Raw genomic sequence first — 72,089 nt, forward strand, 5'->3', positions numbered from 1 at the left:
TCGGATGCCTAGTTACATCTCTCGAACTCGGACTCAACTCAACGAGTTCGGACATTTGCATCCATAAGTGAACTCGGACTCAACTCAACGAGTTCAGATGCTCAACCATCCTAGTGACATGTCACTTGTATCCTAATCTATTCCTAAGGTTCAAACGGGTTTTTTTTCCTCGATCTCACATATGCCGTCTTCCATGGAATATCGAAACCGATACTTCGGTGATAGTTCATACTCATCAAGTAATTCACATAATTACATATTATTCAACAATAACAACAAAGCATAATATTTCATGATAATAATCAGCATCATATCATACAAACATTAAATTGCTTAAAATGACAATTATGTTACTACATTTACACATGAACTTACCTCGTATGCGAAAATGGCTACTTTTACCATTTCGTCCACAACTTGGTATTTTCCCCATTTTAGTTCGAATTTTAGTTTTCCTTGCTCTATCATATAAAATATAGTCTAATCAGGACTCACATTATTCAAATTGACCCAAAATCATATTTTGGCAAAATTATAGTTTTGCCCCTAAACTTTTGCATATTTACACTTTTGCCCCAAAGCTCGTAAATTAAACTTCAGCCTATTTTCTTATGTTTTATGACATGCTGATCATTTTTCCCTTCTATGGCAACATCAAATTCTCACTCTAACATGTACTTATGACTATTAGGTATTTTTACCGATTAAGCCCTTTTGCTAGTTTTCACTTAAAACCGAGTAGCACAAGTTGTCTAACATAATTTAAAACCTCATATTCTATCATAAAACACCAAAATACACAAATTTCACCTATGGGTATTTTTCCAAATATAAACCCTAGGTTAAATTATTGCTAGCATAAGCTTAATTGAGCTACCGGGACTCCAAAAACGTAAAAATCATTAAAAACGAGGCTAGAACGGACTTAAAATCGAGCTTGGAAGCTTGAAAAACCCTATCCATGGTTTATCCTTGCTATATTCGGCCATGGGGTTGAAGATAAGCAAAATTGGCTTTTAATTTTGTATTTTAATTCATTTTGCCCCTAAATGACCAAAATGCCCTTACTACTAAACTTTCCAAAAATTCCATCCATGTCCAATTTTTGTCCATAGACTTAGAAATTGGTAAAATTGCTATTTAAGACCTCCTAATTAATATTGCAAAACAATTTCATACTAGAAACTTCTAGAATACAAGTTTTACAAATTATTCGATTTAGTCCCAAATTTCAATTTAATCACTTTATGCATAAAATTTCTTCACGAAATTTTCACACAATCATGCAATCATATCATAGACCTTAAAATAATCATAAAATAATTATTTCTATCTCGAATTTTGTGGTCACGAAACCACTATTCTGACTAGGCCCAAAATCAAGATATTACAACTCTCCCCCCCTTCAAGGATTTTCGTCCCCGAAAATCTTACCAGAAAAGTGGTCATCACTTTTAATCTCATATTCGGTGCCGAAGAACTTGCACTTAGACTGTACCTCCAATACATCTCTTCAATTTCTCATATGATCTAAAAGCTTACAGTCTCAACTCTCAACTGTTCTTAAACTTTCAACCCTTCTCGGTTCCCATGATATCATGACATAAAACCGGATCTCAACTTGATTTAATGGAGACCGAATTCCAAGAAATCCAACAATCAAAGAGACACGAAATTCCATGAATCGATGAGTAGGAATTCATTCAATCTGATATGATTTATAGATCTCGCCAACCATTTAATAATAGGATACATCACATTTTCCTCTTTCCGCCATAGAAATGATTCGATATGGCCTCAAGAATAATCCTTCTCATTTCCATCCCAATATCAACACCGACAAGGATAATTTTGATAGATCCCAATGCTCGGCTTTAACCCTTTAACAACTCCGATTTTATGTAACATCGGATGCTCTAAACTATCACATTACCTCACCGTCTTGAAACACATCACAATTCATACAACAAGACATTCTTGAAAGTCGAAGTCTTTACTCAATGTAGACTAGTCTAGTTCGGACACTTGATTACCAATATTCTCATCTATCCGAACTCACAAGATGTAATAAATTTTTCAGCTTTCACAAGGCGAAAACCTTATCATTCAGTAGTGACTTTAACTAATATCAAACTCTTTCTAATAAATATACATTTCTCGTTCGGACTATTTACTCTTTTATTCGTACAAAATGAAATTCTATTATCAGACTTGGGAAAAATAATCCTGAAATAATTGTCACATGAAATCTTTCAAATAGATAATTCACCATACCAACTGAAACTCGCGCTTTTATCACTTATGCCTTTACTGATGTCAAATCCTTACACGGAAATTAGAAAAAAAAACCCCAATACTAAAATCACCACATTACCAAGATCAAATTAGAAGTATAGTCATATTTGACATGATTATCACGAGCTGAAGAACGCACTTCGAACACGAGTCATAATTGACAAATTATGGAACAAAGATAACAAGGAAACCGAATAAGGAAATCCAAGATAGAGAAATCCAGAATAAAGAAATCTAGAATAAAGAAACCCAAGATACGATACTATGCCGGAGAATCGAAAACCAAACGCATAGAGAAAATACAGAATACCCCGATAATTCTTCAAAGAAAGAAAGTCCAGAAGAAAACATCATTTAATCCCACTGAAATCAAATATAGGAAGATCAATATATCTTCCCATACATATATATCAGATGAAGCATCAAGTAGAAGAAACAGAATCATAATATCATATGTATTCTCTCATCAATTCTTATCAGACGAAATGAAATAGAATACCCGATGAAATAGAGCAATATAAATTATAAACCAGTCAGACTACCAATGCTTTCATCCAACACCGAAATTAGAAGACATTCCCATATAACAAGAATTTCTTCAGAAGATCAATAGCCATAGAAATATTTTTGAGAACGGGTAAACACATAGAACATCTCAAAAGAGACTGCTAAATCTGTCCAGTCATAACTGTCACACTCAGATAGTTCACATTTCAATTATCATTTCCCCAACTAGTTTTGCCGTCACAAATTTCATATTAAACCATTCACTAAAGAAGGCCAATTTTGAATAAATTTCGATTTACACTTTTCTCAACCTTGCACCTGAGTAATTCGGTTTACCAAGGAGAATTCCTTTTCTAGCTGGGACAGTGCATAATTCCAATAATCTTTACATCAATCCGATACTTTACTGGCTCTGACTTTACTTATCAGCTCATTTTCAATCTCTAATCATACTTATAATTATTCTATCACTGTACTCTTTGGGTTCTCAACCGGAAACTTATTCAATACAAATCTCATGAAATTCCATTATAAGTACCACTTGATGAGGGGAGGGTTGTAGGACCTCGACTCGACTTTCTTATACATACACATATGACACAACTTCCATCATCATAGTAACATCATCAAAATCATGTCATTCATTCATGTTGGCTTACACCAATTTTCCTATTGTCCCATTTAGACAATATTCTTATGCATACATTCTATGTTTTCTAGATAGCTTTACTTATCCATTCATTTAATTAATTTAATTCATGCTCATGACATCATATAAGGCCAAACAAACATAGATATTTGCATCATAATCACAACTTTCATTTCGTGCATCATCGTGTACATATCATTACAATCATATAATTCAGTCCAACAATTTAGCATAGATAAGTTCATTTCATTATAATCCTTTATCTCATAAAAATTATATATCATTAACATTCATCAACATTCGACGTCCAAATCAAGACAAGGACATTTTCATTCGTATCATAATATTATGATCTTTATTCATACCACTACTACTTTCTATTTATTCCGTTCATCTAATCAAGTAAGCCACATACACTACATCATATGAGCATTAAGCAAATATGAATATTTATCACATATGTATCATAAACCTTTATTCATACTTTTCTAAACCGAGACTTATCATAATCATAATTTTACTCAAATACCTTCACATAACATTAAACATGGTCGGTGCAGCTCGGTTGGAGAGTACCCTGTCTAAATAAGACGGTACTGTACTCATACGCGTCGGAAGACATCACACTATCACAGATCAGTGGCATGTATAGCTAAACTTTTACAGATGCTCGGTTAGTCCGAGAACCGACTAAACCTACTCTGATACCACTAAATGTAACACCCCGTACCCGAGATTATCGCCGGAGTCGAACACGAGGTGTTAACAGACTTAATTCATTACTTAAACAGCTCAAACAATTTATTTTTAAAATTTTCAGTCAAATTAACAATCTGCATCACAGTCGCTTAAAAATTCATATCTCGAGTCACGAAACTCGAAATCCAATTCCATAAATTTACCCTAAAACTAGACTCATATATCTATTTACTAATTGTTTCCTAGAATTTTTTGTCGGGCAAATTAGTACAGTTTATTAGTTAAAATCGCCCCTGTTTCAGGGTTTAACTACTCTGACCTCTGTGTATTACGAATCAGATATCTCCCTGTACAAAGCTTCAATGACTATAACGTTTGTCTCTAATAAAACTAGACTCAATAAGGAATCTGTACATATAAAGAATGACTTCTAATTATCTTTGTAAAATTTATGGTGAATTTCAAAAGTCAAAACAGGGGATCCAGAAATCGCTCTGGCTCTGTTTCACAAAAATTTAAACATCTCATAAAATATAGCTCAAATACCTGTTTCACTTCTTTCATATGAAAATAGACTCATCAAGATTCGATTCCATACCTTATTCATTATTTAATTCTATTTCTACTATTTTTAGTGATTTTTCAAATTCACGTCACTACTGCTGTCTGAATCTATTTTATGGTAAATTTTACCTATTTCATGGTTTCCATGGATTAGCTAGCAATTTGACATACATAACACCAAATATGATCATGATTAGCCATTCCAATGGCTAATCATTACCAAGCATTTCCATACCACTCAATAACCATATCATAAGACCATATATACAAAATGATTATAATGCTATACATGCCATACTCAAAATATACAAGCCATTATGCCAAGATGGTATACGGATAGTGTGAGTGAGCCTCCGACCGTTCCCGATTTTCGAGCTGGCTTGTCAAAACTACAAGGAATGAAAAGGAGGGAGTAAGCATAAATGCTTAATAAGTTCACATGCAAATAGCAAGTAACATAACCATATAAGCAAACATAAAACATCATTTGCATAATCATCACCAAGACATTCATATCACATTTTCATTTATCATCTTACCATATTGTTGTTATATCGAGTTTTCAACCCGAGGGTTAAGTACATACCTGTTCAAAGTACCCATTTTACAACACTGACCAATACGTCCCTTTCATCTTGAGTATTCCTCCATTTCAGTAGAACTTTACCCGTTGAACACATCGAAATATAATTCGGATACATAGAAAGTTTGCACATAAATGCCACATATGTAGCCAAGCTACCATGTAACCCGCCCATAAGTGAACTCGGACTCAACTCAACGAGCTCGGGCGTTCGCATCCATAAGTGAACTCGGACTCAACTCAACGAGCTCGGATGCCTAGTTACATCTCTCGAACTCGGACTCAACTCAACGAGTTCAGACATTTGCATCCATAAGTGAACTCGGACTCAACTCAACGAGTTCGGATGCTCAACCATCCTAGTGACATGTCACTTGTATCCTAATCTATTCCTAAGGTTCAAATGGGCTTTTTTTTTCCTCGATCTCACATATGCCGTCTTCCATGGAATATCGGAACCGATACTTCGGTGATAGTTCATACTCATCAAGTAATTCACATAATTACATATTATTCAACAATAACCACAAAGCATAATATTTCATGATAATAATCAGCATCATATCATACAAACAACATTAAATTGCTTAAAATGACAATTATGTTACTACATTTACACATGAACTTACCTCGTATGCGAAAATGGCTACTTTTACCATTTCGTCCACAACTTGGTATTTTCCCCATTTTTGTCCAAATTACAGTTTTCCTTGCTCTATCATATAAAATATAGTCTAATTAGGACTCACATTATTCAAATTGACCCAAAATCATATTTTGGCAAAATTATAGTTTGCCCCTAAACTTTTGCATATTTACACTTTTGCCCCAAAGCTCGTAAATTAAACTTCAGCCTATTTTCTTATGTTTTATGACATGCTGATCATTTTTCCCTTCTATGGAAACATCAAATTCTCACTCTAACATGTATTTATGACTATTAGGTATTTTTACCGATTAAGCCCTTTTGCTCGTTTTCACTTAAAACCGAGTAGCACAAGTTGTCTAACATAATTTAAAACCTCATATTCTATCATAAAACACCAAAATACACAAATTTCACCTATGGGTATTTTTCCAAATATAAACCCTAGGTTAAATTATTGCTAGCATAAGCTTAATCGAGCTACCGGGACTCAAAAAACGTAAAAATCATTAAAAACGAGGCTAGAACGGACTTACAATCGAGCTTGGAAGCTTGAAAAACCCTAGCCATGGTTTATCCTTTCTATATTCGGCCATGGGGTTGAAGATGAGCAAAATTGGCTTTTAATTTTGTATTTTAATTCATTTTGCCCCTAAATGACCAAAATGCCCTTACTACTAAACTTTCCAAAAATTCCATCCATGTCCAATTTTGTCCATAGACTTAGAAATTGGTAAAATTGCTATTTAAGACCTCCTAATTAATATTGCAAAACAATTTCATACTAGAAACTTCTAGAATACAAGTTTTGCAAATTATTCGATTTAGTCCCTAATTTCAATTTAAGCACTTTATGCATAAAATTTCTTCACGAAATTTTCACACAATCATGCAATCATATCATAGACCTTAAAATAATCATAAAATAATTATTTCTATCTCAGATTTTGTGGTCACGAAACCACTATTCTGACTAGGCCCAAAATCAAGATATTACAACTCTCCCCCCCTTCAGGGATTTTCGTCCCCGAAAATCTTACCAGAAAAGTGGTCATCACTTTTAATCTCATATTCGGTGTCGAAGAACTTGCACTTAGACTGTACCTCCAATACATCTCTTCAATTTCTCATATGATCTAAAAGCTTACAGTCTCAACTCTCAACTGTTCTTAAACTTTCAACCCTTCTCAGTTTCCCATGATATCATGACATAAAACCCGGATCTCAACTTGATTTAATAGAGACCAGAATTCCAAGAAATCCAACAATCAAAGAGACTTGAAATTCCATGAATCTAATGAGTAGGAATTCATTAAATACAGATATGATTTATAGATCTCGCCAAACATTTAATAATAGGATACATCACATTTTCCTCTTTCCGCCATAGAAATGATTCTGATATGGCCTCAAGAATAATCCTTCTCATTTCCATCCCAATATCAACACTAACAAGGATAATTTTCATAAATCCCAATGCTCGGCTTTAACCCTTTAACAACTCCGATTTTATGTAACATCAGATGCTCTAAACTATCACATTACCTCACTGTCTTGAAACACATCACAATTCATACAACATTCACATTTGTGAAAGTCGAAGTCTTTACTCAATGTAGACTAGTCTAGTTCAGACACTTCGGTTACCAATATTCTCATCTATCCGAACTCTGTCAGCATGTAATAAATTTTTCAGCTTTCACAAGACGAAAACCTTATCATTCGTAGTGACTTTAACTAATATCAAACTCTTTAAATATACATTTCTCGTTCAGACTATTTACTCTTTTATTCGTACAAAATGAAATTCTATTATCAGACTTGGGAAAAATAATCCTGAAATAATTGTCACATGAAATCTTTCAAATAGATAATTCACCATACCAACTGAAACTCGCGCTTTTATCACTTATGCCTTTATTGATGTCAAATCTTTACACGGAAATTAGAAAAAAAACCCCAATACTAAAATCACCACATTACCAAGATCAAATTAGAAGTATAGTCATATTTGACATGATTATCACGAGCTGAAGAACGCACTTCGAACACGAGTCATAATTGACAAATTATGGAACAAAGATAACAAGGAAACCGAATAAGGAAATCCAAGATAGAGAAATCCAGAATAAAGAAACCCAAGATACGATACTATGCCGGAGAATAGAAAACCAAACTCATAGAGAAAATACAGAATACCCCGATAATTCTTCAAAGAAAGAAAGTCCAGAAGAAAACATCATTTAATCCCACTGAAATCAAATATAGGAAGATCAATATATCTTCCCATACATATATATCAGATGAAGCATCAAGTAGAAGAAACAGAATCATAATATCATATGTATTCTCTCATCAATTCTTATCAGACGAAATGAAATAGAATACCCGATGAAATAGAGCAATATAAATTATAAGCCAATCGGACTACCAATGCTTTCATCCAACACCGAATTAGAAGACATTCCCATATAACAAGAATTTCTTGAAGATCAATAGCCATAGAAATATTTTTGAGAACGGGTAAACACATAGAACATCTCAAAAGAGATCGCTAAATCATCCGATCATAATCACACACTCGGATAGTTCACATTTCAATTATCATTTCCCCAACTAGTTTTGCCGTCACAAATTTCATATTAAACCATTCACTAAAGAAGGCCAATTCTGAATAAATTTTGATTTACACTTTTCTCAACCTTGCACCTGAGTAATTCGGTTTACCAAGGAGAATTCCTTTTCTAGCTGGGACAGTGCATAATTCCAATAATCTTTACGTCAATCCTATACTTTACTGGCTCTGACTTTACTTATCAGCTCATTTTCAATCTCTAATCATACTTATAATTATTCTATCACTGTACTCTTTGGGTTCTCAACCGGAAACTTATTCAATACAAATCTCATGAAATTCCATTATAAGTACCACTTGATGAGGGGAGGGTTGTAGGACCTCTGACTCGACTTTCTTATACATACACATATGACACAACTTCCATCATCATAGTAACATCATCCAAATCATGTCATTCATTCATGTTGGCTTACACCAATTTTCCTATTGTCCCATTTAGACAATATTCTTATGCATACATTCTATGTTTTCTAGATAGCTTTACTTATCCATTCATTTAATTAATTTAATTCATGCTCATGACATCATATAAGGCCAAACAAACATAGATATTTGCATCACAATCACAACTTTCATTTTGTGCATCATCGTGTACATATCATTACAATCATATAATTCAGTCCAACAATTTAGCATAGATAAGTTCATTTCATTATAATCCGTTATCTCATAAAAATTATATATCATTAACATTCATCAACATTCGACGTCCAAATCAAGACAAGGACATTTTCATTCGTATCATAATATTATGATCTTTATTCATACCTCTACTACTTTCTATTTTTTCCGTTCATCTTATCGAGTAAGCCACATACACTACATCATATGAGCATTAAGCAAATATGAATATTTATCACATATGTATCATAAACCTTTATTCATACTTTTCTAAACCGAGACTTATCATAATCATAATTTTACTCAAATACCTTCACATAACATTAAACATGGTCGGCAGCTCGGTTGGAGAGTACCACTGTCTAAATAAGACGATGATCTGTACTCATCTGGCGTCGGAAGACATCACACTATCACGATCGATGGCATGTATAGCTAAACTTTTACAGATGCTCGGTTAGTCCGAGAACCGACTAAACCTGCTCTAATACCACTAAATGTAACGCCCCGTACCCGAGATCGTCGCCGGAGTCGAACACGATGTGTTAACAGACTTAATTCATTACTTAAACAAATTCAAACAATTTATTTTTAAAATTTTCAGTCAAATTAACAATCGCATCACGATCGCTTAAAATTCATATCTCGAGTCACGAAACTCGAAATCCAATTCCGTAAATTTTTCTTGAAACTAGACTCATATATCTATTTACTAATTGTTTCCTAGAATTTTTTTCGAGCAAATTAGTACAGTTTATTAGTTAAAGTCGCCCTATTTTAGGGTTCAACTACTCGACCTCTGTATTTACGAATCAGATATCTCCTGTCATGAGCTTCAATGACTATAACGTTTGTCTCTAATAAAACTAGACTCAATAAGGAATCTGTACATATAAAGAATGACTTCTAATTATCTTTGTAAAATTTATGGTGAATTTCAAAAGTCAAAACAGGGGATCCAGAAATCGCTCTCGCTCTGTTTCACAAAAATTTAAACATCTCATAAAATATAGCTCATATACCTGTTTCACTTCTTCCATATGAAAATAGACTCATCAAGATTCGATTCCATAACTTATTCATTATTTAATTCCATTTCTACTATTTTTAGTGATTTTTCAAATTCACGTCACTCTCTTTGTCTGAATCTATTTTATGGTAAATTTTACCTATTTCATGGTTTCCATGGATTAGCTAGCAATTTGACATACATAACACCAAATATGATCATGATTAGCCATTCCAATGGCTAATCATTACCAAGCATTTCCATACCACTCAATAACCATATCATAAGACCATATATACAAAATGATTATAATGCTATACATGCCATACTCAAAATATACAAGCCATTATGCCAAGATGGTATACGGATAGTGTGAGCGAGCCTCCGACCGTTCCCGATTTTCGAGCTGGCTTGTCAAAACTACAAGGAATGAAAAGGAGGGAGTAAGCATAAATGCTTAATAAGTTCACATGCAAATAGCAAGTAACATAACCATATAAGCAAACATACAACATCATTTGCATAATCATCACCAAGACATTCATATCACATTTTTATTTATCATCTTACCATATTGTTGTTATATCGAGTTTTCAACCCGAGGGTTAAGTACATACCTGTTCAAAGTACCCATTTCACAACACTTACCAATACGTCCCTTTCATCTTGAGTATTCCTCCATTTCAGTAGAACTTTACCCGTTGAACACATCGGAAAATAATTCGGATACATGGAAAGTTTGCACATAAATGCCACATATGTAGCCAAGCTACCATGTAACCCGCCCATAAGTGAACTCGGACTCAACTCAATGAGCTCGGGCGTTCGCATCCATAAGTGAACTCGGACTCAACTCAACGAGCTCGGATGCCTAGTTACATCTCTCGAACTCGGACTCAACTCAACGAGTTTGGACATTTGCATCCATAAGTGAACTCGGACTCAACTCAACGAGTTCGGATGCTCAACCATCCTAGTGACATGTCACTTGTATCCTAATCTATTCCTAAGGTTCAAACGGGCTTTTTTTTTTCCTCGATCTCACATATGCCGTCTTCCATGGAATATCGGAACCAATACTTTGGTGATAGTTCTTACTCATCAAGTAATTCACATAATTACATATTATTCAACAATAACCACAAAGCATAATATTTCATGATAATAATCAGCATCATATCATACAAACAACATTAAATTGCTTAAAATGACAATTATGTTACTACATTTACACATGAACTTACCTCGTATGCGAAAATGGCTACTTTTACCATTTCGTCCACAACTTGGTATTTTCCCCATTTTAGTCCAAATTTCAGTTTTCCTTGCTCTATCATATAAAATATAGTCTAATTAGGACTCACATTATTAAAATTGATCCAAAATCATATTTTGGCAAAATTACAGTTTTGCCCCTAAACTTTTGCATATTTACACTTTTGCCCCAAAGCTCGTAAATTAAACTTCAGCCTATTTTCTTATGTTTTATGACATGCTGATCATTTTTCCCTTCTATGGCAACATCAAATTCTCACTCTAACATGTACTTATGACTATTAGGTATTTTTACCGATTAAGCCCTTTTACTCGTTTTCACTTAAAACCGAGTAGCAAAAGTTGTCTAACATAATTTAAAACCTCATATTCTATCATAAAACACCAAAATACACAAATTTCACCTATGGGTATTTTTCCAAATATAAACCCTAGGTTAAATTATTGCTAGCATAAGCTTAATCGAGCTAGGGACTCCAAAAGCGTAAAATCATTAAAAAGCGAGGCTAGAACGGACTTACAATCGAGATTGGAAGCTTGAAAACCCTAGCCATGGTTTCTCCTTGCTATATTCGGCCATGGGGTTGAAGATGAGCAAAATTGGCTTTTAATTTTGTATTTTAATTCATTTTGCCCCTAAATGACCAAAATGCCCTTACTACTAAACTTTCCAAAAATTCCATCCATGTCCAATTTTTGTCCATAGACTTAGAAATTGGTAAAATTGCTATTTAAGACCTCCTAATTAATATTGCAAAACAATTTCATACTAGAAACTTCTAGAATACAAGTTTTGCAAATTATTCGATTTAGTCCCTAATTTCAATTTAAGCACTTTATGCATAAAATTTCTTCACGAAATTTTCACACAATCATGCAATCATATCATAGACCTTAAAATAATCATAAAATAATTATTTCTATCTCGGATTTTGTGGTCACGAAACCACTATTCCGACTAGGCCCAAAATCAAGATATTACATACTCTCTATTATTGATATTAATATAACTGCTTTAATTGATCTCGGTTCAACTCACTTCATATATTTGCATGAATATAATGTCTAGTAAAAATTTGCCTGTCGAGTCCACTGAATTCGTGGTTAAAGTATCAAACCCCCTAGGTCAGTATGTGTTGGTTGATAAAATTTGCAAGAACTGTCCGTTACTGATACGGGGTTACTGTTTTCCAGCTGATTTGATGTTACTACCATTTGATGAATTTGATGTGATTCTGGGTATGGATTGGTTAACCTAGCATGATGCCGTGGTAAATTGTAAACAAAAACATATTATGTTGAAATGCCAAAATGGTGAAATGCTTTGTATTGTAAAAAAAAGCATATTATAATAAAATGGAATCACCCATAAATTACAAAAATAATATTTGAATATAAGCTTTTAAAGTATTTAAAATAATAATTAAATATTTTTACTTAGGAAACCTTATTTGCATAAAACAAAAAAAAAACTAACTTTTAACAAATAATAATATATATAATGAAAAGATTCCCTTACATTGATATAAAACTAAAGTAATTATAGTGTTATACATCCTTACGTATCCCTCCCATATATATACACAAAGAAAATATTGATAGTTAAAAAGTACAAGTAGTTTTTAAATTTAAATTTGAATTTTAAGAAAACAAAATATAATATATATATATATATATATATATATATTCACTTTGTGTTTAGAGTACATAGTTTTTACACATACGTGGTAGAGTTTTTATTTTAAGATAATATTTTATATAACTATTTTGACTTTTACTTTTTTTCTTTTTTCAACTGAATTAATTTTAGTTAACTCAATTAAAATTATAGAAATGAATAATTTTATGATACTATAACTAATTTATATTTTTAGAATTAAAATATATTAGGTTGGATTTTAAAGTAGGCATATTTCCCAACATATAAGAAAATAATATTATTTTATGATTTATCACGCAACTAAAATAACATATATTCTTTTTTTTTTGGAAACTAAAAGTAACATATATTCTTTTTAAAGACAAAGGGCATATTTTTATTTTGGGTAGGACACAACGTTAAAGAGTGTATATTTTTCCTTTTGCTTTTTGGAATGATTCTATTGTTTGATAATTTATCTACTTGATTAATTAGCATGAAACTTTTTTTTTTAATATGGAAATGTTTATTGGGATTTAACTTAAGTTTTTATGCTTCATTTTGCTCAAAATTCTCATATATCATGTTAACTTATTATTAAACCATAATATGAATAAGGATGAATATGCTAGTTGTCAAGTACTACTAACTTCTATTTGGTATAATATACCACTCCTTACACTAACAACCAATAAAAGGGAAGTTTGGGACCAAACATAGGATCATAAGATAATCTCTCTCTCTCTCTCTCTCACGCACACACACACACTCACTCTCATCCTCTTCATTAAGTTGAGATAGTTTTACTCTCTCTATAGCCATGGACCCTTGGTTGACTTAAGCATCGAAGAGTGATTGGAGTATTAACTCCAATGCTTCTTAATTTATCCTTTAATCTTGTAGATCGAATAAAGCCCCTCGAAGCACCTCAATAGGCCTAATCCATGTCAACTAAAAAAATACTAGTATTTGATGTTGTCTATTGGAATTGAATAAAATTTCATGGCTCAATCTTCCCAACTAATCATGCTTCAATTTTTTCATAAAATTTTCAAGCTCTACTTCATCCATTAGAGATTTTATAAAGTTGCATTTTTGAGTTTTTTTTTTTTTTTTTTGTAACTTCTTCCATTTTGGGTTTCATAAAATTGTCATTTTGAGTTTCTTAGAGCCCTTTAATGTTGCTATTGGAATTGGGGCCTAAGTTTAGTATTTTCATTAAGTACACTTGTAATTTTTTGAATAGATTGGTTAATAAAGTTAATCATGAATTATATTAATACTTTGTATAATTGTCTTCATATAATTTTTGCATGCAAAGCAAAATAGAAGCAAATGCTGCTCATTGGTTGTCTGATGTTTAATTAATACTAAGTGGTATTACGTGGTCGGATCGTAATACAGAAAGACGACTTATATTAGTAGATGAACCTAAACATGTCTTTAGTCTAATCGAAAATGAGAAAATCAATTGAAAGACTAATATGTCGACTATTAAGTCTAATTTGGGAGATGCTTTGTCTTGGGCATCGGAGCGGATGACTCCCAAAAGATAGAGACATAGATGTGACTGACTGGACTAATAGTACATTAGACTAGACCCAAAAGGAATAGATCCTAAATTTGTTTATGGATTTATTCACTTGCGACGTTCATAGTGTGACATACCTAAATCCTAAGTGGATGACAGACTATGAATGCGTGACGCGTACACTTTGATGTAAGTAAAAGCCTAAGTTTGAATAGATAAGGAATTAAAATATCGTGTGTTAGGTATACGACTTTTATAGTATGTATCATCATTCACAATAGTGAAATTCATATCCCAAGACATGGGTAAATGATATCCTCTCATTGGAATTACATGGTTGATGAAAAGTAAACATGGCCACAAGTCATTTGTCTTTGTGATGGATGACTTGATTACTATTTGATAGTAATTGAGCTTTCATGAAGTAAAAATGTAATGGTTACCATGAGATAAAATAGGATCATATTGGGAGAACGGATATTATCTCAAAAAGATTAAGGATATTCCATGAGGGTAACACACTTATGACAAGTTCATTGGATGAGCATTGATCGAGTTGCTTTCATAATGCTATGTCATTGGGGAGAACTTAGTCACAATACTATAGTGGAATGACTTCATGATTAAATGAGTTTATAATTAATAGGCAAAAATCTGGAACTTAATTATACATCATTTGAGCCTCAATTACATATGTCCAATCAGTCCCTCTGTTAGTTTATTGAAACAAAAAAGGAATTGCATATTGAATCAAATGAACATAAATGAATGGAAATGGTGAAATAGAGAAATAGGAAATATTTGAAAATGATTATGGTTTTCTCCAAAATGAAAATGAAAATAGAGAAATGAAATAATTTGGAAATGAATGTGGTTTCCTCTAAAATGAAAATGAAAAATGACCTAAAAAAATGAAATTATGTTTTTCAAATTAAATGAAGTTCGAAAATAGAAATAAATCATTTGGTTATAATGAATCGTTGAATGCAAAAATATTAAATATATTTTCTCATAGATTCTTTTACGGTAAAGTCATCATAATTTTAGCGGAATTAGAATTGCGTTGATAAAATTATTTAATTGGAAATATAATGAAGTTTTTTGGGAAATAGAAAAACAAATATTGGGTTGGATCAATTTCTAAAATTACTGGGTTAAAAGTTTAAGAAGTACTTGTAATTGGAACCGATATAGAAGAGGCCCAAAAGCTCCTCATGTTATAAGGTGGGACGGCAAACCCTAGTGTCGCCCCTTACATCCTAGTTAAACTAGGATTTTGTTTTTCTAGTTGAAATAAACTTCTACAATTCAATAAGGGTTCTACCTTCTCTCCTTATAAATATATAGCACTGGTAGGGCTATTTACACAACACTTTAAGATATTATTACAATGCTGAAAAATAAAGAGAATTCAACTATTAAATATATTTTTTCGTAATAACAATTCTGTCGGTTTTTATTTGAGGAGAAAATTTTCATTTTCACACACACACAAAAAAAGAAAACTATTTTGAGTTTATGTGTTTGATTCAATTTATTCGGGCCCACACTTGAAGCAACTCTTGGTACGAGAATAACGGAGAAGATCGTTTGGTTGAAAGTCAAGAACAACAAGGATCTATCTATCTGAAAACACAAGTATGAATTCAGTATAAGGTTTATTGCTATAAATAACACAAACCGGGTCAATTTTCAAATTTTTAATTTTTCACTGTGCAAGAAAACCATTTTCGAATTTGATTTTTCCAAATAGTTGGAATATTTTATGGCCTAGGTAGAAATTTGGATAAGGTAATAATTTTGGCGAAGTTGTGTGTGTTCAATGTCAGACGTGTCAAGTTTTAGTGATTGATAAAGGGTATATCTAATGTATGTTGGTGAGGTATAAGGTCATGGACTATTGAAAACTGACAAAGCTTGGATGTACATACATATTGTAATGACCTGAAAGTTAGGGGTGTCAGAAACGGTGGTTTTGAAACCCCATTTTCGATGATCGAGTTCGTAATATTTACGAGGTTAGTATAAAGTCTAATTTAAAGTTTGGTCCAGTAATTTTGGTGAATTGATAGTTAATTTCGAAATAAGGACTAAATTGTAAAAGTCCACAATTATATATTTATAATTGGACAAAATGCTTAAGGACTTATACAGTAATTAAACCAATGCATAAAATGAAAAACAAACCATTTATGTTTCTAGTGCATGGTTTGGTTGTGGTTTAATTAAAATAATATTAAAATTTTAAATTATAATAGAATAATATGTATATTAGGTAAATAAAAGAAAGATGATATATTTTCATCTTTTTTTTCATCTCTTTCTTATCATAACCAAAACTTTGAAGACAAATTAATGGTTTAAAGTTTTTAAGTCTTTTTCTTGTAATATTTATATTTTTGAGGTCTAGGGAGCTTGATTTAGCTAGCGCATGTACCTATTTGTGAAACTCTTAAAGTTTTCAAAAGTTTCCATTGATGAAATCAGTATTAAATTGTTAAATTTTAAACTTAGAAATGAAAAAAAATGACTAGTTTGTAAAGTTTCATTGCTAGTTTTTGAACATAGGGACTAAAGTGCATAAATTTTGAAACTGAAGTAAAATTTCTATAATTATAGATAATAGAGGGTTATTGAAGGACAAAATTGAGATCAGTTTCAAAATCAAAGCTCAAATTTGAAAGATATTGCAATTTCGATTTTAGGGACTAAATTGAATAAAATGAAAAACTTCAAGAGGCATTCAAAAAATAAAATTTAACTACCATATGCTTATAATAGGATGATATAAGATGTTTAGAATTGATAAATTGAATCAAATAATTGTATAGATCGAGAATTGGACCAAATCGAAACTAATCGGGGAAAAAGACAAAATTATTGACTAGTCTTAAAGAATTGATCAGTTGTTGTTTTTCCAAGTAAGTTCATTGGATATGATTGAATTTAAATTGTTATATACTTGAATTATGAATTTGTGTATGATTAATAGTAATTTAAATTGTTTGCAATTTGGTGCAAAAGGTGAGATATGGACTAAATCATAAAGAAATGATAAACTGAATATGATGACTTGTAATTTGAGACATTTGATGAGTTAATAGTTGATTATTACTGATCAAATTATATTGGTGTGAATATGATCAATTATTGAGATAAAGGACTAAATTGAATAAGATTAAAAATAGGTGAGTATTTGGTCGAGTCGCGTAAAAAATTTTTGAGTTAGTCGAGTTGAAAAATCCTATTTTAGCAACCGAACTCAATTTGATTTTTTTTCGAATCGAATCGAATCAAATAGAATTAAGTAAAAAAAATTCGATTCAAATCGAGTCGAGTTAACGAATCCTATTATTTAAACTTAATGTTGCGTTCAAATGGATCGATTATCTAACTAGTAGACGAAGTACAAGATTATTTAATGACATGAACAATATAATGATTTTGCCTTTTAACTTAATAGGTAAACATTTATCAAAACGACGTAATTTTACCTTTTAACTTGATTATTTTGAATTTTAACCTTTTAAAAAGTAAACATTTATCAAAATGACATAGTTTTGTCTTTTCTTATTCGAATTTTTGGATAACTCGAATTGTGTAATTCATATTCGAGTTAAACCAAAAAACTTATTTTTTTATTCGAGTTGATCCAAATAACTTAATTAACTCAAATAATTCGAACTATTTAATTCAAATTTTGAATTTTTTATCGAGTTTTTTGAATCGAATAGGATTTTGCTCACCCCTAGATGAAAATACGAAATTGATTTTGAATTGGGTTGATTCATGCTCTCTCTCTCTATATATATATATATGATTTGATTGATGAAATAAAAATGGTGAAATGTGGAATTGGGTTAAACTCGGAATAGAGTAATTGTTACTCTATTAATTATTCGAATAGAGTCGGATATAATTGGCATGTCATAGGATAAATAGAGTACAAGTTACATTGACTATGTGTCGACGAGTGTTGGGCACAACTTTTACTTCGGAACCGGTGAGCCACTAAGTGTCAAACACATTAATGAGCGTTAGACACAAACTATTTACTTCAACATTGTCCAATGAGACACTGGGTCCCAAATTGTTGTGTTGGTTGGATCCATGTATCCGTTTGAGTTTGAGTTCGAGTCCGAGTCTGAGCCTGAGTCAGGTTAACAGGGATATAAAATGTAAATGGGATACGGATTGAATTGATAATGTGATTTGGTGATGCACATACATATTGAGATTTATGAATATCAACATCGTATGAAAGATCATGTAAACTTATTATATGAGCCCGAAGGGCCGATATGGAAATGTGACGAATTAATGATTTTGATTCGAAATTCAAATAATGAAAAAAGATAGTGAATGACATTATATTGAAATTGGATTTATTGTTGATAATAGATGGAAAATTATATGAAATTGATATTAAATTGAATAAACGTTGATTATAAGTGATTAGGAATGTCATAGCTTGAATTACTATACAAAGCGATATATGTTGATACTCACCTTATCGATATGTGGTTGTTATGTTTAGGCAAACTCATAAATCTAGTGACTTATCGAATTAAGTTGTAATTGAGGTAAGTTGTTGTTTAAATACCTGTGAACTTACTAAGTATTTGTAATGCTTACCTTGTTATTTTCCTTTCCTTGTAGATTGCCAACTTGCAGAACGTGTCGATCAGATTGCCTCAAAGCTCACACTATCCTGATATCGGTTCGATAGTCTTTTGATTGTTTAAAAGTTCAGTTATGTGGCATGTACATAGGTGTCTTGTAAATGTTGGTTTGGAACATATTATATGTGTGTGTGTGATTTGCATAATGATATTAGCTAGTTAAATTGGTATCTCTTGATATAAAAGGTTGATGTGTGTATTGATGATCATATGAGACATGTAGGTGGCTTTTGATATGATGTATGCTTGAAAAAATGGATAGAGTATCTTTTGGTATTGATACCTTTGGTTGAATCCTAGCTAATGTTTGATTTTGGGAAGGCTAATGTTTTTATTTATGTGTGTATATTTTGGTGATATGTTAAGCTATATGTATAACATTAGAAATGGTATAGTTGAGTATGAATTGACAATGTTAAAATGATGATATTGAAAGTTAAGCTATATGTTTGAATTAATTGTGATTCAATAGGTTGAATTGATATATTTTGGTGTCAAATTGAGATATAATAGATGAGGTTGATTTCAATAAACTAAATTGATATGTTTTGAAGTTCAATTTATGATATCTTGAATTGGTTGAATGGTAATGATATGGTAAGATGTTGGTGTGTGTTTTGGCATATTTTGTGAAGGTTCTAAGTATGCCAAAAGGCACAATTTGAGTCAATTGTGATTTAAGCATGATAAGGGACCAAAATGGGAGATTTTTTTTTTTAATATTTGGCACTATGGTATTGATACCCTAGTATAGGTATCGGTACCTTGCATTTTCCAAATCGTTTTTTAACAAACAGATTGTCAAAATGGTATTGATACCTGCTAAAGTATCGATACTCTATTCATGGTACCGATACTTTACAAAGGTACCGGTACTCTAAGCATTTGTTGGTTTTACAAAAAGAAACATAACTGCAAATTAGTATCAATACTAAAATTAGTATCAATACTTTATAGAAGAAGTATTGGTACCATATTATAGGTATCGATACCAATGATACATGAATGATTTTTCTTACATTGAAATTAAAAAGATATATCCGTACTTTTTCAGAAATATCAATACCTAATCTAAAATTTTGAAAACTTTGCAATTTGGTCCTTTTTCATGCTAGGGTCTACAAAAGAGCTTTTGTAAGCTCAATTAAGCTCGGCTTTACTTGTTTGTGATAATGTGAATGTGTTTATGACATGGTTGAATGTTTGATTGATTTATTTACAATGTATTTGACGGTAGTTGCTTCGACAACGAATGTGACATCTTATTACTTAGACCTGACAATCGGGTCAAGTAAGGGAGTGTTACCTATATTATTGAAGATTTTTCGTGAATGATTATATATGCACATGGTGAAGTATGAAAAATATCCAATTTGGTAAAATGAATTTTGGTAAGGTTGTGAATTTTGGAGAAGGAACCAATATTGGAAAAGGTGAGAAATATTAATGAAGATCATAAATTTTGAAGAGATTTGCTTATAGTGTTAGTGGTTATAGAATATATGCACACAAATACATGGTTTGTAAGGCTAGGAAAGGTTATGTACTATGCATATTGCGTGTCAATTTTTAGTGACTGCAAATGGTATGCTCACATTTTAATATTTGGCTAAAAATGCCACAAGATTAATTGATACATTGCCGTGTTTGCTTTTAAAATTCATCAAGTTCAGGTGTTTTGTTTTCACATGTAAAAAAAATCGTATTATTGCATATAAAATTTACCAACACTTATTTTAAATCTTGTAGGAATAAAAGCTCATACCTTGTTAATGAATATCATTTAACCTTTCCAAACACACCTTGATAAAAATATAAATATACGTTATATTATAAAATTATCGACATTTTCAATAAACTTAATAAATATAAATGTCATACAACATACCTCCTTAGGCTAAATATTGCATGAATATGTCTTGCCAAAATAATAATGCCTCACCAAGTTTCAATGCTTAGTTGGCACAAATCTTGCCAAAGAAGTATAAGTTCCCACCTTGAACGGTATATATTTTCTTATGTTGATATATGTTTTGCCAAAGTTACTAACGCCTTTTGGATATGAATATTTACTTTATTTTTGCCTTCAAGGCGAATTTTACTCTGCCTTCAAGGCGAGCATGATTCAAATATTTACTTTAATTTTGCCTTCAAAGTGAGTCTCATTCTATCTTCAAGGCGTGTGTGATACTTACTTTAGCTTTGCCTTTAAAGCAAACATGATATGTTTTGTCTTCAAGTCAAACTTGATTTATCAAAAGCTTTGCCTTCAAGGCAAACTTCGCTATACTTAACCATGATGGCACACTTGAACTTCTTGTATATTTAACATCTACACTTCATTCAAAAGACTTTGCTTCCAAGAGCCCTTAAGGCTTATTGTGCACTAAATATGGTATAGCTTTCCAGGCATACCTCGCCTTCTTGGCCACTTAAACTTTCACAAATGAAGCCTTTTTAAGTGCATTTAATTTTTTGGAAAAAAATTAGAAACCTCATGCGCGTTTATACTTTATTTTTATAATTTTGTGCATTCATACTTTAATCATTACATTTCGCTTTTAATGTCCCATACAACTAATTATTTTACAAATTTATATATTTTCATCACAGTTACATAATTTTATAGCCGCCCTATATTATTTATAGGATACCATTACTTGAGTCTTACCAAGTACCCCTTTTTATACACTCTCAAAGACATGAAAAAGAGGCTCTCTCCTTCTATCTCTCTCTCAATGAAGCTCCATGAGAGCTCCTCATAACCCCTCATCCTTCAACACTTCCGCTTGCAATTCTTGATTCACAAAGTGAATAGCCACCAACCTCACCAAAATTTTGTATCAACAAAATTATTGTTGACTTTATTTTAGTAGAAGTTTTTTTTTTGTGCCTGGATATTTATTTTAGAAAGCAATAAACTTTTTCTTTTTTTTTTAAGATTTAGTTTAAAAAAAACTTGTGAAGGTTTCAAAGATATTATATAAAATAAAGTTATAAACCCCGTTACAACAATATTTTTTTTTAAAAGTTATTTTTAAAATTTTAATTAAGTCAGTGCTAAATAATTCATAAACGAATTCAATTAAAATTTATATAAATAAATATTTTACATGTCAAACAAAAGAAAAATAAAAATAAAATATTTAAGTATGACATAACCAATATTTTTTTAAAGAACGTTACAAATACAATTATAAAGCACAAATAACCAATAACTATAATTAAAAGCATGTATTACGAATCATAATTGAATTTATAATTTAAATATATCCAAATATATATTACAATAAATCTAGATGTAATCTACACATAATTTAAAATTTATTCACAAAGAAATTTTTGCATAACAATAATTTTTTATTAAAGAAGGAAGCAAAGGGTCATTATATAATAGTAGACTTTATCATAGGTCGGATTCGGACCACGTCAATGCAAAGTTTTAAGTCCGTTTTGTAGGTTCAAGTTTGGCTCAATCTGAAAAATGGGTATAAAATTTTACTCAAGTCTAACTCAAATAAAAATGTTAAACTATATTTTGGTTTCACTCGTATTAAATTTTTCCATATTAAAATAAATTTAAAAAATATAATTCATCAAATACACTAAAAATATATTTTCCAACAAATTGAAAATACATTAAACAAAGTTACTTAAATAACATTAACATAGTTGCAAAATAGCAAGCAAATGCTTCTAAAATAGTAGTAAAATTAATAAACAAACAAGATTTATACAATATCCAAATAATAACAATAAAATAGTAACAATATAATAGCAAATAACATCAAAATAACAATAAATAGCAGTAGGAGAAAAATTAGGCAAATTTGGAGTGGGCATTAATTTTTGCCCAAACTCATTTTCGGGCTTATATTTTTGTTCAAATCCTCTCACTTTTCGAGCTGGCCTTCGGTCTTGTGTGGATAACCCGACCCATGATCAGGTCTACATAATAGTGGTTAGATAATCATTTTCTCAAAAAAAAAGGGAGGGAGGAATCTACTTATATCAATGTAAAACTGAAGTCATTTTACATCCTTCCATAACTCCTTTATAAAATTAATATTTTAACAATCCAAACGTTATATTTCATGCTTCATTTTAGGTAGATCATGCATGTCAAATTTAGTATAAATAAAATTTTTAATTATTCATTTTACATAAAAAAACTTACTACCGTTAAATATATATTAATATAAATGATATTTTGTATCAATTCAAAATTTTACATGTATGACAAATATAAATATCTTGACAAATCCAATGATTAGATTATTAAAACATTAATCATATAAAAAATTATGAAACTTCTTAAATTTTACGCCAATATAAGTGACCCTTCCTAAATAAATAATAAATTCTGATATTAATGAACTATTTTCAAAAGTGAAATCCTTCATAAAAACTACAAATACTGTGATGTAAAACAATATTTTGTTTGATCATGACCTTAATTGTTATGCATAATTTCTTGATTGAAAATTGCTATCTTATTCGCCTTTACCATATTATACGATGAATAAAAGTAAATAAATACATGTACGCAAGATAATAAAACTAAGAAACTACATAACTTATAGGAAAGGGAAAAAAAAGAAAAAGGGCGACATTATGAACTGCAACGAGCCTGGAACTTATTCCATGCGATGCTAGTATCATGCATCAGGCTTCAGCGCTCCATCATCCCCAGGCTTAAGTCCGGCAATTCTGAACTCAGTGGGACCCCGATTTCCAGGTATTCTAATTCTTGTTGGATCTCTATTTCCAGGTATTCTAATTCCTGTAGGAGCTCCATTTCCAGGCATTCCAATTCCTGTTGGATCTCCATTTCCAGGCATTCTAATTTCTGTTGGATCTCTATGATCTCCATTGCCAGGCATTTTGAACCCTTTGCTGGGGTCACCATCATGCTCACCTGGTTTGGCAGCCGGAACCCTCCCATCGAACCCCAACTCCACGTCCCTTTCTTTAGGACCGAAATTATGGTTATGGTCGGAGGGTTTCGTTTGATTCTTGCCCCGGTTACACAGCCTTCCAAGAAAGCAAGCTATAGCTGATATAACAATGATCACTGCAAGCACTATAAACACTGTTCCAAACGATCCATCCGAGTGATTATGGGATGGCGGCGCTTGCCCTGGCACCGTATTTGGTAGAACGACAACGGGTTGTTGCGGTTGAGTGGACATGGGTGTGGTTCGAAATTGCAAAGATGGGATGGGAGTGAAAAATGTGAGTTTTTAGTAGGAGTTTTAAAGGGTTTGGATGCATAAATGTGCAGCTCCTTGTTCTTTGAGTGCAGACAAAGGGAGGGAGGCTTTACAGTAAACTGTTGAAACAAGTAAGAACAATTTTGCCTGTAACAAGAGGCTATGTATATAAAAAGGTTTAGTAATTTTGAATGAGGAGCTTTCTTTATTAAGGAGACAAGCTAAAAGAATTTCATGCTGTTCTTTAATTAATGCACAAGTAAGGTCTTTGGAAAGGGAAAAAGTAATGATTTTGAGTGGCCTTTCCAAACTCATCTACCTGCACTTTGCCGATCGCCGAATTATGGCTAAAATTGATCACCAAAACTTATAACGGGTGTAACTCTAAAAATATGGATCAACTCATTCCATTGATAATGACGTTGTAGACGAAAATTGTATCCCTCAAAACCCATTAATTTCGCCGGCTCCTCATATTCAACTTATTTTCAGCTATTCTTGTATATATATTTTCAATCATATTTATCTTAATTCAATTTTTTATTTGAATATAATATCTGGATCTTTATTCATAAAAAACAAGCCCAAAATGAGTTGTTAACAAAAGTCAAAAAATCAAAACAGCCCAAAAAATAAAACAAGGATCCAGATTGCAGAACGGGGAAGCTCTAGAGACATCTTCATCCTAGCTGTTATCCATTACTTAACCCCTCTCCTGAAAAGCAACAAAAAAAAAACATGGGGAACCGCAGAAACTTCACCATTATGCTCCATTAACTTTCATTAGAAACAGTCACCCTCATCAATGCATCTTTGAAATACATCAAACCCACTGACCATTCAAGTCTATTTTCATTCTCTCCTTCAACGCTGCCTCTTCACCCCCTCATGGATTCCATCCATCTTCGATCAGCATCCACCGCTCCCTCCACGACAGAAGGAATCATATGCATCAGATAAGTTGTCTCCCTCTTTTTGATTCCTTATGTAGCTATGATATAAGCAACCTTATTAGATTCTCTATGAATAAATTACAAGACACAAGACCCAAAACCTAATCTTAGTTGCTTAGAATTTTAATATAAGTTTCTATCTTAGATCTTTCTTCTTCCTCAGCTTACAGTTTACGGATCACCGAACGAAAATTTCTTTCGATTTCAACCTCCCCTAGTCTGAGATTTAACCTAAGATTAAGTGCATGAGGACACGCCATCGCTTCTGCTGCAAAAACAAACGGTATATTCTCGTGCATGACTGTTCTTGAACAAATAACTTATGCTCTTTCATTTCGAACCACCAACCCGAAGCAAGACTTATTCTTTTGCTTGTTAAATGCAGTATCGAAGTTGATTCTTACCATTAATCCATTCGGAGCTACCCATCTGTCCGTATGTATCCTTCTCACTAGTAGGTGTGTATCCAACCCATCAAGTTCCTTAAAGTAGTTGATCACGAAATCTGCTATTTGAGATCCCGATTTCAACTCTCCTTCATGAATGAATCTGTTTCTTGATGTTCATATCGCTCACATTGCACATGCTATCATCCTACACATAGCTATAGAATTTGAATAAAAAATGTTTTTAATCCATTCTTTGAATTTAGTGTTTGCATTTGCAATAAGCCATGTAGCCTCGTTTTTGGTAAAATTAGAACAGTGGTTTCGAGATCATAAATTTGAAATCTAAATGTTTATTTTATTATTATTTGAATGTCTATAGCATGTTAGTAGGTTTGTATAAAAATTTTATTAAGAAAATTTAATGTTTACATGCTTAATTTAATAAAAAATAACTAAATCGCGTAAAGTGTAAAAGTTGTGTTATAATAGTTAAAAGTTTTTAATAACTATGGAATCTTAAAATGGAGGTCATTATTTAGTAAATAAACCATTAATGAGATAGTGGAGGATGTTGGCTTGGCATATTGAGTAAATTTTTAATTAGTGAAAGGTTAATTAAGTAAATTAGTTAATAAACATAATAAATACAACCAAATTAAAGCTTTCCTCCTTATTTCTTTCTGTAACTGAAAATGGAGAATTAGAATTCGAGTTTAAAAAAATATTTTAATATTATTTTGTGTATGATACTTAAATTGATGTATGAAAGTTTCATGCAAAAATTTAACTGTTTGTGTGCTTAATTTGTAAAAAGAACCTAATCATATAAAATGTAAAAATTATGTGCTAGATGTTAAAGTGTTTATTTGAGTTGGCTTTATATTTGAAAGGTCCTTATGTGGTTTTTTGACTATTGGAAGTTTGAATGGACAAAAAAGGATATGTGTTAGGTGAAATTATAATGGTTTAATAAAGGTTATAATGGTCAAATGTTTAATAAAGTAATATATGTTATAACAAAACATGAAAATAGACATTATATGTCTTGTTTGTACCGAAAATTAAAGAACAAAAAGAAAAGATCAAGAGTTCTAGGGTTAGGCTAGTTGGAAGCTTAAACCGGGTATGTTTTTGTTTTGGTTTTTGATAATTTCTATATTTTTGTGATCGTTGCTAAGTGTATTATAAAACCCATGTCTTAATTTCTGATTTTGTTGATGATTTAAAAATGTGTCATGGATGAATTCATGAGTTTTGTGTTGTTAAATGGTAAAATATGAAAGCTTGATGTTGAGCTTACATGTTTTGTCTTTGGATTTTAGCAAATTTGGGCTAATTTGTGAAAATGTTGTTTTGAGGGACTAAAATGTGAAATAAATGAAATGTGTGGACTAGTATGAGTACTAGAAGAATTTGGCCAAGCATAAGTATATGCAAATTATGTGTATTTTGTAATTTTGTGAATTAGAGACTAAAGTGTCAAAATGAGAAAATATGAGGGTTAAATTGTAAAATGCCCTAAATATATGTTTATAGATTGAATTGAATTAATTGGTGAATAAAAGGGTTAATTTTGAAAACCTATAGATCAAGAAAGGAAGAATTCGGACTTAGATCGAGGAAAGTCGAAGGTTATCAAGTAGACAGTCCGAGTTGACAAATTCCGAGTACGAGGTAAGTTCTTACTTAAAATATGATGTTAAGTATGTTTTGATGTATTTATTATACATAGGTTGTATATAATTGAATTGGATAATATGGTGATGAAACGGAAGTTTTGGCACTAAGTGTGCGATTCAAACTAGCTTTGGCACTAAGTGTGCGATTTAACTAGCTTCGGCTACTTGAGGCACTAAGTGTGCGATACCGACTTAGTCTCGGTTATTTGAGATGGCACTAAGTGTGCGAAATTATTTAGCTTCGGCTAACCTTATAGCACTAAGTGTGTTGATGTATAAAATTTGAATAATTTATGGAAAGTCTCATAACATTCTACATGAGGTTAGTACAAAAGTGAACAAGTATGGGAAGCTTCAGGTATGTATAATGCCTAAGTGGTAGATGATGTTATGTAAATGAATCTCATTGAGTTGATATAATTATATGGATTGAAATTGTACAAATACTCATAGGTTATCATTTTATATTCATATACTATGAATGTTTTGAGTACGAGCTTACTAAGCTTTTGAAAGCTTACTCTGTGTGATTATTGTCTGTTTTACAGTTATCGTAGTTACTGAAGGCTCGGGGATAGTCAAGGATCGTCACCACACTATTGATCTCATTTTGGTACTTTTAAAAATGTAAATATTTGAAGTATGGCATGTATAGGCTAGTAGTTGTGAAGTATGTTTTGTGATGTAAAAAGTTAGCCATGAAATTTAGCTAATTTGTGTTTGAACTCATATTTGATAATGGCTTATGATATGTGATGTTAATTTGCAACTATGGCATGTCTTAGTTGGATAAAGTAGAAGGTAGGTTTGATGAGTGCTTGGTATGAGAATGAATGATGTATGTTTTAGAATGAAGAATGGTTGATTGGGTTATACATATACGCTTGTTGCCTTGTTGTAGGTTGACCCATAATGGGTGGCAAGTTGGCTTAAACAAGTCTGCATTATGCCATACGGTCAGGAGACATAGGCATGCCTTGTGGACGTGTAAGAAAAACAATATTCTATTAAGAATCACACGGCCTTGACACACAGGCGTGTCATATGGCCGTGGGCATAAGTCAGTAGCTAGCTAAGTATCACACGGCCATAGCACACGGGCGTATCTATTGGCTGTGGGTGAAAGTCAGTATGGTCACTCTGTTTTAGCATGGTTGGTTCAAATAGGTGTGTTTGATAGCCGTGTAAGGCATACGGCCTAGTCCCACAGGCGTGTGACATTAACAGAATAGAAAAATTTCCTAGTTGTTGGAAGTCGTGAACATGTTCGGTTTAGTCCCGACCTTTTCCTAATGCATGTTTAAGGTCTCATTGACCTAAGAAAGGGACTTATGTTGATGTTTGACTATGATGCTATGATGTTTGTGAAATGAATGCGAAGTATTTCGATATGTTTGGTAATGCCGCTTAACCCTAGTCCGGCGATAAATACAGGTTAGGGGTGTTATAGGATTAGTATTTTGTGAAGCAAATGTTTAGAATTGAGATGAGCATGTGTGCTGAGTTAGGCACATAGTCTAAAATAGGTAATTGATCATTTAAGTATACTTTGGAAGAATTTTTAGTATGTTTAAAAGTGGTCAAATGAATGTGCTTGTGGATATCATGTTGTATGTGTGATTAGTACATGATATAATCTTGATATTGGTTAGTTTTGAAGGCTGATTTATGCTATGATTATATGTATATTGAGGTGTGCAGGTTGGAACCTCTTTGGGTAAGAAAAATGGTTTGGAAAATAGCCTATTTGGTCTACACAGGCAGAGACACGAGCGTGTATTTCAGTCGTGTGTGGCACACGGTTAGATGGCACAGCCATGTGTCCCTTGGTACTTAATTAGAAAACAAGTCAGTAGCTCCACACGGGCTAGCGCACGGGCGTATGACTTGGCCGTGTGACCCAAGTTAGTTACACGAGGTAGGACATGGGCTGGGACACAGCCATGTGATCCCATTTTGAATGTCCACATAGGCGCGTCTTTGGCCGTGTGAGACGCACGACCGGGCCATATGGGCGTGTGTCCTCTGTATTTTGAAAATTTTTTATGTTTTCTCAAAAAAATTGTGAGTTCTCGGTTTAGTCCCGAACCACTTCTAATGTTTATTTTTTGCCTAGATGGCTCGTTTTAAGGATTGTATAATTGTATTTGAATGATATTTGTTTGGATATGATAATTGTATGATTGTTTAATCGATAAGTTCGATAATGCTCTGAAACTTTATTTCAGTGACAAATACGGGTTAGGGGTGTTACAGGCCAGGTAACATTTAACTTCTCCCATGTCTCCTTTGTTGTAGAACACTCTCTAAACAAGTGTTCCCTCATTTCTGCTCTAGTCTGACATCTTCAGTAAATGGCGGAACCCATCATTCTTTTAAAGTGTAGATTACTAAAAGTAGGCAAATAGTTATAGGAAAACCTCTAGTTTATAATTTTAATTTTTGGGGGTAGATTTAAATTCCACAATTTCTTGTAAAATTTTCTGTAATTTAACTGTTCTTGGTTCTGTCCATCTTGTAAAATAAATTTATGCCCACTATAAATCGAATACGCCAAATGATATGATCTTCATGCAGATTCATGGGCAAAGAAATGCATAAAATGCTCTCCGCATCCTTATCTATAAAGGTATTACAAATTAGCTTAACTTTCTACTTTCTTATATTGGCATCAATCAAATCTGCAACTGTATTTAGACTCAAATTAGCATCCATGTTATGAACTCTAAAATCATCATTTCCAGGAACTTAAGCATCTCCTCAAATAGTGACTTTCCTCCCATCGTCAATCTTCCAACCCAAACCCTTCAAAAGGAGCCCTTTTTGCAATCCATAAGCTCTGCCAGGTAAAAGAAGGTAAATTTTCTAACCTAGAATTTAAAAAAATCGAAGTCTTTAAAATATTTGGCTTTCAAAGTTCGCACTAATAAAGAATTAGGATTACGTAACAAACGCCAACCCTGTTTGGCCAATCATGCAATTGTAAAAAAAGACAAATTACGAAATCCTATACCACCCTCTTCCTTAAGTGCACATAAAGACTTCCAATCACACCAGTACATGCCTCTCTTCCCATGACTTTTTTTGAACCAGAAAGGCCCTATAATGTTCTTCATTTCCATACAAAAAGATTTTGGCAAAAGAAAGTAAAACATCGTGTATGTAGGAATTGCTTGCAAAATAGCTTTGATAAATACCTCTTTTCCACCTTGTGAGATATGTCTTATACTCCAACTGTATATCTTTTGCTTCAATCTGTCTTTCAAACCTTGGAATGTCATTTTTCTTCTTCGACCCACCATCTTCGGTAATCCTAAGTATTTCTCCGGATCTGTTGAACAACGAACATTGAGTACCTAGAAAGCCAAGTTCTTATCCTGACCATTCACATTCATACTGAAAAAAACCGTGGATTTTTCAAAATTCACTTATTGTCCTGAGCAAGATTCATATTCACTTAAGATATCTTTAATCACATTAATCCCTATTTCTGAAACCTCTCCAAACAGTATACAATCATCTGCAAACATGAGATGGGTGATTGGTGGGAAAGATCTACAAACTTTTGCCCCTAAGATTTTCCTTTCCTGACTTGCTAACCGCATCAGCAAAGATAACCCTTCTACACAGAATAGAAATAAGTAAGGACTTATGTAACAGCTCGTGTAACACCCCAAACCCGACTTAGACGTTAGGGACGCATCTGTGATGTCACATTAGAGTGAGTTTTGGAAAAGAATTGCAGATTTAATAGAAAAGCTCGTCTGTGTTAAACCTTGTTTGTGATTCTTTTGAAAAATTAACTTGTATAATCCATTTGCCAAATTACAAATTTTTTTAGTAAAACATGTCATTTGTTAGGTCGTTATTACACTTTGAAGCATTGTCGTTGCGGAAACTTTTAAATCAGGTTACGTAGCATGATACTTGAAAATTATTTTAGGCTCCGTTTGTTTGCAGGTAAAATATTTTCCTGAAAATGATTTTTGGAAAATGATTTCTGAAAAATGATTTACTTTTCTGGTGTTTGGATGAATCTGTATAAAATATTTTACATTGTTTGATGATTTCTTGAAAATATTTTCCTAGAAGTTGTTTTACATATATATTAATAAATTTATATTTTAAATTATTTTTACATATATTGCAATGATTTATTTATATAAATTAATCAAATTAAATATATAATAATACTTAATTATTAAGTTAAAATATTAATCGAAAGTCAATTGAAACCAACCAAAGTCAAATAAATTATTTGTAATTGTGTTATAAAAGCAACTATCATTCTTACAAATCAAGCAGTTTCAGTTACTAACATGTATATCAATGATATGAAAGCAACATAAAATTTTCTCTATTATCAATGACCAGCTGCACATATCCCATCCCCATCCCTAATGCCCCAAACACCCTTTATCCTTACCACCCTTTATACAGATATGCAAAGTATATTGAATTACATAAGAATCTATGAGACATGTATTTGTGATGCTAATATTGCATCAAGTTATTTGATCAAGATTTTCCATTAGTACATAGTCACCATAGTCTGGAGTTTTCATATAATTGTGCCATCAATGAGCACCATTTGGACGAAGCTCATCTTGAACACGTGCAGCTTCTTTCTCATTCCCATAAGTCAAGAAGTAGTTTGGGTTACCACGAGTTGCTTCTCTATACAAACCAAAATGTGTTTCGTTTGGAAGATAGTCATAGTTCTTCTTGAACATTGACACATGTTTGTTTGCAAGTCAGAAATTTTAACACATTATCACAAGTACAAGATAACTTGTAAAACATATTATTTAACTATAATAATAATCAAATGATCCAAAATAGTAATGCATTTCCTAGACAAGTAATCCATATAAAATGTTTGAATTTCTGTTGTTTCAAGTTCAAACGACTACCCTCAACTACGATGACACCTTCCAGCATAGCACTAGAGCCTTTATATGCCAGCATATCCATTTAAGTTACGCATTGTAGCAAAAAGGCGTCTTATCCGTTTAAGTTAAAATCATACATCATTTTGAACTGAATTTTAAAGATGGATGCTTATAAAAGTAGTTTTAATTTCCTGTCATTTCTTATTTTCTAAAACGTTATAATTGTCATTACCATAGGAGTATATTTGAGAGTTAAAATCCCCTTTCTTAGGAGTTTCAGCCTAAGGTCTTTATCACCCCAAACAACATGTTCCCTGTACCTAAAAAAACCAGAGGTCTGTAGTTTGACATCAGCGCATCCATACATTTGTATCGAGCAAAAAGGTGCAATAAAGCAACGCATCCAAGGAAAAAAAGAAAAAAAGACTGCCTTCAAGTTTATACCAGTGAAGTAACTCTTCCTCTTTGTAGTTGAAGCAATTATGAATGCCTGCAAAGAATAATATTTATATAGACAATGAAAGAACCGTTGATAATCAAGATCCAAGATGGTTCTAGCTCATGCAATGTAATATAGTCCCTGAACACCTCACAGGAATATTAACCAAAAAACTCATCATGCATAATCGTAATGCCTTATGAATTGCTTGGGAGGTGGGGACGCTATAAAACATCATCCTTAATATTGCTTCCAGTTTATAAATTTCAATTTAAAAGTCTCATCTCATAGCAGTAGATATCCAGTTCAAATTTATAGAGGTTTAGTGCCTTAATAGCTTGTTGCATTTCCCATATCTTAATAAGTCTTACAACTCAAAAATAGCAGTAGTAAAGAGACTGAGGTAAACAAAAATATCCAGTTCAAATCTATGTATGGGACTTGTCCCTAAAGAACCAGAAAAGCAACAGATGGTGAATATTTGTATGTGCACAAATATAATGAAAGAAAGCATGAAATAAATGCAAAATAAAGACAATTTATCACTGGTAGACTTCACATTCAGCAAAGGTATTAGTTAAAAAAATAGTAGGAAGAAACATTGAGAACAACCTTGCTTTTAGCTAAAGTAATAATTAAACAAGCATAAAATCAATTGAAACTTCAACTTATAAATGAACAACAACATATAAATGAACAACAACATATAACTTATTTCATAAGTAATTCAGACAAACAAGCGGAGGAAAATCAATTGAAACTTCAACTTATAAATGAAATACAGAGAAAAATTAATTCAGAGGAAGCCAAAGTCTTCATAAACTCACAGGAATAGATTCCAAAACTCTGGAAACATTGGGAGATGCTGCATGTCCTTCGACAAAGAGGTAAAAGGTTGTGACTCCAATAGCCTTATGATAAAACATCCATGGTAAAATCTGCGCCAACTCGGCTGATGTACTTATTGGAATACAAATCTGCTATATGAGAAGCAAAACAACCTAAGGCTAAAAGAATCACACTAATTGCTTCTGAACGAAAACTAGACTAACATAGAAGAGATGGTAGGAACATATAATGGATTTATGTGTGCTTACGATAAAACTAATTAATGAGAAAGAAAATCTCTTAATAAAAGAAGTAAATTATAAAGAAATTTTAAAAAAATCGAACATGTCAATTGGGAGAAAGATTCAATTTACACATCAAAAGAGAAAAAACATGGAATTCAATGAATTGAATGATAATAATAAGTTTGATCTGAAATCAAGCACGAAATGGATCAAAGTCGAAATTAGAGAATTCAACAACATCCCAAGCCAAAAACACCATGGTTAAGGAATATCGAACAAGTATCAATCCCAAAAGCAGGATCAATTCAGATCAGTCAGGGAAAAGAAGAAAAAGAAGAAAAAGTCGTACCCAAAACCAATCTTACAGAATTGGATGAAGAACGGAAGAAGGAGAAAGTCTTACCTTGTTTTGGAAAATCTCAGAACAGATGAAGAACGGATAGTGAGATGGGAGGAAGAATTTTCGAAAAATGTCTTACCGATTAAAAATCTGTAAGACATTTTCCGTAAAAAAGGCTCGCTTTTTACCGTGCTTTGGAAAATCATTTCCCATGTAAATTATTTTCCTGCAACCAAACACTGTAAAACTAGGAAAATATTTTCCAGAAAACCAAATCCTTGCAAACAAACGGACCCTTACTTTTTGAAAACCCGCGTTCTACGGCTAACGGATATAAATCAATTTAATAAAATCCCCAAAAAAAACTTAAAACGACCTTATTACATGAAATGCCCTAAATAACCCTACTTTTAGTAAAGTCAAAACAAAATTATAGATAGTGGTGTGGCCATCTCTGAGTCCCTCGCAACACCTACCCGCCTAAGGGTTACCTTTATAGTTAAGCAGAGAAGGTGAGTTATGAAACCCAGTGTGTAATCCTTATTTAATAATCAGTCAAACATACAATGATGAACAGTTTAGCTTAAGCCCATATCACTAGCAATATCAGTGAAGGCCTTAGCCCATTACAGTACAGTATCAACAATGCATAAAGAGATCCTACCCAACCATCCTCTACACTCCACTCCGTCTAGCCCTACACTCCATATGGTGAATAAATCAACCCACCCATCCCTACACTCCAGAATAAAATACCGGTTTCGGTACTAACAGTATTTGCAGCAAAGTTGTCAATAATAGGCTTATAGCCTTTCAGTACACTTCCTCCAACAATATGTATATCCCACCCTATGCAATGCAACATAATATAAATGTAGATATGATAAGAATGGCATGCTCAAACAGTCATACATCACATAGAAGTATTTTCGTCATTTACCTCATAGAGGTATAATAGTCATTTCATAAATTAGGGTTTAGGTATACTTACCGACTCAATAATAGGTCCACAATCATCTCGCGCGACCCGTGCAACCTTAACAGTTAAACAGTAAAAATGGGCTCAATCCCATATTACGACCCATGTGGGCCCACACCCTCGTGTGGCCCAATAAGCCCAAATAATGGCCTTGGCCATGCAAACTACACATCTGGCCCAACAATCTCCACACATTTGTGCGGTTTGCCTGTGTGGGGCCCACGAGTGGGGCCCACACGACCCATTTTGGCCCATCGTGACTTAAAATCGGCCTAACTCATGAAATCGTTCATGGTGGATTCTTCGATTGAATGCCCACATTTTGAGCATTCGACTCACCACACCTGCGAGCATACGCTCATGTAGTGTCAACAGTTGAACATTCTTTTGCCGATCTATTGCTAATGATAGTGTGATTACACACTTATTGCGAAACGTGTGACCAACCCAAGCGCTTCCCAAACCTACATTCAATCATGATGTTTCGTTAGTCATTCGATTCTAAAGTTAATCACCCTTTTCTATTCCCTAACCTGAAATAATACCCAAAACTTGCCTTGATTGCAAAAGTGAGATTAGCCCCGTATGAACCGTTTGACGAAGGCTGGCTACAAACTCCTTGATGAATACTGCATAACAAACGATCTTTATTAATCATGTTTACTTATACATGATCAGTAACAGATGATCAATAATAGAGATAAGAGCATTCGGCCAATAGTTAGGATTCCAAGCCAAATAACCCAGTCTAAAACAATTACCACGAAAACGCTACCTTCAATCGAGAGACAAGCGAAAGGTTCTGATCACTTCCGTAACACTTACGCACTTCTTTACCCCTCACGAAGTATTGCCCCTAAAGAATACCAGAGTCATTTAAAGAAAGAGGGTCAGCATTAAGAGAGAAGAAGGGAAAACCAAAAGAGCAGAACAACTTACTAGTCGATATTTGGCCAACCACCAAAGAAGGTAAAAAGAGTTAAGAGAGAGTCGTGAATAGAGAAGAGGAGAAGAAGATTCTGTTATATTCGGTTGAAACGACAGTGAAAGCAAACATTGGAAGCCGACAGAAAAAAAGAAGAAGGTGGTGGTTCGGCTAAGGTATGAAAATACAGAAAGGAAGTGAGGGTGGGGGAGAAGAACTGAACTAAAAACCTACACAACAGAAGAGTCGTCCAACAAAACTATTATGAAAACAAATGCTCATAAGATACAAGTGGTACTCGGCTAGCAATGAACAATAAAATCGATGGATAATGAAAAAGAAAAGAGAAGAAAATCGAAGAAGAGATGGAACTATCAAATTTGAGAGCACAAATCCAAAAGAAAATTTCGGTAGCCAAATGTCTCACCAACCTACAACCGTATGGCTAAGGAGAGTCCTCCTTCGGCAGCACTACCCCACAACTCCCCACTTTCTCGATTCTCTCTTATTTTTCCTGTTCATCAATTCAAACCGATAACTCCCTCACCCATTCCCACTATCCTCTCCTCAAATTCAGCTATCCACTCTCACACAACCACTACACTCTTAGTGTTTCGGCCAAACTTTACCACCTACCTTGCGAGAGCAGTACAATATTATTCTTTTGCGCCAAGTGTAGCTCGAACTCAAGAACCCTAGGCACACACCACACGCCACAAGCCACAAGCCACCTGACTAGCCAGCCCTTCATGTCTTGCAACGCTCTCATTAATTTAAGAGTCCACTAGCAGTAAACAAGGGTTATTCAATAAAAAGACAAAATTTTGCTAAAGCCTAGGTTTGAACCCAGGACTTCTCACACCTCTTATAACCCCCTTAACCAGCAAAGTAAGCAAGCCACATACAACAAAACACGCAAATTAAATTACTGAAGTTTTGGGGCATTACAGGCCGTTTTCAGTGAAATCGAAACAGTGGTTTCAGGACCACAAATTCGAACCAGAAAGAAAATTTTATTTTAATACTATTCCATGGTCTACATTATGATAGGAATAACTATAAAAATTTCATTAAGAAAATTTTACGGAGTACATGTTTAATTGATAAAAGGACCAAATTGCATAAAATGTAAAAGTTGAGTTCTAGTAGCTATAAGTATCAAATAGCTATGGAATTCAAAAAATTGAGGTCCTTATATGGAAATTAAACCATTAAATGGAGTTAGTAGATATTTATGATGAATCATCCATAGACAATTAGAAAAATAAAAGGACTAAATTGGAATTTGAAATAAATAAAGATGATAATAGCCTAATATCATCTTATTTCTTCATCTTCCCCAAATATTTTCTATGGAAACCCTAGTTAAGAGAGAGAATTTCAAGCAAGATTAATTGGGTAAGTAATCATGTCCCGTTTTTAGTAATTTTTACTTTTTCGATATTGTAATAACTTAATCTATCTATTTTGGGGACCAATTTGTAAAGATATCAAAGTATTAAAATTTTTTCATGGATGAGTATGCTGAAATTTTGAAATTTATGGTAGAAAATGAAAGGTTGTTGATAGATAAACAACTTTTGTAAAGGAAATTTTGATGAAATTGTGATTTAGGGACTAAATTGTAAAGATGTAAAATTCATGGAAATTTTCTGATTTTTGTGAAATACATGGGCTGTAAATGTTATATATAAAAATTTATTAGGCTTGGAATAAGGATTAAATTGCATGAATTTCAAGTTCCGAGCCTTAGGACGGAATTGGAATTAATCAAAAGTATAGGGGCAAAATGGTACTTTTGCCTAAAAAGTGAATTGGGTTGATTTGAATATGAAATGTAATAAATTGATGATTAAATTCATTTATATAGATCCGGAAAGACCAAATGTGGAATTGGATCGAGGAAAACAAAAAGTATCATATTAGTAGATTTTCGCATACGAACAAGTGTCGAGGTAAGTTCGTGTAACTAAATTATGTATATGAATACATTTGAAATGAATGTTCTATATGTGTGAATTGTATAAATGTCTTATGCATGAAATTGATCACATGTCTGATAATGCCCTATAAATAATAAATCTTATTTGAATAGATGAAAATCAATGGATGCAAGTTTCCCATATTAGTTGTGGTCCTGCATATGTTGCAAACACACCATAGCTCAAAAGAGCATCCTGTTATAAGCCCTCTTGAGTTTCTCGTTACATGGTTCCTGTGAGCATCCTGATCGGTATTGATCTTGCATGTGTTGCAAATATACCGCAGCTTTTTGTGAGCCTCCTGTTATATGATCGGTATTGATCCTGCATTACAGACATACCGTAGATCTTTATGAGCATATTGATATAGGCTCTTTGTGAGCTTCTTGATATGGCTCGCTTGAACTTCCTGTTAAATGGCTATCCGGAGCTCCCTGATAATAACTCTTCGGAGTTACCTGTTAAGCTCAATGAGCTTCCTGTTTTAAACTCTTATGAGTTTCCTATTATAACCCGGATAAGTTTCCCATTACATGGCTTACATGAGCATCTTGTTAAATGGCTCAAAAGAGTGCTTCCTGATTATGTGCCCTTATGGGTATCCCCAAATATGAATTGACGGATTATTGATTCGTACACTTCGTGTGTACTACCTAGGTATCCATCGATATTTCAATAATTCAACAGACAAAACTCTTGATATGAGAAAGTATGAGATTAAAATGAAGTATATCTCGAATATACCTGAAATACTTGAAATACCTGAAATACATGATTGGTAAGTTAAATTCTTATTATACGAACTTACTAAGCATTAAATGCTTACTCTATTATATTTTCCTCTGTTTTATAGTACTCGGAGGCTCGTGAAGGTTGAAATTTGATCGGAGTCACATCACACTATCCCTTAGACTTCTCGGTATATGAAACAAGCTTACTTTTGATGTAATGGCATGTAAAGGCTAAAATAGATCAAATGATGAAATATTTTGGTTGTAACTAGCCATAGAAATGGCTAGTGTTGAGCATACTTTGATGTAATTATATAAGTCTTTATAATGTTTGATATGTGTTGAAATGGTTATATGGTGGAGAGTATATAAACCTATTGATGAATGGTTTCAAATTAGTATAATTGATAAAATTTGCCTATGAACATAAGTGTGAATTTGGTAAGTTTAAAACACTTGAATATATGAGCTAATATGCCATGCATAAGTGTGATTTTGATTTGGTTTTAATGTCTTGAATTGGTTGGTGAATGTATTTAAGTGTTATTATAGGTTGATGGAAAATTTGGGTGAGAAATGTGGCCCTCAAAATGGCCTATTTTTGTCCACACAGGTAGACACTGACATTGTTGTCAGTGTAGGAGAACGTGGGTTCGAGTGTGCTGAAACATAATATTTTCCTATTAAAATATTGGGAAGGGGTTATAAGTAGTTTTAAGTATAAGATAATGTTTTAAAAAAAATAGTAAGCTTAAATCTAATTTTGTTAATTTTGTAGAGGACAAATATCTTTCCCCTAAAATTAGATGATTAGAAGCTTAAATTTCATTAACTAAAAATAACCTTTTGGAAAAAGGAAATACAAATACCATTTAAACTAGTTTGACTAAGACTTGTCTAATGGGAAAGATCCCAAATTCTCAATTGAGCCAACCAATATTTTAAATGCCAAAATTTATTGGTGTAGTTATTTTAACTATAAATGAAAAGCTAGATAGTAAGTCATAGAATCTAAATGAGTACCATTTTTCAATAAACAAACTAATTTCATCACTCATGCCCTTCACTGCTATGTTCTTGATGGTAGGGGTGAGCATTCGATTAAATTGAATCGAATCGAATGAAAATTTTCGAGTTAATCGAGTTGACGAATCATATTTTATCATCCTAATTTGATTTGAAATTTTCTTGAATCAAGTCGAGTGAGATGGAATTCAAATCAAATCGAATCGAATCGAATATATTTGTTCGAGTTAAATTTTAAAAAATAATTTTGGGTCCTTGTAACCACCGTCATCCATCGTAATAAAATTTGTCCACCTTAATCAAAATTTTGATTAACTTTCATCACCTTATAATTTATTTATTAATCTTTTATATACGGGTTAGCTTCTTTGCTTGCTTAGTTATTTCAATTATCTTGATTCTTGTCACTATGTATTTTGGAATTAAAAATATATTAAATGTAAAATTGGATTTTTAATAAAATTTATTTTAAAGATAAAATGTGAAATTGATACCAATATAAAATTTTAACATGAATATTTAAAGGCATAATTAATAATTCAATTTTAATATAAATATTCAATGCGACTAAACAATTCAAATAATATAAATAATATAAAATGTGAAAATTAATTTAATAATATAAATAGTAGATATAAATAAAATTATTACTATTTATGTTTAGTGATTTTTTTTGGATAATTTTGATTTTTTATTTGAGAGTAAAGGGTAAGAAGTAAAAAAAAATTAAGGGAAAAGTGGGAGGGAGTAAAAATTATGGGGGAAAATAAAAGTTTTGAGGGTTTTGGGGAGTAAAATTTTGATAAAAAGTAAATGGGAGAGTAAAATTTTGGTGGGAAATGGATTTTCGGTAGATTGGGGGGTTGGGATGAATGGGGAGTAAAAGTTTTGGGAGGAAAGTGGGAAGCAGTAAAAGTTTTGAGGGAAAAGTAAAAAAGTTTGGGAGTTTAGGGTAAAAATGTAAAATATTATAGTTTGATATTCGAATTATTCGAGTTATTCGAATTAAAAAACTAAACTCGATTCGAACTCAAAATTCGAAAAAAATTCGAGTTGACTCGAATAACTCGATTCGTTTAACGCGAAATTAAAATTTTTTTCGATTTTTTCGAATCGAATCGAGTTATGGTCTTAACTACTTGGGTATTGTGTATGTCAAATCCTGTTCCATCACATCACTATGCAAGCATTGAAAACAGATATTTTAGGGGAAATAAAAACCCCTAATAATATAAAATTGCCAAGTACAAGAAGCCTTTCAAACCAAAATTCAACCTAATTTACACCAAGTGTGCAATCATTCTAACCTGTAACACTATATATTCAACAAAGATTCATCTCTTTTCTTCATTCTACTAACCAAACATTGCCTGGAAAAAATTGAATTCGTTGAGCTTGGAAAAACAATGTTGATAACAATCACAATTCGAGATCTTCTATTTCCAGTTTCATTTCTCTTGCTTCTTCCATGTGAAGCAGGTGCCAACATCTCTTATCCCTTGCGCTGTTAGATATTGTCAATATATAGGAATGGGATCTCATGATTTTTATAATAAGTGCTTGAAGGTTTTTTTTTTTTTTTAAATTTGGATTTGCTTGCAGTTGCTGCAACACTTGGAATCTGCTATGGCCGTGTTGCCAACAACCTCCCACCAACCTCGGAAGTGATCAACATTCTCAAAACTAATGGCATTTCGAATGTCCGGATCTTCGATCCTGATCCGTTTACTTTACAGTCATTTTCAGGCACTGGGATCAATATCATGATCGGTGTCCCTAATGAAGTCCTCCCTTCACTTGCCTCAGGCCCACCTGCCTCTGCACTCCAATGGCTCCAAACCGACATATTCGCGCATATTGTTCCGAGCCAAATTCGATATATTGCGGTTGGAAATGAGGTCCTCTTTAAAGACTCATTATATTCTCCCTATCTTGTACCCGCTATTGTTAACCTTTACCAAGCACTTAAAATGCTAAACCTTGATGGTACTATCAAGTTATCCTCCCCTCAAGCAGCATCCGTGCTCTCTGTATCCTACCCTCCTTCGCTCGGAGCCTTTGATCCTTCCCTTCGTTCTGTCTTGCGCCCTTTACTGAGTTTCTTGCATGAGACGAAATCACCATTCATGGTCAACGTGTATCCATACTTCAGCTACACAAGCAGTAGGTCGAATCAAGTAACGTTGGACTACGCATTGTTTAGAAGCAATGACATGGTTCAAGACGGTCAGTTGATGTATGGCAATCTGTTTGAAGCGAGCTTAGATGCAGTGGTTCATGCAATGGAGAAAGAAGGGTTTGCAGAAGTTGAAGTGGTCGTGTCGGAGACAGGGTGGCCAAAGGGCGGAGGGGAGGCAGCCAGCGTGGAGAATGCATTGGCTTACAACGAGAATGTGGTTAGGAGAGTAGTGGGAAATGTAGGGACACCAAGGAGGCCTGGGGTGGGAATTGAGATTTACTTGTTTGATATGTTTGATGAGAATAGAAAAGAAGGAGATGAGTGTGAGAGGCATTTTGGGATATTTGGACTTGATGGTGTCAAGGCCTATGATCTTAGATTTAATTCAGAAAATTAAGTTGGATGTAACCAATAAATAGGATTCATCTTCTAGACAACCTCTTATATTTTCTTTTTTGATTTGGACATCACTGTATTTTCCATACACTGAGTGTAATTGAAAATATTGAATCGCCTTGATGGCCTCAAACTTATTCAACGAAGGGGCTATGACCAAGTTATCATTCATTCTAATAGCTTGGAAGTTGTTAAAGTCATTCTAGGAAGCTTTTACACTGTCTCAAATTTTGCTTTGATTAGGCAAAGCCATAATATTTTGTTTCACGAAAATTAATAGTTTCTGCAGTATATTCCGAGGGAACAAAATCAAGTTGCGGATTGTTTAGCTAAACCAGCTTTGATCGAGAAAACAAATTTGCAAGTTCTAGACATTCCACTTGAGAGGCTCCTACTTTTATTGATAGGGATAGATTTCTAATTTTTAATTTTTAATCATTTTAAAAGATAAAAATATATACATTAATAATAGTTAAGAAAATTTCCTAAAATTTAAAACATCTAAAATTACTTTTACAGAAGGAACATAAAAATAGTTAAAAAATCTTCATTCTTTTGGGCAAATTATAAAATGTCATTGAATTATTAATTTTTCTGATTTAATCATTAAAGTTTTCAAATCAAATGTTTTGATCACTTTTTGTTACTTGTTGTTAGATGATGTGCGTCTTTTTTTATTAGATTAATAATAAATTTAGTTCTCCAATATTTACATATTGGATCCTAAATATTTAACAAATTCAACTCTCAATGTTTACAAAATTTGTCATCTTAGTTTAACTTCTAAAAAATAAATAAATTTAGTCCTCAAAATTTATAAAATTTATAAAATTATTAAATTAGAACTAATTTGAAAAATTTTGAGGGCTAAATTTATAAAAAAAAGTTTAGAGTTCAAACTTAAATGAAAATTTTGTAAATATTAAGGGTTAAATTTATTAAATATTTTATATTTAGAATCAAATAGATAAAATATGTATTTAGAGGATAAATATGAAAGGGTATCTTAATTGTAAAATTAGCTATGAAAAAAATTTTAAATTGTAAAAAATAAGGGAAAATAGGTTAATGATTATTTTATAACGCTAACATTAATAGTTTAGTGAAGCTGAGTAGAGAAGGTACAAGTTGAGAACTGCTATAGGAAGAAGGGAAGCTCTGAAGTTCATATTGCTTCCTCGGTTTTGTGCTCCATGTGTGCTTCACGTGTTGTACCTAACTTCTACAACTCTAAACAAAAAACTGGGAAAGGAAAATAAAAGTAATCCATTCACAATCTCCTCTCTTTTCCCACGAAGAATCTTTACTGGAATGAACATTCTCGTCACCCCATCCACCTTGTAAGTTTCTCCCATTCTTTGTCTTTATTTTTCATTGCGAAATCTGCTTTTGATTCTACCTTTTCTGCTCTCTTCCTTTATTTATTTTTCGTTGTCAATTTTGATGGCTACTGATTCCACTTCACCCATGTTGAATGCAAATCTTGAATTTTGCCCAAGACCATGATAGACTCGGCTAAGAAATTGCCTCAAATCGCTTCATTTATGCATGATTCCCTCCTGCCGTTACTTTAGAGCTGAGTTAATTTGATTAATTATATCAAGGGTTCGTGGGAATGATCGTTACTTTAATCTGATTACGAGAGACTTTTGCTTTAAGTTAATCAACTGATGAAAATACAAAAAAAAAATTTAACAAATTTTGGTTTTCTGAAAAGAGTACCATCCCACAAAATCCGGGGTTGCTGTAGAAATTTTAGAGATGTGGCTTAATGTTCTTGACTTATCCCAAACATAACAAGAATATGATGTCTTCCTTCGGTTTCTTTATACGGTCAGAGGGTTACAAATACAATAAATAATTCTGGAGAGTGGCTCAGTGTGGGTAGTTTGTTTAACTAAGGGTGTGCTTTATCTCATCCTTGGTATGTAGGATAACAAATTTACATTTAACCTCGGTGAATAAGCTTAAGTTCTAATGTTATATCATTCATCCTGTATTTGTTCAAAGTTTTACAGGTTTTGGTGGTTAATAAGCTTTTCCATTCTCTGCTATCTGTAAACTTGCTGATATAGTATTCTTATACAAAGCAATGGCATTAGCACATCTTTTAGTTTATTGTGGATTAACATTTGTATTAAATTTCAGATTTTAACAGGCTAGATGGAAGGGAGAAAAGTAAGCATGGATGTTCCTAGGAGTGACAGAAATGGAACACTGAAGTTTCTTGATCCAGCATTTTCTGCCTTTTTGCTTCAGCTTCCAAACCAACTTCAAAATTGTCTCAAGGTTTGTCATGGCTCCTATGTAGAGGAAAATTCATTCAATGGAAATTGAAAAGCCGTGTTTGATAGATAGGTTTTTCTATGTTGGATTTTGAAGGGAAAGTTCCGTTTTCTTTTGTCAAAGTCACAGATCAAGAGACTAGGTAAGGATAATGTTGGAATAAAATCAGTTAACCCTTTTCTTGGGAAGGAGAAGAGTTTATCTACTGCATTGGGGATCGATCTGGAGAAACAATTGCAAGCTTGGAGAGAAAATCCTATATGGGTCAATCAACCTCCAGAAATAAAGGTAAAGAATCCTTGGGGAAATTTGTGGTTTCATTCTCAGTAGTTATTCTAGTTTCACCCTTTCTTTCAAACATCATGTATATCATGCTATGTTGCTTAAACTCTTCATTTTTGTCAAAGAACCCATGTTTGGCACTTGTGTTTGACATAATTATTGACATGGATATGAGGATACAACCATCCAAAAACAAAGAAAAGTGAACATTCCCGTGCCTAACACATGCTCATGTCCGACACTCACACCTGAGTATGAGTAACATAGCTATCATAGATTATAGTTTTGTAACTTTAGAGTACACTTTGTTAGTACGATTTCTTTCATATAGCCAACACTGAAGAAAACTCCTGGATTCTAATTTTGAAAGTTGATTATATATCTAATGTTTGCACAAGATTGCTGTCATCTTACATTCCTAATTGCTTTGATGGATACTTTACCCTAAGCATCTAACATTTTGCAAAGTACTAGGAACCTAATGTTATTCTTGGCAGGTCAGTGTACCAAAAGGTTCTCTTTGCAACCTTAAGGCAAAAGTTGATGTTGGATTGCCTCCTGATGCAGTGTATAATATTGTAACAGATCCTGATAACAAGAGAGTATTCAAAAACATTAAGGTGAGTGGTACATTTTCACAGGCAATAGTAGATTTGATGTTTTCCATCTTCAATGTCATTTGTAGCTTCAACATTTCAAGCCTTTTCAGAAATTTCTGATTTTATTTAATAAACTGATCTTATGCTTCAGGAAGTGATATCTAGAAAGGTTTTAGTTGATATAGGTAAAAGACAGGTGGTTGACGTGGAGCAGAAAGCTTTGTGGAGATTCCTTTGGTGGTCAGGGACCATCTCAGTTCATGTTCTAGTGGATCAAAACAGAGAAGATTACTCAGTAAGGCTTACTTTTTCCGATTATTAGATTTTAAAATCCATGAGTGAGCCTTCTCTGTGAGGACTTTTATTTTTGTGGTTCTGAGTTACATTCAACAATTTGAATCTTTGAAGGATTTGACACTCCACTTAGTGAAGCATTTAATTTCTTTTGCTTAATCTTGTGTGCAAAAAGATCATGCATGGGTTACTAGCGAGTTACTCTCAGTAATTCTAATAATGACTGTTAACAGATGAAGTTCAAGCAAGTAGATGCAGGATTCATGAAAAAATTTGAAGGTCACTGGAGAGTAGAACCTCTTTTCATTGATGAAGAAACTTGCTTTCCTTTCAAACCTAAAACATGGGCAGAGTATTGTTCATGTACTGGGGGAAAAGGAAGGATTGGGTCGAAGGTGAGCTTGGACCAACTGATTCAGCCTGCCATCGTCCCTCCCCCACCCATTTCTTGGTATCTAAGGGGAATAACCAGCAAGACCACTGAGATGCTGATCAATGATCTGCTCGCCGAAGCTGCTAGACTAAAGGGTGGCTTTGACGCTGAAAATTCAGTCAACGAAATCAATGAACAGCACCAAGTTGAGCAGATTAATGACATTAAAGAAAGATGGAACCTTCATAGGAGAAATGTGAAGCTGCGTGGTAAGAGGCTATTGACTGCTGAACCATCTGCGATTTGATGAGTTCTAAGTTCATATATAGTTGGTTGACTGTAGCATGTGAGTATTTTATATGAAAAATGTCCATCATTATGATGTTTCAGTTTGAACTTTTGAAATCTTCCAAAAGCATTTGAATCATCATCTTGCAAGACTTGGATAAGGATATTTGTCCGATATGAAAAATCTATTCTTATTCTTTTATATATATTTAAAAGGTCATACTATTATATCGATGTTTGAATATACGTCAGACATGAATGTCAGGACATTTGATACTTCTTTGTTTAAAAAAAAAGCATCTGAACTCGATCACAAGCAAATAAAGTGCAGACCCCTGAAAGATCATATACCAAAATGTGAGTCTCACCAAACAAGAATTGGAATTGAATGCTTGAATTCAACCAAAAAAATCAGACATTCAGAAGAAGAAACAGTTTAAAGAGAATAATTCCATTAGAAGAAAGTAAAAAAGCAATACATATATGGTACATGTAATCTACAATGAAGGGAGATGTAAGACAATCTTGTCTAATTGTGAGTTGCAACTCTTTTATTGTTTCTTCACATTGGTTTCTGTTGAAATGACTGGTCCTACAATATATGTATAATGTAATACATGTTCTCCGAATGGAGAGCTTCTCTCTTGTACAGTTACCTAGATATTCCACAAGAATCACTTTGTCTTGTATGCTCTATCTCTATGTTCTGTATACAGTACACTCAATACTTTCATTGTCATTTGATTTACCGTTCATTGAGCAATAAATCTTATTTCCGGCAGAGGATACACTGATGGGGAACCTTTGCGGTATTTTATTGACAGTCAAGCCGTCAAGACACTGCTTCTCATAGCTCATGAATGCACCTAGTGCCCCAAGAAAACCTTCATGCCGTAGAAACATTGCTTCAGCCTCACCTTTGGACCTGTAGCATAAAATTCAGAGAAGAAAGGAAGAAAATTAATTAAAAATCAAGGAAGATCGATGTTAGCAAAAGGGAAACTTATTAGAATGCACAGCTTCTAAGTAACAGGACCTGGTGTCTAAAGATGGAACTATGTATCAAGTGAAAAAGAAGATGGCCAGCTAGTCAACTTATTTCACTTTTTTATCACAAATTACTAAAGATAATCTTTTTTGTTTCTTGCAGACACAGGATAATTGTTAGGATTTCAGGGGAAGCAATTTTGTTCCTCCTTTGGTTAATAGAGGTTTGCAATTTTATCATTGTAATAATTACCTCTACAAGGTAAGCTTTCACATTTTAATTTTCATTGAAGATTCTGTGAGGATGAATTGAACTTCAGAGAATGAAATCATTTTCGACAATCAGCCTCAAGTGTTGAGAATTATCATTTGAGTTTCACAAAAGGGAAACATATAAATGGTTTATGACGAGGAGTGCAACTGAAAAATTAACACTTCAATAGTTACCAGAAATTAACAGCGACGGAAATAGTGTCCATAGTATAGGCATGACCCCGAATGAAAAAACCGGCAAAAAATATCCGCTTAAGGCCAAACCGAAGTGCATTCAAGTAAGATATCTGGACAAAAAAAAGATAAAAATGAAGCCAACAGAACAACAGTCAGTATTAATTATAAAGACACAACCATGATGCTTATAGCTACTAACATGAGAGAAATCATGAAAGCAAAGTTTCTTTTTCTTTGACCCAATAAAAAGTATAATCAAAGTACTGACAACCTAAAAGCTAGTCCTTGCAAAAAAAAATTATACACATAACTGAATCCTAAACAAACCAATGGTACCCAAGGAGTAGCAGAGTAACCATATAATCTGTAGCATCATTACTATTTAAGTTATTTTGAAGTTTAGTTATATTTCTCCTTTGGCCTGGATGAAGGTAGTGTTAATGGGTTTAGTCCAAGTGATGGACCCATGAGAGTCTAGTCTAGTTACCACTCAATTACTATGAGAATTACTGGTTCTGTTACGGTTACTGTCAGTAGCTATCAGGTATTGAGGATTGTATGATCTGGGAATCTCAAGTATATATGGAGAGCAGTAATGAATAAAGGCCATAGAGCATTAGACAAAACTCTTTCTCTCTTAGATCTTCTCTGTTTCTTCTCCTCCTCTCTGTTTTCCAAAGGCTCTTTTTCCTAAAAATCCAAAGATTTAGAAGTGAGCTGCATCATTGGTATTAGAGCTACATTCTGGCAAGATAGCCAAAGGAGTAACCACTAGGATGCAGAAGGAGATCACTCAGATCCAGCAGGAACTTTCTCGGATGCATTTGGAGGTTCAGCATCCCGAAAAGTCAAGCAGAATTGAAAAGGAAACAGTAATTCTCAGGGTAATGGAATTCTAACTAGACTCTCGTGGGTCCATCTCATGGACTAAACCCATCAGGACTACCTTCACCCAGACCCAAAAGAGAAATATCAACTAAATTAACTAACTGAGAATAGCTGAAATATTAATTCTGCAACAAAATCAATTAGGCAAAACAGAAATCTGGAATTCTCATCCATCAAATGAACTTGGAAAGATTGTGAAAGGTTAAACCAGGCATGAGAAGCAATATCTATCAACATTAAGGCCAAAATCCTTGTAATGATACAAATTTTCTATTTTAGTAGGCAAGCGTCAAGGTTAGCACTGTTTTAGGATAAACATTTGATTTACCATATGCAAGAAAACCATTACAGAAACTAACCTGACCAATATTATTTGAAATCATTCGAAGAAGGGAGCGGGAAATGTCTTCAGGTTTGTAATCTACCAGCCCTTTATTATCAGAAATGGCCTTGCCAAAGCTGGAAGCAATTGTTGTTGCAGAAAGACCGATCTGTCATTAATAAAACAATTGTAAAGCAGTTTATGATTACATGTCAAAAGGTCAAAGATGGTAATTTACGAACTCTTATTGTGTTGAATGAAACTGAGGCTATTTGATATGAAAACTCCAATTTACATGCATTGATATGGAGAATGGAAATTCTCCTAGTCTAAGTTAGAACAAAGAGATCTCCGTACCTTTGCATAGTCAGTTCCACCATAGATATCACCAACAAGCATATCTATAACTCTATTATTTCCCTGATGACTTAGCTCCAGTAACTCATCAAAACTGTGACAGTAAATTAATTGGTTACATAAAATAAAACACAGTATGGAAGGAAACTAAAGATTGCAGTAGTCAATGAGGACATAATTACTTCTTGCACTTTGTCAAAAGCCTTCCCAAACCCCAAAAGGTGCCACCTCCAAGGCTAGTTCCACTAACTCGCTCAAACTTGCCATCTCCATCCACCTATATACCCAAAAGATTGAAAATCAACGATATAAATATATATATTAAAAGCTTTAAATATTACCAAAGTAATGAAGATGACTAGAATACCTTTATCATGCTAACACCAGACCCGATGTTAACAAGAAGATAAGGATATAAATCATTAGGGTCTATCTGAGCAAATTCCTTCTGACCATCCAAGTATGTAAAAGCTTCTTGATGGACTGCCTATCAAAGAACAATATGAAAATAGATATTGAGCATGTCAATAATAAATAAATAAATAGCCAGAAGCTATGTGCTAACCGCTATAGAACAATGTCAAGGAATATGTAAATTAAAACTGTATTTTACTGCCAGACATTTTTTTGATAAAAATATTCCACAACCCTTAAGGAAAAGAAGGAAGGTTCACACCAACTTTCGGAGAATAACATGATTGTCAGTAAACGAATAGGCAAAAACTTCCAGATACAAACAAAACTCTTGCATTTCCAAAAACAAAGATGAGTGTGTTCTCTAAATTTAAACCTGAGAAGAAGAAAACTTCAAAATCACTTCCATTATAACTCGCCAAGACTCCGTAACAAGTCAAATATCATAAGAAAACCAACTAGAATAGTCTCATTGATAAAATAACCCTGCCATCAAATAGCAATGCTGATAACTTTCCATTCTCTCACTCACACTTAAGCTGCCCATAGCATCAGATTGTAAATATTTAACCAGTTAGGTAGACTACCTAAAGGCAAGAGACATAATGTTAAGTTTTCCATTTAAATCATATGATATGCTGTGTTGTTGAAAATATCATAATCATGTCAGACAGCCAAAATGAATACAATATATTTAACAAGCATGCATAAATTTCCAAGAAGTGAAATGGGGAAAAACATTAGCACACATATATTTGGCAGGAAAACAGAAAGGATTGGCTTCACGATAGTCAGACATGAAAAGACTACTTAGATTATAAGAGGATTTTATAAGATTTAAGACTCCAATTGGTGCAGACTCACAACATTTATGCAGTATTAGAAACCCACCTTAAGCAAAAAATTTGCACCAGTCACAAGGCACTCCATTTCATCTTCCTTGTCAAGACTGACACCGAGCTTTTCTTTGAAAAGGTCAGCAAATTTGTAGGCACCACCGCCTGTTGCCTGCAGACAGATATTAGCCATTTAAGGTATCTTTCTACTGCAAAACATCCTACCAAATATGACTGATACAAGCAGGTTGAAAGAAATAAGTGCTCAAAGCAGTAATAATTATAGCATTCGAAAAAAGTCAAAAACAAGAGAAAAATGAAAGAAAAGAACATAGATTACATGATTAGTAATAAATTTATCAATTATTAAGAATGAGTAGCTCCTATCAGATTATAAAGCAGAATATCTAGAAATGTTGCACTCCTCCCAAAACCAGAGAAATACCAAGAAAGTTTACCTTTATGAAGATCTTGTCACTGGAAGGGGCAGTGCAGTCATGGAAACCTGAATTAACAATCATTGATAAGAAAATAGGCTTAAGCAATGTCAGAATAAAATAAGCTTCAAAAGCATATTCAAGAAATTGCAACAAAACTGCAACTGTGGTTAACCAGGCCAGATGTCTTTCCTAAGTACTAACCACAGAAGAAAAAACAATGTCCAGTGACATGATAGTATTTTATTAGGGCAAAAAAAAGGATAAGGGGAGTATTAACCCCAAATAACATCATCCTAGCACAAGTAGGAATATCCCTGGATAAGAAAAGAAGATATGATTCCGATATTCAATGCCAGAATACGAGAAAAAACAAACAGGAGCACCTAAAAAATTTCTGGAGCAATATATTGTCAGTCATGCCATTATGCTTCAGAGCCCTTAAGCAAAAATCAAATTGCACACCATAGATATGGGTAGATGTTGAGAATTCAATTCAACATCTTTTCCATTCCGTAGTAAATACAGGTAGTAGATGAGTAAGGGCATCCTAGCACTTTCTAAACAGTGCATGATGCTGAAATATAGCTAGGGTAGGCTCATGGACAAGGCAAAGTTTAACAAATATAGGTGAAAATAACCTTAGCACTAAATGAGCTTAACTAATAACTTAATTAAGCAATCAATCCTCATTTAAACTCAAATAAGGTCTAGCGATCCCTGTTATTCATACTGTGTTTTAGAAGTTAAAAACACACTTCTCAAATATCAATTTAAGACTGCCAAAAATTAATGATATTCAAGGACAACTGCATCTAAAGAATGATGATAACAACAACCATCTTCTCCAAATTGTAGTTAAACTACAAGTAGTAGCCAACTAAGAACATCCAACCGCTCATCTAAACAGTGCATCAGGCTGAAATATAGCTAGGGTAAGCTCATGAACAAGCCAAATCTCAACCAAATATGTGTGAAACTGGAAATCACTTTCATTGTGCTAAATGAGCTTGCATATTAAGTTAAACTAAGCAACTGAATCCTCGTCTAAACTCAAATAAGATCTCACAACCCCTGTTATACAGGTTAGGACTGTCAGGTGGCTAATTACGCACTAATGTCGCTGGCAATCATACTAACTCTTAGAATTTAGGAAACACACTTCTAGAATGCAACCCAAAAACAGCCAAATGATATTAAAGGAAAACTCTAAGGAATAATTGTTACAAGAAGTAAAAGTAAACGTACCACCAAGGTGAAGTTTCATGGAGTGAATGAACTCTAAGCAATCATTTATCTTGCTAGTTTCAAACTTTGCGAAATGAAGTTTTCCTCCAAGAACAGGTCGGCTGTTATCACTTTCGGAACCAAGGCTTTCATTTTGGGATCTTAGCTCATCATCATCTCTACAATTATCATCATATCTACAGAAATACACCAATTTGATCAAAGAACCTGTCAACCAACATAGAAGATTGTAATAAGTTCTACTATCTCTGAAATGTAAATTGTTGGATACTCTAAATGGAGTGTGAAGTAAAGACACGAGTATAAATGCTTCAGTCCTTTCTTTTCAGTACATAAAAAAATATTGATTCGAACCCTCAGACCCCAAAGTTCAAACTCTCTTAATAACCGTTAGGCCGTCTTTCAGACAGTTAACTAAAGAAAACTACAAATCCTAACAAAGAATTAGGAAGGAAAAAAAACACACTAACTAGAAAATAGATAAAACTGGAAGCAAAGTAGGTTTGAAGGCACAAAAAGTAGCCCAATTCAACAAACCAAATAATAACAATAACAATAATAACACCGGGATTCAACACAGTACAAGCGAAAAAATCTAAATTGTGTGACAAATTAGCTCAAAACGGGGGCGGGGGGGGGAGAAGGAAATTGGAAGATCAAAGGATAGAAAACAAACCTCCAATGTCGAGAGCCAAATGAGAAATTTGAGATTGGGGCTGAGAATTTGGTTGGTTAGAAACATGGGCGAGATGATCCATTCTTTCCCTTTAATAATTTAGAGCTTAAAACCCAGAAAAGGAGAAAGAGAAAAAATAGAAGGAAGAGGTTTGGATCTCTTCTGGCCTGCGTCTAACCCATCTGCACGTCATTGGAAAGAGAATATAAAGAAAAGCAACAAGGGATTTGGTGGAATAATGAAATCCGTAATATTATTATACGTTCCATTCGTCAAAATCAAACGTGATTATTATGCCACCACTGGTGGCGTTGAATTGAATCATCAAGTTGAATTTTCTTTTTCTTGGGCCAAAAATGGGTAAGAAAACAATAATATGAGATATGATTAGTTGAATCTGCCAGTCAAACACCTTCATCTTTGACTCCCTTCATTCTTTCATCCATCGCCCTTCCCTGTCTTCTTGAGTTATTTTCGGATGTTTTTATCCTTTATTTTTATTAATATTTATTTAGAAGAAAATTCAAATAAACTCTTATTGTATTGTATATTTTCATTAAGTGGTATATCAGACAACTATTCACTGAATGAGCGATAAAATTTTCATATATAATTTTATCAACCCTAATTCAATCTTCCACAATTTAATTAATTGAATTGGTGTTAATTAATTAATGACATCAAACTTAATTAAGAGTGATTTTAATGTCAATGTTTGTTGACACCATAATGTTCTTTTTCTTCCAATTTTCCATGTTGACCCACAATTTCTTTTAAGATTTAACAATGTGTTTTATGCTTCTAAAAACAATATATTTTACACCTTTATAATTATTTCTACATCATTTAATTATATTTACAATATTATATATTTAATATTAAGATTAATTCTCTTATTTGATATTTAAATGATACGATTTGATAATAATAAAATAACCTTAAAAACTCTAATGTGTCTCTCTTTTTTTAATATTTATTTTTTAATATTTTATTATACTCTTATACGACACTTGTTAACCCCTTAACCTTGTAGAGCCTAAAAATTCTATTGGTAGTATACGAATATTATTACTAAAAACATATTATGTTAATTTTAAAGTGCAATTTTAAAAGATATAATCAAATTAATTAATTTCACATTAATAGACTATCTTATTAATTAATATTATTTTATTATTATCACATAATAATATTAATAAATTATTATTCAATGAGAATTTAATAATATAATTAATAATAAAGAGTATTCTCATCAATTTAAATTTTTTCCAAACTTATAGATTACAAATAAATTTTATTTATATACTTTATGTTTTAGTGTGACATTTAAAATCATTAGATCCATTTAAGTTTGAAATTTTAAATATGTAAAATTGAAATACCGGTTAATTTATTGGTTTATCACACTTAACTGCTATAATTGATTCGATATTATTTAAGTAAAATTCAATAATGTACAACATTATAAAAATATGTTACAATTTGTCAGCAGTCACTGAAAGAGGAAAAAAAATTGTCAGTTACATTCAACGATGTACAACATTATAAAAATTTGGCAATCTAGTCAGTCCGACAAGTGTAAGTCTAATATGAGTGGGTTAAGTTTTGAATTAACTTTATCAAAGAATTATTTTAAGAAAAATTAACGTTAGTAATTAATTATTTTAAAAAATTATTTTTAATTTTTTATATTTTAAAAGTTAAAATACATATGACACTTTGTAAAAAATTATATTACAATCCGATCTATATACTTGTGGACACCACCTTAATTCTAATCTTTAATTTCAGTATTCTTACTTTTGACCTTAGTACATCGTGAGACAGTCATTGTCAACTGGTGAATGAAAAGGATGGTGGGTTGGCTGATGGGTATCAGGTGTTGGGGTCGGTTGTGAAATAGGGGTTAAAAGGACAAGGAAATGACAGTGGTTAGGGATTTAGAAAAGAAAAGAAATTAGTTGTTGTTACTGTTAGGGATTACAACTTAAAAATTGGGGGAGTCGGGAGGAAAAGAAAAGAAAGGATAGCATGGTATCTGGGCTAGGCTAAAAAAAGCTTATTCAAGGCTTAATTCGTTTAGAAAATGGGTCTTATTTTTTATTTAAGTCTATTTTTCGAGTCTATATTTTTGTTCAAATTCTCCAATTTTTCTGGCAAGCCTTCGGGCTTGGTCGGTGGCCCAGTCCATGGTTAGGTTTACAAAAGATGGCTTTGAAATTAAATTAATTTTTAGATTATTATTTAATTGATTATAATTAAATAATTAAAGGTCAAAGTGAGAATTAAATTAATTAGTCATCATAGTTTTATTGAAGAGGACAATTAAAAATATTTCTCATATATTTTAATATAATAAAGTTATTATAACTTTAAAAGAATTAGAATTGAGTTGAGAAAATAACTTAATTAGATTAATTAATTAATATTTTGAAAAATAAAAATAGTTATCAAGTTGGATAAATTATAAGTATTGGTTAAAAGTATGAATAAAATATAAAATTGTACTAGTACACAAGACAGACCTAAAAACTCATCTCTTATGAGGGGCGATAAACCCTAATCTCAATAAGGATTTTCGCTGCCCCTAGGATTTCTCAAGTAAGGAAACTGTATTTTTTATTAAAATATTATTATTTAGTTACTTTTTTGTTAAAGTAAAATTATTGCACCTTTTTCCCTATAAATAGGAACTATGGGATGAGCTTTTGACATACCAATTAAATTTTGGTACATTGTTAGAAAATAATGATATTTTATTTATAAGAATAAATTCGATTTTCTAAAAAGTTCAAAAATTTTCGATTCTCATAGAAATAAATTAACTTTCTCACTTAAAGTTAATTAAAATTTTTCATTTTGTGCATTTGATTCATGTTATTTGAGCCCACACTCAAAGCAAATCGTGATTCGAAGATAACAAAGAAAATCATTTTGTAGAAAGCCAATAAACAACTTAAACTTTCTCGCACAAAACACATGTAATAATTCAGATAAATTTATTACTATAAATATCTTAATGCTCGATTTTAAGAAAAAAATTAACCTTTCATTGTGTAACGTACACTCTTTTCTAAACCGACTTTTTAACACTTCGACCATATTAAATATACGAGATTTGTTTATCCTTGTCAGAACAATTCAAGATTCATATAAGGTGAACATTGATTTTGAAAATTATTTATTTAATATAGTTTTGAAAACTTAAATTTGAATTTGAATTTTAAATTTTAAGTTCATGATTTACAACTCATATAAAATTATTGTTTAATTTTAGATTTGAATTTCAATTAGTTTTAAGCTTTAAAAATATTTTTAAATAAATTGTTTATATATTATTAGTGGAAAATAATATAACAATGATAATATATATCAAATTAACCTCAAGCTCAAGCTTTAAAACTCAATTTTAACTTAAAGATTTGAATTTAAATCACTTTTAAAAAATTAAAATTAATAAATATAAAATATTCTAAAAATAAGAAAAACATTATTTGGGTTTCATCCTTAGTAACTAATTATAAAAATTATTTGACTTGCGGATTTTCTTCTCTAAAATCTATAAAATATTATACAAAGTTTTCATTACTCTTATTGAGATGAACCCAAAAAAACAAAGCAAATACATGTAAACACTATAACATGACCACAAAACAATGCAAACTAAATCCATACACCTAGCCTGATAATGCAATAATCCAAGCTAAATCCAACTAATTCTATACCAAATAAAACACATCATCAATCCTCTTATCATCAAATAAAGATTTCAACAAATACAACTGTTTTGGATTATCCTTCATCAACCTTTTAACTATTTCGAGTAAAGCATGTTATCTTTTAAACAACCTCATGTATCACTTCATTAGTCTTTCTTGATTTTTCTTCATTGCCGCTATAAATAAACTATCATTCAGTGATGGCTAAAAATAAAAGATTTGTCCCTATAGTTCAAAAAATCTATATTGACCATCAAAAGGTTATTTTGATGAAAACTAACCGTTGTTACATGTAACATCAGTATACCCATTTATCGTGGAATATTATGATTGTCAAAATAGATTTAAAAGTCTACATCGAGGTGTGAGGACCATTAAAATAGTAACTGTCGATATAGATATTGTCTAGTGCATATACCAACCAGTTTTATCATTGGTATAGGTTTCGAGTGTTAAATAAATAGTTAGTACATTGTTATATGATAGAGTGATAGATTTCTGTACAATTTTCGTGGATAAAGAGGTGTGTTACATTTTTATTTATTTATTTTGCCAACGGTAGATAATTGCATTCATCGACAAATACTTTTTATACTATTAATGAAAATATATAATTAAAATCACTGATACAAATTAAGGGGAAAATGTATTATAATTTATTAAATTATGCATCATAAAGTCTCAAATATAATAAATTTCACAAAATTAAGATGGAACCACAAATTCAAGCCAACTAAACTTGATGAGATCTCCATACTCCTTTCCCCTTGTATATCAAGCAACTATTAATTAGTTTCCCTGTATAAAACACAGCAAGTTTACTCATGCAAAATAGATTTGCAAAGTTATTTTCCCTAAAAAAAACTAACAATTAGACAACACCGAAAATTGCAAAGATGATAAATCTATTTACCTATTTATGTACGAAGGTTGCAATTTACAAGCGCTCAAGTGTTTGATACAAAACATTTAAATTAACGTACAAAAGAATTTCATGTGATGACATGATGGTTAAGGATGCTTATCACTTTTCCCAATCTGTTCCCGTCAAGCTCGATGTTTCGGCATTCTTACAGCATTGGGGCTTCAGATGTCGAAATTCAACATATTCTTTTCCGAACAACAAATGTGACTAATGCAACTCGAATTCAAATTAACTAGAATAATTATGGAACCCTAATATGGGATTATTAGTATTTTGCTAAGTATGCTTGTTGCAATATGAAGTTTATTCATTCAAGTGTTATTTATGTTTTATGCTTGTTGTAACGGCCTAATTTTCAGGGGTGTCGGAAATGGTGATTTGAGATCACTAAATTCGACAAATAAGATTGAACAAGATAGTAATTTAATATTTATGAGTCAAGTAAGAATTTAGAAGAATTTGTGAAATGGTGAAATTAGTGAATTAAAAGAATTTATTAGGTCAAACGGGTCAAAAATGAGGTATCGAGACCTCAAAGTTGAAAATCGAGCTATAAATATTTTTATAAATATTTATGGAGTGTCATTGAGTTAGTATTAAAGTTTCAGTTAGAAAATTTTAACGTTTGGATGGCTAATTAATTGAAAAGGATTAAATTGAAAATAGCACAAAATTTGTTAAATTGTGAGTAAATAGCTTAAGTATTTAAAAGATGGATTTAAAGAGCAATTAGACCCAAAGGTTAATGGCTGGACGGTTTGGGTATGAAATAAGCAAGAAAACAATGTGAACAAGGGCAAAATTGGAAATAGATAAAAGTTAATAGTTAAATAATGATGTAATTGAAAAATCTAGACATTTTCTTCATAATTTCTCAGCCAAAACGCCATAGAAGGTCTGGAGAAAGCTGGTTTTCATATTTTTACATCATGTGAGTCTAATTCTTGCTTTTTCTTGATAATTTTTATGTTTTTATGACTTTTACAATTAGGTCCACTTGTAGAATTCATTAGTTTTTGATTTTATGGGTGAAATTGGAAGTTACCCTGGATGGATAAGAGAATTTTATGATGAATTATTATGAAATTTAAGTTCTAATTTCATATTAAGGTGGTTTTATTAAGTGATTTTGATAGGAAATGATATTTAGGACCTAATTGTGAAAAAGTTGTGAATTGAAGGTTGCTGTTGAAATTCAGAATATAAAAGGTATTGAAATAGTTTATAATGATAAAATAAAGTGTTAATTGAGAAAAATTAGTTCAATTGATGGGTGAATTGAGTAGGGACTAAATTGTGAAAATCAGAAATTTTGGGGTAAAAGTGCAATTTCGAAATTTGAACAGCATAAATTGTGAAGTGAAATAGAAATCAAATAAATGCTAATGAGTAGAAATATTTTATATTATAGATCAAGAATCCAAAGAAGAACGAGGAAAAGAAAAAGTTGCGGAATAGTCCCAAAATTTCAATATCTTCTACAAATTAGCCGGGTAAGTTCATATGGTTGAAATTAGATGTTTATTTGTGAATGATTGAAGTATATAATGTGTTATTATATACGAATTTGTTGTGGGATTGTGTAGATTTTGTTAATGAAAGAATAAATGTGGAAATGCAAATTAGGAAAAACGCAGGATTGAGTACGTTCGTATCGTGACGTGTGATGAATTGACGGATAAGACCATGGTTGTTCCATGGCAAAGTGTGAAATGTAGGTATGGTATCATCCATACTGAGTTGTGAAATGTAGGTATGGTATTATCAAATCCATACTGAGTTAAGAAATGTAGGTATGGCATTTCCCATACCGAGTTGAAAAATGTAGGTATGGTATTTCAATGAGGAAAACCATACTGAGTTGTGAATCGTGGCATTGAGCAACGACGTACTCAATTTCGTAAGCCGTTTCCTAATTTGATTATAAGAAATAAAAGAGAAGTGATCCAAATGGAAGAGATTGAGTAGTTATTCTTGTTGAGCTCAACTATGTGAATTATTATAACAATGGTTGTGAATCGCAGGAAACTTTAGTAAGTGTTTTGGTATTGTTTGGAAATATTATGTTTGGTAAGCATTACTTTTAACCTATGAACTTACTAAGCTTCAATAAGCTTACTTGTGTGTGTTTAATATTTTTATGTAGATTGACTTGAAGTGAAGTGGGTAGATCGGATCAACACAACAAAGCACACTATCCAGATCAATTCCGGTAGCTTTTGTTTTATGTTTGAAGATTTATATGGCATGTATAGTGTAACACCCCGAACCCGAGACCGTCGCCGGAGTCGAACGCGAGGTGTTAACAGACTTCAACCCACTTATTGACAATTTTCAGACAAGCTGCCAATCTGAGTACTAGTCGCTCCAAAATTCATAACTTGAGTTTTACAACTCGAAAATCAGTTCCGTAAATTTTTCCTGAAACTAGACTCATATGTCCATCTACATATTTTTTCTAGAATTTTGGTCGAGCCAATTAGTACAGTTTATTAGTTAAAGTCTCGCCTGTTGTAGGGATCGACTACACTGACCTTTGTGCGTTGCGAATTGGATATCTCCTGTACAGGGCTTCAATACTAATGCCGTTTGTTTCTATAGAAACTAGACTCAGAGAGGAATCTACACATATATGGAATGACTCCTAATTATCTCTGGTTAATTTACAATGATTTTCCAAAGTTGGAACAGGGGATCCAGAAACCGTTCTGGCCCTATTTCACAAGAACTTTAAAATCTGTTAACTTATAACTCATATGACCATTTCGTTTCTTCCATATGAAAGTAGATTCATCAAGGTACACTTACATAATTTATTTGCTATTTAATACCATTCCTACTATTTTTAGTGATTTTTCACATCCACGTCACTGCTGCTGTCAGCATCTGCCTTTAGTAGGCTTTACCTATTTCATACTTTCCATGATTCAATTGGCCCTTTTTACATACATAGCACAAAGCGTGATCATGATTAACCATTCCAATGGCTAATCGTTTCAAAATAATTCCATACCTCATAAGGGTCAACATACAAACGATTATAGTTCTATGCTAAAACGATATAAGCCATTTTCGCATGGCTATCCAAGTTTACACAAACCGGAAGGTACATGACCTTCAACAAAGGATGGTCCTATACATGCCATTTCAAAGTTCAACCAAAATTTGTACCAAAATGGGGCTTCGATAGTGTGGATGACTTCGACTTCTTTGATCCCGAATCCGATAGCTAACGAGCGAAACCTATAAAACAGAGAGCCAAAGCAACGGGTAAGCATTTTAATGCTTAGTAAGTCTCAAGCAATGAAATCAGCTTTGACTAAGGTATTTTATTCACATGGCTAATTAAACCACTTTACTAATTCACATTCCCATACTCATACTTATTTCACATCACCGACCCTTATGTTCATACACAAAAGAACAACTTAGCCCAAGGCCGGTAGCTCGTTTATCAACTTAGCGCATACTTACTTGTAAGAATTCAATTAGTACAAGCACATACAAACATACCTCATTGCTGGAATTTTCACAAGTGTATAAGCTGAAATTTTCACAGCAAGATTGCTCACTTCGAATCACATACTTTCGGATTTAACCGGATATAGCGACTCATACGATTGCCTTCGGTCATAACCGGATTTGGTGACTTGCACAAAGGCCTTCGGTCTTAGCCGGATATATCAACTCGCACGAATGCCTTGGGTCTTAGCCGGATATATCAACTCGCATCGAATGCCTTCGGTCTTAGCCGGATATATCAACTCGCATACGAATGCCTTGGGTCTTAGCCGGATATATTTCCAATGTTCACTTACATATATATATCAATATTCAAGACACGTCCATAGTTCATTTTCGTTACTAAAGCTCTAACACAAAATATCTATCAACCTTTACTATTTCGCTCAATGGCCACACAAACAAGGAGCATAATTTTGATATAATTCAAGTAGGGTCATCACTCGAAGACTTACCTTGGATGTTGTCGAGCGATTTCGACGGCTATTCAACTACTTTTTCCTTCCCTTTATCGGATTTAGCTCCCCTTTGCTCTTGAGCTAATTTACACAAATTTAACTTATTAAAATCTCATCATGATAGCTTATGGCGAATATGACAAGGAGTGTAAATGGTCATATGGCCATCCTTTAGCTCAAATACACAATGGTCATGCACATTTTACATCACAACAAGCAATTCAATACATTCAAACATCAACGTGAAGTTCAAAGTACTTGGCCCTTATATACATTAGGCATCAAAGTTGTATATGTACGAAATCATAAATCGAACTCAACACATTAGTTAATATTCCTCTTAGCCGAATTTTCTAAGCCAAGAATAGGCATCAATATGCTTGCCTCAAACCGAATGCATGCACACTAATTACCCCTCATGTGGCCGAATATACACTTAGTACCACACAAAAAAAAAAAAACAGCATACATTTTACTACTAACACATTACATATCGTAATTCATTGCACATCTCTTATTTACTTCATAATCAACACATCATCACAAGCAAATATACACTTTGAATTAGTATATATGTCATACCAATCCATCATGTGCAAACATATATTCATGTAGGTGCAAGGGCGAATTCTCAAGTGGCTTATATCCAAATATATACACATTTCCAAAGCTTAAATCTTACTTACCATGCAACATGCATGAATTATACTTATGGATATATCATGGCCGAATACCACAACACCACACCATTTCAATTTGGTCATGGTGAAACAAAGAACTTAGTATCTCATTCAAAAAAAAAAATGCTAAAAGAAAATCTAAGAATCTTCAATCCTCCATCACATGTATCACTTTCAAGCTTGTTATTTAACATGCAATGGCATTAACACCACATTCACTTTGGCGAATTTCATTCCCATGACATAACAAGGATTTGAACCATGGGCTAACAAGAACATTAAGCTAGCAACTAAAACATGCATGAACCTCAAACATACCTTAATCTTGATGCAAGTTTAGCCAACCTCTTCCTAATCCTCTTCCAAACCAAGTATGAAGCAAAACTCCTTCCTTAACCTTAGTATTTTCGGCCAACAAGAGAGTGAAAAGAGATGAACAAAATTTTTCTTTCTTCCTTTAGGACATTCGCCAAGCTATGGAGGAAGATGGACACTTTTTTTTTTGTTTCTCATCTACTAACATTAATTGTTTATTCCATACCCTTATTTTATTCTTTCCATCATAACCCATTTACCAAACATGTTTCATGACATGATTTTTGCCCATAAATCCTTGTCATGGCGGCCACTAGCTATGGGGAAATTTGACATGCAAGTCCATTGTTTTGCATGCATCCTTTAATTAGTCATCACACATTTTCCCTCATACTTTCAAAGTTTATTACTAGGTCCTTTCTAGTGAAATTCACATCTATAATTCTAAATCAAAGCATAAAAATATCACACATGAGTTAACACACATTATAGGCAATAAAATAAATATTAAATTATTTTTATGCCTTGGTTTTGTGGTCCCGAAACCACATTTCGACTAGGGTCGTTTTAAGGTCATCACAACTCTCCCCACTTTAGAAATTTTCGTCCCGAAAATCTTACCGTAAATAGGTTTGGATATTGCTCTTTCATAGAGTTCTCGGGTTCCCAAGTAGCTTCTTCTATCCCGTGTTTGAGCCATAACACTTTCACTAGCGGAACCTTTTTGTTTCAGAACTCTTTCATTTCACGAGCTAGAATACGAATCGGTTCTTCTTCATAACTCATATCGGCTTGAATTTCAACCTCTGATGGACTAATTACGTGCGACGGATCAGATCTATAGCGTCGAAGCATTGAAACATGGAAGACGTTGTGAATCTTTTCAAGTTCAGGGGGCAAGATCAAACGATACGCAACTGGGCCAACTCGTTCGGAGATTTCATACGGCCCAATGAATCTCGGCTCAACTTGCCCTTACGGTAGAATCTGAGTATCTTTTTCCACGGCGAAACTTTAAGAAACACTTTATCTCCCACCTGATACTCAATGTCCTTTCGTTTCAAATCCGCATACGATTTCTGACGATCGGAGGCTATCTTCAGATTTTCACGGATTACTTTTACTTTCTGTTCAGCATCTTTAATCAAATCCACTCCAAAAATTTTGTTCTCACCGAGCTCGGTCCAAAACAATGGTGTACGGCATTTACGCCCGTACAAAACCTCGTAAGGCGCCATCTTAATACTTGATTGAAAACTATTGTTGTAAGCGAATTCAATCAAAGGTAGGTACCGTTCCCACGAACCATTGAACTCGAGGATGCAACATCTCAACATATCCTCAAGTATCTGAATTATACGCTCGGATTGACCATCGGTTTGGGGGTGAAAGGCGGTGCTGAAATGCAACTTGGTGCCCAATGCTTCTTGTAATTTCTTCCAAAATCGCGAGGTGAACCTCGGATCTCTATCCGACACAACAGAAATCGGTACCCCGTGTAATCTCACAATCTGAGAAACGTACAATTCAGCTAGTTTATCCAATGAAAATCCATACGCATGGGGATAAAGTGAGCCGACTTAGTCGGTCTATCAATAATAACCCAAATTGCATCCTTCTTACTTGTCGACAACGGCGGTCCGGACACAAAGTCCATTGTGACTCGATCCCATTTCCACTCGGGTATCGTGATCGGCTGAAGTAACCCTGAAGGCACTTGATGCTCCGCTTTCACTTGTTGACATATTAAACATCTTGCAACAAAGTCGGAGATGTCTCGTTTCATACCATGCCACCAAAACCGACGTTTCAACTCATTGTACATCTTCAGACTCCGGGTGGATTGCCATTCGGCTACAATGAGCTTCGTTCGAATTATCGAAATAAGTTCAATTCTTTGGAACACACAAACGACTTCGAACCTCAAACAATCGTCATCATCAATTTGAAACTCCGATTCCTTGTTCGAACACACTCACCCGCTTTTGCACGCAACTCCTCATCAACTTTCGAGCTTCACGAATTTGATGAGTCAACAATGGTTTGGTCATTAATTGGCTACTAACACATTGTCGGGTAGGATAGACAAGTGTACATTCATCGTCAGAAAGCAAACGGTGATTTCGGCTTAAGGCATCCGCAACCACATTAGCCTTTCCCGGGTGATAGTCAATGACCAGCTCATAATCCTTTAACAACTCGAGCCAACGTCTTTGTCGCAGATTTAAGTCTCTTTGAGTCATCAAATATTTGAGACTTTTGTGATCCGAATACACATGGCACTTCTCACCAAATAAGTAATGTCGCCATATCTTTAAGGCGAATACGATGGCAGCCAATTCGAGATCATGGGTCGGATAATTTTTCTCATGTGGCTTTAATTGTCTCGACGCATAGGCCACAACTCGACCTTCTTGCATCAATACGCAACCTAACCCAAGTAGGGAGGCGTCACTATAGATGACAAACTCTTTGCCGATTCGGGCTGTACTAGTACTGGAGCTTCCGTCAAATGAGTTTTCAATTGGTCAAAACTTTTCTGACACTTTTCCGTCCATTCAAACTTGACATCTTTCTGAAGCAGTTTCGTCATGGGTGTGGCTATCATCGAGAATCCTTTTACAAACCGTCGGTAGTAACCGGCAAGTCCCAAAAAGCTCCGAACCTCAGTAATATTTCTTGGAGGTTTCAGCTTAAGTATGGCTGAAATTTTGCTTGGGTCGACTCGAATACCGATCGCGAGATACCACGTGACCCAAGAAGCTAACCTCTCTTAACCAGAACTCACACTTGCTAAACTTAGCATATAACTGCTTATCCCGTAAAATTTGCAACACTAATCTCAGGTGCTCCGCATGTTCGGTCTCATCTCTTGAATAGACCAAGATGTCGTCGATGAACACAACTACGAACCGATCCAAATATGATCCAAGATCCGATTCATCAAATCCATAAATACCGCAGGGCATTAGTGAGCCCAAACGGCATCACTAAGAACTCGTAGTGACCATATCTCGCTCAAGGCGGTTTTGGGTATGTCCGAATCTCGGATTCATGAATCGATAATAGCCCGATCTCAAATCTATTTTGAGAACACCGAGGCTCCTTCAATTGATCGAACAAATCATCGATACGTGGTAACGGATACTTGTTCTTTATTGTCACTTTATTAAGTCGACGATAGTCGATGCACAACCTCATGGTTCCGTCCTTCTTTTCACAAACAACACCGGTGCACCCCAAGGTGAAAAACTCGGCGAGCAAAACCTCTATCCATCAACTCTTGCAACCGAGCTTTCAACTCCTTTAATTCCGTTGGTGCCATACGATATGGAGCTATCGAAATCGGTGTGGTCCTGTACAAGCTCAATGCCAAACTCTATCTCCGAACAGTGGCAAACCCGCAATTCTTCGAAAACGTCCGGTATTCACAAACCACCGCATGATTTGGGTTCTATTCCTAACTCCTTATCATCAAGTACATACGCAAGGTATGCTTCACACCCTTTTCTTACATATTTCGGGCCAACATTGATGATATTACACCGGCAACCCTTCAAGTTCGTAGACTCAACTCGGATCATCTCGTTGTTTATGCATCTCAAATCAATAGTCTTGCTTTTGCAATTCACAACCGCATCATGCACGGTCAACCAATCCAATCCAAGAATAACATCAAATTCATCGAACGGCAAAAGCATCAAGTCCGCGGAAAACAGTACCTCAATTACTAGGGGCATTTCTTACACACTTTGTCGACCAGCACATAACGACCCAAAGGATTTGACACCGAATTACGAACTCGAGAGACTCAATAGGCAAAGTCTTCTTGGATGCTAAGGTTTCGCATATATAAGAATGAGTAGAACCAGGTCAATCAAAGCAATCACATTAGTATCAAAGAGAGTGAAAGTACCAGTAATAACATCCGGCGAGGAGGCATCCTCGCGTCTTGGCGTAGATAGCATAAGTCCTAGCTGGAGCGCGAGCCTCGGATCTGGTCGCAACATCTCTAGATCCTCTCGACCACCACTAGCCTTGCCCGTATTTCCAGATGGTCTACCTCGAGCGGTGGTAGTACCCGTTTCCCACTCCGATCTACATTCTGCTCGACAACCTCGGGCAATCTTTAATGAAGTGGTCAACTGATCCACACTTGTAACAGAGCGGTCACGGAATCTACACTTCAAAATGCCATTTGCCACAATCACGGCACTCGTCCTCTCTCGTCGATCATTCCCACTCATGGCGATCGAAGTGATTCGTGTGGTCACAGGGGTCGATCGCGATCTCGTCTAGAAAAGCCCGGTGTCTCTAGATCGGCCTAAGCCATCTCTAAGTTTCTTTGATGATGTTGGAAGGGCTTCCCGAATACCTCTTCTGAAACTCCCTTGCTCCCGCTTCCGCTTTCCTTTTCTCCATACTAAACTCCTCGGCTTTGCATCGCTCGACGAGAGTCACAAACTCTCGGATTTCCAAAATGCCAACATACAGCTTTATCTCATCATTCAGTCCATCTTGAGCGTTTACATCACGACTTCAAGAAATGCATTCTCGCGTCGGCTAAGCCTCACGAATTTTCGTTCATAGTCGTAACCGACATGGAACCTTGTTTAAGTTCGAGAAATTCCTTTCGTTTTTGGTCCATAAATCTCGATGATATACTTTTTCCGAAACTCGGTTTGGAAGAACTCCCAAGTTACTTGTTCATGGGGCACAACAAGTCGAGTACTCCACCAATAGTAGGCGTAATCACGTAGCAAGGAGATGGTACACTTTAGGCATTCATCGGTGTACAAGATAGCTCATCGAGTACGGATCGTGTTGTCCAACCAAAATTCGACTTGCTCGGCATCATCACTATCCGTAGCTTTAAATTCAGTAGCCCCATGTTTTCGGATTCTATCAACTGGGGCTTATTCGACCTTATTTGGTCAATTACGGAGGCATTGTAGGTCGGGGCTGTGTTTGTTGGGAATGGAGGTTGTGGAACAGTAGTATTAGTTCGAATGTATTGGTTGAACCAATCATTCATCACGCTATAAAAGGCTTGTCTAGCCTCGTCATTCGGATTGCTAGCAACAGGTTGAGAGTCCGCCGCGCTGTCCCTTGTCGGGGAGCAGCGCCACACTCTCCACATCATCAGCTATCGCTCGGTTGGGATCGGGATCCATTACTATAAATAAACACAAGTTCAAACGTCAGAAATCACCACACTATCATATAATCACATAAAATGGCATGTATAGCTAGACCCCAAACGCATTACGGTAGTCCTAGAATCGACTAAACCGTAGCTCTGATACCAATAAAATTGTAACACCCCGAACCCGAGACCGTCGCCGGAGTCGAACGCGAGGTGTTAACAGACTTCAACCCACTTATTGACAATTTTCAGACAAGCTGCCAATCTGAGTACTAGTCGCTCCAAAATTCATAACTTGAGTTTTACAACTCGAAAATCAGTTCCGTAAATTTTTCCTGAAACTAGACTCATATGTCCATCTACATATTTTTTCTAGAATTTTGGTCGAGCCAATTAGTACAGTTTATTAGTTAAAGTCTCGCCTGTTGTAGGGATCGACTACACTGACCTTTGTGCGTTGCGAATTGGATATCTCCCTGTACAGGGCTTCAATACTAATGCCGTTTGTTTCTATAGAAACTAGACTCAGAGAGGAATCTACACATATATGGAATGACTCCTAATTATCTCTGGTTAATTTACAATGATTTTCCAAAGTTGGAACAGGGGATCCAGAAACCGTTCTGGCCCTATTTCACAAGAACTTTAAAATCTGTTAACTTATAACTCATATGACCATTTCGTTTCTTCCATATGAAAGTAGATTCATCAAGGTACACTTACATAATTTATTTGCTATTTAATACCATTCCTACTATTTTTAGTGATTTTTCACATCCACGTCACTGCTGCTGTCAGCATCTGCCTTTAGTAGGCTTTACCTATTTCATACTTTCCATGATTCAATTGGCCCTTTTACATACATAGCACAAAGCGTGATCATGATTAACCATTCCAATGGCTAATCGTTTCAAAATAATTCCATACCTCATAAGGGTCAACATACAAACGATTATAGTTCTATGCTAAAACGTATATAAGCCATTTTCGCATGGCTATCCAAGTTTACACAAACCGGAAGGTACATGACCTTCAACAAAGGATGGTCCTATACATGCCATTTCAAAGTTCAACCAAAATTTGTACCAAAATGGGGCTTCGATAGTGTGGATGACTTCGACTTCTTTGATCCCGAATCCGATAGCTAACGAAATAAACCTATAAAACAGAGAGCCAAAGCAACGGGTAAGCATTTTAATGCTTAGTAAGTCTCAAGCAATGAAATCAGCTTTGACTAAGGTATTTTATTCACATGGCTAATTAAACCACTTTACTAATTCACATTCCCATACTCATACTTATTTCACATCACCGACCCTTATGTTCATACACAAAAGAACAACTTAGCCCAAGGCCGGTAGCTCGTTTATCAACTTAGCGATACTTACTTGTAAGAATTCAATTAGTACAAGCACATACAAACATACCTCATTGCTGGAATTTTCACAAGTGTATAAGCTGAAATTTTCACAGCAAGATTGCTCACTTCGAATCACATACTTTCGGATTTAACCGGATATAGCGACTCAGACGATTGCCTTCGGTCATAACCGGATTTGGTGACTTGCACAAAGGCCTTCGGTCTTAGCCCGGATATATCAACTCGCACGAATGCCTTCGGTCTTAGCCCGGATATATCAACTCATACGAATGCCTTCGGTCTTAGCCGGATATATTTCCAATGTTCACTTACATATATATATCAATATTCAAGACACGTCCATAGTTCATTTTCGTTACTAAAGCTCTAACACAAAATATCTATCAACCTTTACTATTTCGCTCAATGGCCACACAAACAAGGAGCATAATTTTGATATAATTCAAGTAGGGTCATCACTCGAAGACTTACCTTGGATGTTGTCGAGCGATTTCGACGGCTATTCAACTACTTTTTCCTTCCCTTTATCGGATTTAGCTCCCTTTGCGCTTGAGCTAATTTACACAAATTTAACTTATTAAAATCTCATCATGATAGCTTATGGCGAATATGACAAGGAGTGTAAATGGTCATATGGCCATCCTTTAGCTCAAATACACAATGGTCATGCACATTTTACATCACAACAAGCAATTCAATACATTCAAACATCAACGTGAAGTTCAAAGTACTTGGCCCTTATATACATTAGGCATCAAAGTTGTATATGTACGAAATCATAAATCGAACTCAACACATTAGTTAATATTCCTCTTAGCGAATTTTCTAAGCCAAGAATAGGCATCAATATGCTTGCCTCAAACCGAATGCATGCACACTAATTACCCTCATGTGGCGAATATACACTTAGTACCACACAAAAAAAAAAACAGCATACATTTTACTACTAACACATTACATATCGTAATTCATTGCACATCTCTTATTTACTTCATAATCAACACATCATCACAAGCAAATATACACTTTGAATTAGTATATATGTCATACCAATCCATCATGTGCAAACATATATTCATGTAGGTGCAAGGGCGAATTCTCAAGTGGCTTATATCCAAATATATACACATTTCCAAAGCTTAAATCTTACTTACCATGCAACATGCATGAATTATACTTATGGATATATCATGGCCGAATACCACAACACCACACCATTTCAATTTGGTCATGGTGAAACAAAGAACTTAGTATCTCATTCAAAAAAAAAAATGCTAAAAGAAAATCTAAGAATCTTCAATCCTCCATCACATGTATCACTTTCAAGCTTGTTATTTAACATGCAATGGCATTAACACCACATTCACTTTGGCCGAATTTCATTCCCATGACATAACAAGGATTTGAACCATGGGCTAACAAGAACATTAAGCTAGCAACTAAAAACATGCATGAACCTCAAACATACCTTAATCTTGATGCAAGTTTAGCCAACCTCTTCCTAATCCTCTTCCAAACCAAGTATGAAGCAAAACTCCTTCCTTAACCTTAGTATTTTCGGCCAACAAGAGAGTGAAAAGAGATGAACAAAATTTTTCTTTCTTCCTTTAGGACATTCGCCAAGCTATGGAGGAAGATGGACACTTTTTTTTTTGTTTCTCATCTACTAACATTAATTGTTTATTCCATACCCTTATTTTATTCTTTCCATCATAACCCATTTACCAAACATGTTTCATGACATGATTTTTGCCCATAAATCCTTGTCATGGCGGCCACTAGCTATGGGGAAATTTGACATGCAAGTCCATTGTTTTGCATGCATCCTTTAATTAGTCATCACACATTTTCCCTCATACTTTCAAAGTTTATTACTAGGTCCTTTCTAGTGAAATTCACATCTATAATTCTAAATCAAAGCATAAAAATATCACACATGAGTTAACACATTATAGGCAATAAAATAAATATTAAATTATTTTTATGCCTTGGTTTTGTGGTCCCGAAACCACATTTCGACTAGGGTCGTTTTAAGGCTGTCACATATAGAGTTTGAATGAATTGAAGTAAAGATGTTATAAACTAGTTAACAATATTTGTACTAAAATAGTTTTCGGTGAGTAGCAGTAGTTTGACTTTGAAAAATCACTAAAAATAGTAGAAATGGAATTAAATAATGAATAAATTATGGAATCGAATCTCGATGAGTCTATTTTCATATGGAAGAAGCAAAACAGGTATATGAGCTATATTTTATGAGATGTTTAAATTTTTGTGAAACAGGGCCAGAGCAATTTCTGGATCCCCTATTCTGACTTTGGAAATTCACCATAAATTTTACAAAGATAATTAGAAGTCATACTTTATATGTACAGATTCCTTATTGAGTCTAGTTTTATTAGAGATAAACGGCATAGTCATTGAAGCTCTGTACAGAGAGATATCTGATTCGTAATACACAAAGGTCAGAGTAGTCAAACCCTGAAACAGGGGAGATTTTAAATAATAAACTGTACTAATTGGCTTGACCAAAAATTCTAGAAAAAAATTGGTAAATAGATATATGAGTATAAATTCAGAGAAAATTTACGGATTTGGATTTCGAGTTTTATAACTCGAGATATGAATTATTTAGCAACTATGACACAGTTGGACAGCTTGTCTGGAAAGTG

The 72,089-nt window shown here is 33.5% G+C and overlaps 4 protein-coding genes and 1 long non-coding RNA gene across 8 annotated transcripts; 3 read left to right on the plus strand and 2 right to left on the minus strand.

The window, feature by feature from the left end:
- Positions 1–23,808: 23,808 nt before the first annotated feature.
- On the minus strand, positions 23,809–24,749 carry LOC108478705 (uncharacterized). Its single transcript, XM_017781179.2, has one exon. It carries the CDS (start codon positions 24,528–24,530, stop codon positions 23,997–23,999), a length of 534 nt encoding a protein of 177 aa, XP_017636668.1. The 5' UTR covers positions 24,531–24,749; the 3' UTR covers positions 23,809–23,996.
- Positions 24,750–25,172: 423 nt separating this feature from the next.
- On the plus strand, positions 25,173–39,346 carry LOC108476565 (uncharacterized). Its single transcript, XR_001870111.2, has 7 exons — positions 25,173–25,787; positions 25,890–25,962; positions 27,481–27,567; positions 28,121–29,401; positions 29,801–29,833; positions 30,150–30,201; positions 39,056–39,346. It is a non-coding gene; the product is annotated as an uncharacterized LOC108476565 (long non-coding RNA).
- Positions 39,347–41,365: 2,019 nt separating this feature from the next.
- On the plus strand, positions 41,366–42,670 carry LOC108477575 (glucan endo-1,3-beta-glucosidase-like). Its single transcript, XM_053022960.1, has 2 exons — positions 41,366–41,465; positions 41,562–42,670. Exons 1-2 carry the CDS (start codon positions 41,366–41,368, stop codon positions 42,533–42,535), a joined length of 1,074 nt encoding a protein of 357 aa, XP_052878920.1. The 3' UTR covers positions 42,536–42,670.
- A 937-nt stretch (positions 42,671–43,607) lies between these two features.
- Positions 43,608–46,871, plus strand: LOC108477576 (uncharacterized). Of its 3 annotated transcripts, none has more exons than XM_053023044.1 (6): positions 43,608–43,874; positions 44,683–44,823; positions 44,917–45,108; positions 45,600–45,722; positions 45,853–45,996; positions 46,229–46,871. In XM_053023044.1, the coding sequence occupies exons 2-6, from the start codon at positions 44,698–44,700 to the stop codon at positions 46,673–46,675; spliced, it is 1,032 nt and encodes a 343-aa protein (XP_052879004.1). In that variant the 5' UTR covers positions 43,608–43,874; positions 44,683–44,697; the 3' UTR covers positions 46,676–46,871. The 3 variants fall into 3 exon arrangements, with proteins under 3 accessions (XP_052879004.1, XP_052879003.1, XP_052879005.1); XM_053023043.1 differs by having other exon boundaries at positions 43,609–43,874; positions 45,871–45,996; XM_053023045.1 differs by having other exon boundaries at positions 43,609–43,874; positions 44,950–45,108.
- Positions 46,872–47,091: 220 nt separating this feature from the next.
- On the minus strand, positions 47,092–53,775 carry LOC108479590 (pantothenate kinase 1). Of its 2 annotated transcripts, XM_017782293.2 has the most exons (11): positions 53,684–53,751; positions 53,272–53,453; positions 52,596–52,802; positions 51,369–51,415; positions 50,966–51,082; positions 50,028–50,147; positions 49,843–49,937; positions 49,661–49,754; positions 49,341–49,472; positions 48,091–48,203; positions 47,092–47,581 (listed from the first exon to the last, which is right to left on the minus strand). In XM_017782293.2, the coding sequence occupies exons 2-11, from the start codon at positions 53,351–53,353 to the stop codon at positions 47,356–47,358; spliced, it is 1,233 nt and encodes a 410-aa protein (XP_017637782.1). In that variant the 5' UTR covers positions 53,354–53,453; positions 53,684–53,751; the 3' UTR covers positions 47,092–47,355. The 2 variants fall into 2 exon arrangements, with proteins under 2 accessions (XP_017637782.1, XP_052879002.1); XM_053023042.1 differs by having other exon boundaries at positions 52,596–52,771; positions 53,272–53,775.
- Positions 53,776–72,089: the final 18,314 nt, after the last annotated feature.

Source organism: Gossypium arboreum, chromosome 12 (genome assembly GCF_025698485.1).
Source record: "Gossypium arboreum isolate Shixiya-1 chromosome 12, ASM2569848v2, whole genome shotgun sequence".
Classification (NCBI taxonomy): domain Eukaryota; kingdom Viridiplantae; phylum Streptophyta; class Magnoliopsida; order Malvales; family Malvaceae; genus Gossypium; species Gossypium arboreum.

Bases quoted from the DNA above. Each gene is read 5' to 3' on its own strand.
- LOC108478705 (XM_017781179.2), bottom strand. From the start codon at position 24,530: ATGTCCACTCAACCGCAACAACCCGTTGTCGTTCTACCAAATACGGTG.
- LOC108477575 (XM_053022960.1), top strand. From the start codon at position 41,366: ATGTTGATAACAATCACAATTCGAGATCTTCTATTTCCAGTTTCATTT. The intron at 41,466-41,561 runs GTTAGATATTGT...ATTTGCTTGCAG, and splicing joins CATCTCTTATCCCTTGCGCT to TTGCTGCAACACTTGGAATC.
- LOC108477576 (XM_053023044.1), top strand. From the start codon at position 44,698: ATGGAAGGGAGAAAAGTAAGCATGGATGTTCCTAGGAGTGACAGAAAT. The intron at 45,723-45,852 runs GTGAGTGGTACA...CTTATGCTTCAG, and splicing joins GAGTATTCAAAAACATTAAG to GAAGTGATATCTAGAAAGGT. The intron at 45,997-46,228 runs GTAAGGCTTACT...GACTGTTAACAG, and splicing joins AAAACAGAGAAGATTACTCA to ATGAAGTTCAAGCAAGTAGA.
- LOC108479590 (XM_017782293.2), bottom strand. From the start codon at position 53,353: ATGGATCATCTCGCCCATGTTTCTAACCAACCAAATTCTCAGCCCCAA. The intron at 52,803-53,271 runs GTTTGTTTTCTA...GTTGGTTGACAG, and splicing joins TTTGGCTCTCGACATTGGAG to GTTCTTTGATCAAATTGGTG. The intron at 47,582-48,090 runs GTAACTATTGAA...TTTATGCTACAG, and splicing joins TCCGTCGCTGTTAATTTCTG to GTCCAAAGGTGAGGCTGAAG.